Here is a 63,688-nt window from a genome sequence, read left to right on the forward strand (position 1 = left end):
GTACTCATGTATATTCCCGCTAGGGCACTTACTTACACTCGAATTGCACTAACAATAGCGCGTTGCGGTAAATTTTGCATGAAATCATGTTTGGCAGCCGCATGCTACCTGTTTTGCTTAGCAGCAAGCTCGTACCTGGCGATTCTCCCGAATTTTTTTGTAATGCTTATGAATTTGGGCTAGTTTTACGAGGTTACGAAAGTTGCGTCAAAATTTTGCGAAAAAGTATGTTCGGAGCTGGAAGAGCGAAAATTTCCACGAAGATATTCTTGGAAATCTTTAGACGGTCAAAGGACAACTGAGGGATAGTTGCTTCTTGCAATTGTAATCGCACACGTTTATATTCGAGGTAAAAGTGGCAACATCTAAATTTTAGCAAAATTCACTGTTCTTTCAAAAACAACGTCTGATTTTCAGTTTAATGCTGTTCAATGTTTGTTATGAATTGTGTGATGCATCTGAAGGTAAATCTTTGTAATGAAACGTGTGCGTATGCGAACGTATGCGAACGTGTGCGAATATAAAGAAAGGAAAGTCCAAATAGCCCCCTCCCTCTTCTCTTCTGCGTCATGTCTGCGGGTTTTTGGAAATTTAAAGTTAACAGGTTGGCAGGTATGGTAACCATAGCTACATGGCGTCTGGAGCAATATCGGACGAGGTTGACTCATTGAAAGGAACTGTGGCGCCCTTTGTAACATTTACTGTAAGACACGGTGCTCTCTTAAATAATGCTGTAATAACGGAAACTAACTTCACATATCAAAGAGAGCATGAGACACAGGGACACTGAAAAAGAACGCATTGACACAAACATAGACGGATTCAAAAGAAGGTTTCTTGGAGTCTTGAAGTTGATCAGGAGTAGTCGAACAACATATGTCAGAGGCTGGAGCCACCGCTTTGACAAATGGCGTTGTCTTCGTCATGGCTACACTGACGAAGGAAAGTCGACCCGCCGAAACGTTGGCTCCAGCCTGCGGCATGTACCTTGTTTGGCTGCCCTTGGTTACATAGTGTGCAATATATTTTATTCGCTAACTTCACCGCACGCACTGCACTATACAGAGTCCTCACAACCTCGGCTACCTCACGTCTGAACAAGCTCTAGCTGACTACGCAGACCTCATTCTGCACCTGAAGTATACCCTGCCCGGAGCTGAGAAGAGTGCCGTGGTCGCCTTCGGCGGCTCTTATGGAGGCATGCTGGCTGCCTGGTTCAGGGTGAAGTACCCGCACATTGTGAACGCGTAAGCTTCATCAGCCTACAGTATACATTGTGATACAACCTATACACCATCAGCAATGGATGGAGTTTATTAAGCTGCATAGTGAGGTTAAGGTGCACGTTAAGGAGCCTCAAGTAGTCGAAATCAATAAAATGTTGACCTTAAAACTGCAGACACGGATACACAAACACACAGCTGGCACGAGGACTCATGTAAGCGGACTTACCTGTTTAAAGCATGCACTATCCAAAGTCCACTGTGCATTGCTTGCTGTGTTTACAGGATTCAGTGTTCATCTTCTGGATGTAAATCTCCAGTGTGCAAATAAATACTAAAATAAAAGTGTAATTTATCATGCCAAAGCAAACGCGGCCTATAGTAGACATCGTACAGTGGTGGGTATGGTTTAATTTCGGCCACCTGAGATCCTTTACCGTGCACTCAAATGTATAAGTACATGAGCGATTTTCTATTTTTCCCCTTTGGGTATGCGGCCACCGCTTACAACCGGGAAGCAAACCTGAAACCTCGTCTTAGCAGCGGAACACCTCAGCCACTAAGCCACTGCGGACAGTCACAGATAAATAACAATTCAATTGCGCAATTGTGGAATAGTGGAAACTGAACAAACGATAACTGGCCAAGTTAAAGAACAACCTAAAAATAAGGGACAGATCTGACACCATGCCGTTGTCATGCATTGCCTTTCTTACGTGGTTCTCTCTGCAACGTTAATTTGCTGCCATTGATATGATACTGGAAAGGAGACTCGTTGGAGGGACAGAGGCTTTTACAAGAGCTGGACTAATGGAAGTGGCCGCTTTCTGAAACGTTAGAAGCTGGCATAATAATATTCACGGCTTGAGCACAACTTGCGGCTCAAGCACGAAGCCGGTAAAGCGTATTATAGCCTTTGGCTGTCGCTCGCGAAGGAACTTCAGAATTTCTTGAGGAACCAGAAATAGTCGCACTGTCGGCGCTACGAAGAGTTTTACTTTTCCGTGCAGAATCCCAAGGCGCAATATTGAGAAGCCTTTAAGGGCATTGTAAGTGCCGAAGTTAAAATGTCATCCCACGTCATACGTATACAATGGATGGGAGACTTTGTCGTAGGGCTGCACCAACGCGTAAATAAGGCGGCAGTGTTCGCCTGTCTCTGTCATCTTGGTACGTATTGTTAACGGGAAGTTGTAAGAAATACGCAAGGGGCGTTCTAGAATACGCGATCAGGATAAATGATAAGAGGATCGAGAGTGCGAATGGATAATTAAACAAAACGTCAATAATGAGAATGTAGTACGCGTCTTATAGAACCCTGTACGTAAAGTGCACGAAGACGAATAAAAAAAACATTAGCTCATTAGATCACCTCCATAACTTTGTGATTACAAAATTTCTAAGATCACTTGTACGAACTATAAGTGATGTTACATTGTGTCAGCTGGGGTTTGTGACCATCGTTGCAACTTCTGTCTTGTTGTTCAGCCCACTACTGTCACTATCGTCGGGATGCATCGAGAGCAAATAAATGAAATGAAACGTGAAGCTACTCATGCAAGTAACAAAAGCATTTACACTGGCTGATTACGCCTGAAGGAACTTCCACCGGCTCTTTCGGGCGTAGAAAGACACGATGGAAATTTCTGTGGAAATGGCGCCGCCTCACGATTTCTGTGGCACCTTCCAGGGCCCTCGCCGCTAGCGCTCCCATCAACATGTCTCCGGGCCTTGTGCCATGCGGCAAGTTCAACGAGGCTGTGACGGCTGCGTACGAACGGGAATCCGAATTGTGCTCAGCCGCCATCAGACGATCATGGACCGAGCTCCAGAAGCTGGGATACTCGGGTACGGGACCTACGTAACTAGCACTAATGAGTTCCTCTGCAAGTGCGCAATGATGTTCAAGAGCATTATGCACGCTCAGTTGCGATAACGAGCGCACAAGCTTGCTTGCTTGAATCCAACGCCGGTTCATGATCGCTTGCGCCACTTTGTTGGTTAAGCTCACAGACTGCTCGGACATCACGTTATAAGTGATTAAGTGGTGTTGAACATGGTGGTTGAGAATTGAGTCACAAATTTTGTACCGTTCTTGCCTAACTTTAGAGAATCGTATTAAGATAGCTAGCAATAGTAGAGTATTCATGTTCTCATGTATTTTTATTGCAAGCAGAGATACTTTTGCGAATCTGTGTAGTGCGTTTATTTTTGTCTGTATCCGTACTTTTCCGCTTTGTTTTCCTTTTCACAAGAAGCGGCAGCGAACCAGTCACGTCAACGCAGCATTCTCTCCAGTTGCTTCGTTTCTAGTGCATCATGATTAAACAGCACCATTATATACTGGACAGACGAAGAAGTGTGCAGAAAGAAAGATGGATTATGTATCTTTACAATACTACCTATGCAATTCTTTCGTTGTCGCATCTGTATTTAGCGATGGCTGTTAATGTTTTGTACTTCTAATCACCTGGAAGTGAAGCATTTTCAGAGAAGAAAGCTGCGTCTGTGAAGATAAGCACTTCTTTCTTAAAACGCGGGAACGTGAGACACTGTGAGAGGCACAGCGCTCGCTATAGATGTAAGAAAGGTGCAACACGTGACAAGCCAGAGCATAAAGGTGGCGATCCCGCTCGACCTGGTTTCCGCTTTTTTATGTGCTCAGGAATCTATGTATCGCCAACAGGCTACGGTATACAATTGAAGAAACGCGGGAAGACGCTATTTGCTATCTAAGATGCGCAGCTCCTACAAGTTTGCGCGAATGTCCAGGAATATTTCCGTGATTGCCCACAGTGGCTGGCTGCGAACAGCTGAGACAGAAGTTCGGCCTCTGCCAGAGCCTGCATCCCAGCAACTACACGCTCCTCAGGGACTGGATCAAGGAGGTCTATGCCACACTGGCCCTGGTCAACTTTCCCGAGCCCTCCAATCTCGTTGGACCCGTACCCGGTAATCCTGTCCGGGTAAGCTGTGACATGCTCGTACGACTACTGCATCGGTGCCATTGATAAGTTGAATAGCGTAACTTGCGCAGAATTTTCGCTAAAGCTACAGCGAGAGTGTTACGCCCTTTACACACCAGGCGCATTCATTAAACAAGCAGTCGTAGTTTACTGTGCAACAAGAACATTTTGAACATGTTTAGGTAAGACGCACTAAATCGAAAGTTTGACAGCGACTCGTCAGGTTGGGAAAATAAACATTTTCGAAAGAGGTGGAAACAAGCACCGAGAAAAAGCGCGGTAAATTTAATAGCGCATCGGCTTCCATATGAAAGGTTCTTCAGAATAAAATGATCGAAAAAATATAATTTTGAATACGCTGGCATTAGGAGTGTCTAAAAGGAAAAGAAGTGTATATACAGGGTGTCCCAACTATCATGCACCAAAATATAAAGATATGCAAATGCCACCTCGCTGAACAGAACCAAGCTAATGTTCTTTGCCGTCGCTTGGAGATACTGTGATTATTCTTTGCATTCCGCCTAATTACATAATTAGTCCAAGGTAATAATCAAATTTTCAAATATTATTATTAGATGAAAAGTGACAATGAGCATATTGTAGAGCAACATGAAAAACTTCCGACACAGCTTTCCTTTGCTCAATACGTACCACGTAGAAGTGCTTTTCCGAGCGTGACAGTTGCCCGCAAATACACGCAAAATTGCCGTGCGTCAGGTCGCTCGAGGTACTTTTGTATACTTGCGAAAACATACTGTTCTGTAGTACGTATTGAGCAAAAGGAAGCTGTATCCAGATTTCTTCATGTTGTTCTATAATTTTCCCATTTACACTTTTAATCTAATTATAATATTTGAAATTTTGATACATTAAGCAGCACTGTAATTAGCCGGAATGCAAAAATCCTGAATATCTCCAAGCTACGGCAAACAAGAATGCCTTGGTTCTGTCTAGCTACGTGGCTTGTGCATATTTTTAAAGCATGGTGCATGATGGTTCGGACACCTCGTATATATATATATATTGCTACGGGGTATGCTCCCACTGACGAAGAGCTGAGCAGGAAGAAGACGAAGACGACGATTTAGAAGCTAGCGCGGGCTGTTGCCTCTTGGCCAAGCGCAGCGTATTTTCCTTGTAAATATATTTGTACATAGCTTGTCGTCTGCGTCTTTCTACGTAACATATTTGGTGGAGGTGGACGTTCCCTGTACCTCGTCACGGAGCTTCGCAGTGGCCGGTACGTCGAGCCTACCTTCATGGCTCCCGGCGACGCCAACCCGACTCCACCGGCTCCGACACCTGCTGCCACTTCGACGACCTACATCACCCTCTCCGCTCCCCGTGATCCTGGCGTATTCTCGGCAAAAGATGGGGAAGACGTCGAGGACTGGCTCAGCCTTTACGAACACGTCAGCCGCAATAACCGGTGGGACCCCACTATCATGCTCGCCAACGTAGTCTTTTACCTCGGTGGCACACCTCGAGTTTGGTTTCGGACGCACGAAGAGGAGCTCACCAGTTGGGATTCGTTCAAGCAAAAGCTCCGAGACTTGTTCGGCAACCCCTACGGTCACAAACTTGCCGCGCAGAAGGCGCTTTCCGGCCGTGTGCAGACGTCAACAGAGCCCTATGTCACGTACATTCAGGACGTCCTGGCTCTGTGCCGCAAAGTTGATGCACACATGCCTGAGTCGGACAAGGTATCCCACATCCTCAAAGGCATTGCCGATGACGCCTTCAACTTGCTCGTATTCAACAACGTCGCGACGGTGGATGCTGTTCTCAAAGAGTGCCGCCGCCTGGAACTCGCTAAAAGCAGACGTATCGATCAGCAGTTTGCCCGTCTGCCCAACACCCCAGCGACTTCTTCCTGTGCCGACGCTCCTCGTCCCAACACCACCGGCGATATTACCAAGATCGTTCGGCGTGAGATTGAGGCCGCCTATCCGGCTGCCTTCGACTCCAGCCCCACCAACGCACCGGCAGTCACGGTTTCCCTGATCCAGGCAGTTGTCCGCCAGGAGTTCGAAAACATGGGCCTTCACACCATCTGCTCGGCCCATCACCCTGATACCCATCCGGCTTCTTCGATTCCGCCCCGTCCCGCATCGTCTTACCCACCACGTTTCCGCAACCCAGCTGAATGGCGCACTGCTGACGACAAGCCCATTTGTTTTCACTGCCGTCGCATCGGGCACATTTCTCGGCACTGTCGAAGTCGCTGGACTTCCCCGACCCGGTCTGCTTATACTGCCTATTCCCGCCCCTCGGGTGGCCCTTCTCGTCCTTATGCCGCACGCTCCGATAATGCCGCCACTGACTCTCCTGCGCCGAACCGCCCCTATTCTCGTTCACCTTCGCCCCAAGGACGACAATCTCGCTCTCCCCAGCCCCGTCGCTCCTTTTCGCCGACTCCCTTCGGACGCCGCTCCCAGCCGGAAAACTGAATGATGCAGCGCCTCGAGGTGACGCTGCATTGCTCCCTACGCCGCCAAATCCTCCACTGACGTTGCCCACTCATCTGAACCTTCTTGACGTGCAAGTCGACGGTGTTCCTGTATCTGCTCTTATAGACACTGGGGCGCATTTGTCGGTAATGAGCGCGGACTTTCGTACCCGCCTGAAAAAAATAATCACGCCCGCCACGACGCTTGTTGTCCGTGTCGCCGATGGCGGAACAGCCTCCGTAATTGGTATGTGTGCCGCCCGCGTCTCCTTCGCCGATCGCTCAACAGTCGTGCTATTCACAGTCATCGCCCACTGTCCCCACGACATCATCCTCGGCTTAGACTTCCTCTCCGCACATTCTGCTCTCATTGATTGTTCCGCCAGTACTCTCCGCCTTGACCTGCCTGTTCTGGATCCCGCTGAACCACACCCCAGTCGCCTCAGTTCCGTCGACTTTGTTCGCTTGCCACCTACGGCACTGACTTACGTTGACCTAGTGTCATTCCCACCAGTGCCCGACGGTCACTATATCGCGGCTCCTCTACAAGACGTCCTCCTTACACACGGGATCACGGTACCTCATACCGTTTTATCTATTACGGCTAATTGCGTCTGCCTGCCAGTGGTCAATTTTGGCTTGACGACACAAGTGCTGCCACGCGGGATGTCTCTGGCCCAACTTTGCTCATTCGAAGATCACTCAATAGCATCTATTGAGGTAGACAGCAATTCAGCCGATCCTCCTCTACCATCTCAGTCGACAACTTGCACCATCGCCGACTTACAGAAAATGATTGCGCCCGACATGCCGTCCGAGCACGCTCGTGAGCTCTACCGCGTTCTGCTTTCCTACAACGATATTTTTGACTTTAACGATCGTCCTTTGGCCCAAACTACAACTGTTAAACATCGCATTAATACCGGCGATGCCCCTCCTATTCATCGCCGCCCGTATCGAGTGTCACCGGTTGAGCGTCAAGTTATTCACGCTGAAGTTCGCAAAATGCTTGCCAATAACATCATAGAACCGTCATGTAGTCCATGGGCGTCACCGGTTGTACTGGTAAAAAAGACGGATGGTTCATGGCGCTTTTGCGTGGATTATCGGCACCTTAACAGGGTTACCAAAAAGGACGTGTATCCCCTACCTCGGATCGATGACGCCCTTGACTTCCTCCATGGTGCTCGCTACTTCTCTTCTATTGACCTCCGCTCCGGCTACTGGCAGATTGCTGTGGACGATCTCGACCGCGAGAAGACTGCTTTTGTAACTCCGGACGGTCTTTATCAATTCAAAGTAATGCCGTTTGGTCTATGTAACGCTCCTGCCACTTTTGAACGCATGATGGACTCCCTTCTTCAAGGTTTCAAATGGTCCACATGCCTGTGCTACTTGGACGACGTCATAGTATTCTCCCCAACGTTCGCTACGCACCTCGAGCGCCTCTCGGCAGTCCTGGACGTTTTTCGTCGCGCCGGTCTGCAACTGAACGCATCGAAGTGCCAATTCGGCCGTCGCCAGATTACCGTCCTTGGGCATCTCGTTGACGCGAACGGAGTGCAACCGGACCCATGCAAGATCCATGCTGTTACGCACTTTCCTGTTCCGAAGTGTGTCAAGGATGTGCGCAGCTTCATCGGCCTTTGTTCCTACTTCCGCCGTTTCGTGAAAAATTTCGCGGCCATAGCACGACCACTAACCGAGCTTTTGAAAAAAGACGCCCCTTTCCAGTGGGGCGTTAACGAGGCCTCTGCATTCTCGCATCTAATCGACGTTCTCACAACGCCTCCCGTTCTGGCCCATTTCGATCCGTCTGCGCCTACCGAAGTTCGTACTGATGCCAGCGGTCACGGAATTGGCGCAGTACTGGCACAACGCCAGCGCGGCAACGACCGTGTTATCGCTTACGCCAGCAGGCTCCTCTCACCCGCGGAGCGCAACTATTCCATCACTGAGCGTGAGTGTCTGGCCCTAGTTTGGGCGGTTGCGAAGTTCCGCCCATACTTATATGGCCGACCCTTTTCCGTTATCACAGACCATCACGCGCTTTGTTGGTTATGCTCATTGAAAGACCCTTCAGGAAGACTTGGTCGCTGGGCCCTACGCCTCCAAGAATATTCGTTCTCTGTCACCTACAAATCTGGCCGACTACACAAGGACGCTGACTGCCTGTCTCGCTACCCGGTAGACGAGCCTGACGACGCCGACAGTAGTACTGCCGACGGCATTTTCTCTGTGTCTGCCTTCGTTAACATCGCCGATGAGCAGTACCGAGACCTATCGCTGCGAGTACTCATCGAGCGTCTGCGCTCTACACCTACCGACGCATCCGTTCGCCGATATGTCCTCCAGGGCGGCATTCTGTACCGAAGGAACTTCCTCCCTGACGGATCTGATCTTCTTCTTGTCGTGCCAAAACATCTACGACAGACTGTGCTCTTTGAGATGCATGACGCACCTACTGCAGGACATCTTGGCGTAACCCGCACGTACGACCGCGTCCGCCGCCGCTTCTATTGGCCTGGTCTCCCTCGCTCTGTCCGACACTATGTTGCTGCCTGTGATACCTGCCAGCGTCGGAAAACACCTCAGGTGCTACCTGCCGGTCATCTCCAGCCGATCACTGTCCCTGTGGAACCGTTCTTTCGTGTTGGATTAGACCTCCTCGGTCCCTTTCCCACGTCATCCTCTGGGAACAAATGGGTAGCCGTCGCAACTGACTACGCCACCCGATACGCTATCACGCGGGCTCTCCCTACCAGTTGCGCCACTGACGTCGCGGACTTTCTCTTGCGGGACATTATCTTACTTCATGGCGCCCCGCGACAGCTGCTCACTGACCGTGGTCGTAACTTCCTCTCGAAAGTTATCGCCGACATTGTACGTTCCTGCTCCACTCAACACAAGCTGACTACCTCATACCATCCTCAAACCAATGGCCTGACAGAGCGGTTAAACCGTACTCTTACCGATATGCTGTCAAAGTATGTTTCCAAGGACCACCGCGACTGGGACATTGCGCTTCCTTACGTCACATTCGCTTATAATTCTTCCCGGCACGACACCGCCGGATTTTCTCCCTTTTATCTGCTCTACGGTCGCGAACCGACCTTGCCCCTTGACACGGCACTTCCTCCTGCTTCGATCTCAACAAGCGAGTATGCGCGCGACGCCATCGCTCTCGCCGACCATGCACGCCAGCTTGCCCGTGCTCGACTGACGGACTCGCAAACCACTCAGCAGCGTCAGTACAACGCCCGCCACCGTGACGTGCAGTTTTCGCCTGGTGCGCTCGTGCTCTTGTGGTCGCCCTCTCGTCACGTCGGACTTTCACAAAAGCTCCTTTCGCGATACACAGGACCCTACCGCGTGCTGCGCCAGGTGACGCCTGTGACTTATGAAATTGCTCCTGTGAGCTCAACCTCGTCATCTACTCTGGCGTCTAGTGATGTCGTGCACGTCAGTAGGCTCAAGAGCTACTACACTGCTTCAGAGTCCAGCCTTTAGTCGCTCCGGGACGGCGCTTTTGCCGCCGGGGGTAGTGCTACGGGGTATGCTCCCACTGACGAAGAGCTGAGCAGGAAGAAGACGAAGACGACGATTTAGAAGCTAGCGCGGGCTGTTGCCTCTTGGCCAAGCGCAGCGTATTTTCCTTGTAAATATATTTGTACATAGCTTGTCGTCTGCGTCTTTCTACGTAACAATATATATATATATATATGTTGCGTGGCCTACCCTGGGCCAACATCAGTTGCACCAAGATCAAAGAAGAGGCAGGACATGTGCCGAGTGAGCTACTGAACAGAACTTTGCAATGTGATGACCATGGTTTAAATCGAAAATTCGTGGCGTCAAACATATGTGACGTAATGCTAACACATTCCTGCCGCATTCACCGCAAAATCGCCCCGATTTTCTTCTTATTTTTTTGATTAATTTGTTTCGCACAACTCTCGGTAGACCTTCTTGATCTTGTTCCTTTCAGTTCTCTCATTTCAGCGTAGCATCTCTTTTTCTTATTATTGTTTTGCTAGTTTTTTCAAACTTGTTGTTCCACTGTTTTTCGTGAACAAGGATCCTGTACGGGAACCAGAACGTCTTGAATTTTACTGCACTTTTGGGTCACTGCTTCTGTTGTATTCGGACTCTTATGATTGAACGCGCATCTGTTGACTTCAATGTGTTCAATAGTGATAGACGCCAATCGCGGCAAAGTCTGGCTCATAAAACCCTTAACTTGATTAAACAATAGGAAGGTGTAAGATTTGAGAACGCTTCCTTGTGAAGAAACCTTAATAATCTCCTTACGTAGGTCGCATGCAAAGGCTTGGTGAAGGCTCCAGCCAACAACAAGTCGGCCTTGGTGGAAGCTGTTGCAAGGGCCGTGAACGTCCTATTCAACAGCACCGGAAAACGCAGGTGCAACGACCTGTTCATCTACCAGCGCAATCTCACAGGTTACAATTTCCAGGTGAGCGGCTACTGTGCACATCATCTTCGATACTGTAACACGCCCTTTGCTCGGCGATGTTAAGAATATAACTCGAAGTGTACTTTTAATTTACTTCAATCAGAGAGACAGCGCTGTTTAATGAATGCAGGAGGGAGTTGCCTGGCGGCATCCCTAGCCTGCTACTCTAGATGGGAATGATGGAAAATGAAATTATATACAGAGGGCACGCCAAGAGTACGTCGCAGAAACACAGCACACATAAAACATACCACAACACACATTTAAAATAATTAAAGCGTCTAGTTGTGATCGGCGTCTCTAATAAGAAAGGGTAATCATGCCTTCGTTGCGCGAGCTCTAGACGCGCAGGCGCTGTTACTCCGCGGGCCGCATCCGTGTCGTAGCTCAAGAAATGACAGCATTTGAATGCATAGTCAGTGCGGGCACAATGAATGCCTTTTCTTATTCTAATGAGAATAGCCTTCAAGAGCAGATTAAATGGGGGTATGGGGTATGTCTTTCCGTACGTTGCACGCCGGGCATAGTGGCAGTTTTATTCGTTCAATTTTAAGTAAAGGGTATGTAGTATTTGCGACACTTAGCCGAATGTGGTGTAGCCATGCACAATCGCACCTGTTAAGGCCACATGGCGTGCAAAACTGGCATATTGCATCGTAAGTGCGAACAGGTCCGTATTGCTGCCCTGAGTCGGTTTAGGTAGCGTGCGCCACCCCCAACAAAATCAAATAAAGGCCTCACATAGTTAATCTCAAGGCAAGTGTTTATTTGGATGAGACAGACTATGCACAGTGCATACGAAATACCAAGGCAAGGGGTGTACTAGGTTCAAGCTCGCTACTGCTAAGGGTCTTTCAGCACGTGTGCCCCTGTATTTAGGCAAATATACCTCTTCCTTTTTCGTTCTTTGTTTCCGCATACCGAGGCCCCATCGAAGCCATATAGTCATTATCGCATTCCATCATGTTATCCTTTCAACAAATCAGGCACAAACGGGCGAACCACATTACTCTTTCCAATTGCACCGTCTCTCTTTCTCTCCCCAGACTTGCAACGAACTGATGACGGCGACTTGCGGCAACGGCGTGACCGACATGTTCTTCCCGTACACCTGGAACGCCACTGCCGAGATGGAGCGATGCAAGCGGCACTTCGGCATCACGCCAGATTTTTACCGTACCATCATGCTCTACGGCGGGGACAGCTTTGACACGGCTACAAACATCATTTTCAGGTGAGCACGGCCTGAAGAATGTCGTCACCAGAGATAGCGAGATTGCGAGAGCGAGAGAAAATCGTCAGTTTCGACCGAAGGCGAAGCATTTGGAAGCGATAGCAATGCTTAGCGTTGCGCTGAAGACGTCGCAGGACGCTGGCGTAACGAGGAGCGCGCAAGAGGAGGTGCTGCATGGGTCGCACTTCGACAGTGCGCGAGGTGAGGTTGAACGAAAACCGTCCGCGCTGGCAGCATCCCATGACAAACAATAAGTCAAGCTTGACGTTCGCGACGGTGTGGTGTATGAACACAGCAGCTCAGCAGTAACGCCAGTGATCTGTGTGCGAACAACGCTCACATCAGCAGTGGGAGTCAGAACACCGACCTGGTTCCGGCAGAGCCGATTGAGCTAAGCGAGGTATGGTGCGCCCACTTGGCTTGGTCGGTTTGAGAGACTTCCCGTCTCTGGGGGGACGCCCTGATTGTCCAAGTGAAACGTGCGTCGATGCTAGCGGGACAGCCCGAATCTTCACCACTGACGCCAACCGCGACGGTACAAATGAACTTTGGGCGTTCGTATAATTGCTCTCGCAATTAAAACATCAATGTTAATAAGGTAGATAGGTAAGCTATGAGCACCTATTTCCTCTAGCCATCTACTCTGCGCTGGTGGAAGAGAAAGATGAAGAGACATGAACGAGATGGATAACGATGACGACAGAGGGAAAAGAGAAAGCACACACTGGGTAGTTGTACTAGTAGCCTAGAGTCCAAGGATCAATGTTAAAAAATAAATCAAGTAATGCCAGGAATGCCTCAACACTATATTTAGAGCACTTCAATGGAAAGTTGTCGACGACGGTGGGTTATTGAAATTCGAGACAACCGTATGCGACACAGTCTCTAGAACAAGTAACTCCGGAGCATCGCTAAGGCATTTTAGCAGCTTTAGGAAGACGAACCTATTTGCCACAAAATGTTCTTGCGAAACATATCTATGCGTGGAAGAACGAAACAAAGATTTGGTACTTCAAGCACGAAGAGCTAACGCAGGTTCCTCATATCCGACATCATATCTTTGTAGACACAGGCAACGTAACGGGACATGTAACAAAAGGAAAAGAAACACGGGGTCGAGAGATCGAGGCGAACTTAATGGGGTTGCTAGCCTAGACACTGCCAAATTCCATCATGTCCTCAAATTTCCCATGTTAGCGTTTTGAGCCAATCAGAGACCATAGCAGCTCGGTGAGCCAATCAGAGCTGACGATGTGGCGCGCCAGTTCGATGATGTTGCACATAGAAGTGCAGGCACAGTCGACGTCAAGCGCAAAATCTTGAGAGAAGCTGAATACTTGTGGTTTTAAAAGGGGAAAAGGAAGAGATAAGTACAGCGCTGTTACTGCCTCTCGTGCGAGGGCACCTCCACGGCGCTGTACGGGTGAGGGGAAAGGGATAAAAAAAGTGTAGTGAAGAAAATAGTGTAAAGAATGCTTCCCTAGCTTGGGCATGCAGCAGCTTAGGATTGTGGTTTGCAGCTTTGACTGGTACACGCGGCCGACACAGTGATTGCTACTGGCTGCAGGCAATAACTATACAAGATCAGTTTTTTTCGCAATTCATGCTCTCCGTAAAGTTTTAATGTCGACTGTACATTGTTCCATTTATACAAAGCAAGACACTAGAGTCCTAGAAGAAGTTGAGAAAGGACCACGTGGCCAGTTGCAAGAAAAAAAACGAAAACATAATTAAACAAGCGTTGTAGTAGAGAAAGTATACATGTTAGCAGATGAAACATTCTCTTTATTAGTTGGTACATGTAATCAGAAAGACCCGCTGCGGTGGCTTGGCGGCTAAGGTGTTGCGCTGCTAAGCACGAGGCCCACGCGATCAAATCGCGACTCCGGCGGCCGCATTTCGATGGAGGCGATATGCAAAAACGACCATGTCCCGTGCATTGGGGGCCCGTTAAAGACCCCCTGCTGGTCAAAATTAATGTAGAGTCTCCCACCGCGGTGTGCCTCATAATAAAATTGTAGTTTTGGCACGTAAAACCCCAGAATTTTTTCATTAATATAATCAAAAAGAAGTACTTCATGCCGAATACGCAAAGTGTGACTGGGTAAAGCTACATATCTAGGGAATTCACAATTGTGTGACTATACACAACGCATTTATGAAAGGGGACGCGTGTCCAGGGCTCCGCGGCGCAGTGCTAGAGGACCAAAATACTCAACAGCTACAAGAGTCAGCAAATCGTTGACCGGAAGAGGTGCGAACACCCAGCCACGGCTATGCTCGTGTAAGTAAAGCTGAAAGCACGCCTGTAGAAGAGTACGTATTTGGGCTGGTTGGTTCATTGACTGAAAGAATAAAGACACTTGGTTGTTAGTCAGCGCTGTTTCTGTCCCGCTCTCTGTCCTGTTGTTTAGCGCTGTTTACTGCTTGTAAGCACACCTGTAGTTGCCGTTATCCTCTGTAAAGCTTTTTTCAGTCCCGTAGTGGCGTCACAATCATGGGCGCTGCAGCGTAAAAGCACTCTGTGTACAATACTAAAAAAATGGAACGCGACAGGGGAAATTTTAAAGCAGGAGACCCAATAAGCGTAATGATCGACAGCGCTATGCCTCGGCGCTACGCATCTGATCGCCAATGGCGGCATTAATTAACTTCGATCAAACCATAAGAGCCAAAGCTACGTCGATATAACACCAACTGGAGACAGCGGAAACAAAAGTACGCGTATTAGTTAGTCCTCAGTTGGCGTGTTTCATTCCGTGAGAATAGTAAACTTGCTCTTGACCTCCTCGATCTCCCTGCAGCAACGGTGAGCTCGACCCGTGGTCAGCCCTGGGCGTTCTCGAGCCCCCGTCGGACGACGTGGTGGTCCTCATCATCCCGGGCGCCGCTCACCACGCGGACTTGAGGTTCGCGCGCCCAAGCGACCCGCCGGAATTGGTGCGGGCACGCCAGGTCGAGCAGGCCTACATCCGCCGGTGGATTGCCGAGGCCGACGAAGCGCCCGAACGCACTCGGAAAAAGACACTGGTGTCCCGGATAGCCGAGAACAAGAAGCAAAGGAGGAAGACGCTGATCAAGCATCTTCTTTTCAGATTTCCCGACAACCAATGAGTACGCAGAATGAAAACAAATGCCAAATAAAGGTTGCACTTATTCAGGCGAAAGCCAGGCTCACGGTGAAGCTTGTGTCAGCAGACCTGACCGCCGGGTGTCCGCCGAAGCGTCATCACGCCATATGAAGACAGATTGAAGAACGAAAAATGATTGATAGTGACAGTTAGTGAATGATAACGTTATAATAGAGATTGGTACAGGTTAAAAATGGCTAGTAATTACTAATAATGACTGAAATGCCTTGTAACGAGTTCTAATGACTACGAAATTACCAATATGTCTAACTACGAATTCTAACGACTACAGTTGATTAGAAATTACTAAAATGCTTGGTAATGACCAGTAATGACTAATAATGACTGAAATGACTTGTAACGACTACTAATGAATATGATATGACCAACATGCCTCACGAAGGCTTTTAATGACCACAATTAATTACAAATGACTAAAAATGCGTAGTAGTGAGCAGTAATGACTAAAAGAAATAAAGAAAGAGAAGAGGCAAGGAGAAAGAGGCGAATGATAAGAGGAGGAAGAGTAGGCTTTCGCCGTTCACCTCTTCAGAGAGATCTTAAGAGACCCTGTAATTTTTTCTTCGAACAGCGTTCGCAAACAAACGTAAATGCATTTAGTGCGTAAAGAAACAGCGTTACACAGAGTAGACAAGGTGCAGCGTGGCTGTAGTTTGGTACTCAAGTCTGTCGCCTTCGGGCGTACTGTAGGAGAGCTTGTGTCGCTATGATGCAGCGCTGCCGTGTCGGTTGTTGGTCGCAGTAGCATTTACTAACTCTTACAGGTATCGCATAGAAATGGCCTGCTCACCCATGTGCGCTAGCTGCGAGAGGGTGGAGAGACTATCCATCTTCGCTTCTGACACTGTTCTAGTTTCGACGAACAGGGCCAAGCCCTCCAGCATGCCTTAAACCGACTGGACGATTGGCCATTTATTCAAGCTTTTATTTCTCGGAGCTTGGCCTCACCGCTAAGCTGACCAGCAAGCTGACACAATAAACGAAAAACACACGTGGTCTGTGACGCGGTGATATGTCATAGGCGCCTAAAAACAGTAGAGTTTCCGAATGTATGCTTTGCACAAGCCGTAGACTAGGTCCGGGGCTTTAGCTTCACCCTTTGTAATTACAATCTGTCGAGCTAAGTTATGTGCCCCACTTGTAACTGCGAGAAGTTGATTATTTTTGATGCTCTTTCGAGATGTCCCGACACAAAGCGGCACCACCGAGTGAGTTCGTATGAGTGTCCTCTATATATTTAGGTGTGATAAATTCAGCCTTATAGGGGGGCATTTTTTTTCAGACACAGAAACGCATAAGTCGATCGAGCTGTTCTATTGTCAATGTCAGTAGTGCATCCTCCTTTTATCCCTTGTACATTATATTGTATATTTCCTCTAATTATTTTCAAGTTTAACTTCGAAGTAATTGTATAAAATGTTCGTCCCGAATATGAAGTCGAATGAATTGGGAGCAGTGGAAGTCGTTTAATCATATTCTTTGCCATAACTTTCGAGAAAACTGACAGTAATTTGGTCTGTACTGCTGTGTCGTCAAACACTAAAATATCAACCTCGAAGCGTGTTTCCAACACCGCGAGATGACGTGGGAGAGCGATGGTTGGGTTCACAATATGTTAGTCTGTATAACCCACTTAAGAATCTACATGTCCATAAGCTGTTTTACCATTATGAGAAGAAAGCAAAATGCAAGCTATGGCACCATGTAAAAAACAGGGTGAACCGCTTGGACATGGTTGCGAAGCTCTGCACTTAGGAAGAAGATACACCGTAGGTCGCGGTGATCCAACTCGGATTTTGGACGATCCAGGCGAGAAAGCATGGTCTACCAGTATGGTTGCACAGGAAAACCAGCACGTGATACAGGCCCAGTGCAATAAATTAATGCAGGCAGATCAGTGCTACATGCGCCAGAACTGCGCATGTATTTTCGTCAGCCCTGTCAAGCTTGTGTACCGCGTGCTTGACATGGTTCAGAAGTGGGCTCACAAGTTTACCTCTCAGCATGACTCATGGTCTCTCTAGTGCAGACAACGCTTTGCACTTTGCTCGCAATGGACCGCCGCAATCATTATCGGCAAGGTTAGTCATACCACTAAGGATAACGATAAAGTCAAACCACGAGTCAAACAGATAAAGAAACTCAAGCCGGCGAATGACAGCGCCAAGTTCGTTTGTCCTTCTGCCGGAGTCTCTTCCCGATAACGCTTATCGGCTGAATTATAAGGGTAACCCTTGAAGAATGGACTGCGGAAAGAACGGTCACCGTTTCCGCGACGCACGCCACTTTACGTCTCAGAAGATAATCCAAGCAGAAACAATGATCTTGGAAAAGTGGAAAGCGAAGTCTAGGCTTTCTTTTTTGGCTGTCCCCTGTGAAGTGAAAATAAGTTCAGTGGTTTTACGTGGCAAAACAACTATCTGATTATGAGGCACGCCGTAGTGGGGGCCTCCGGATTGATTAAGTTTATGATGATTAGCAGATTTCATTGGCACAAGGGCCAGATATGGCGAAAGAGCGCCGAAGAAAACAATAAATGGAGTGACGATGGTAGAATGTGGCAACTGCAAGGGTTGCTAATCACATTCTGAATGGTACATGTAACATAGCTGTAGAGATGCCCAGAGATTAGTTGCTTTAAAGTGAGTAAAATGTACAGGTTTCAAAATAACGACAATGACTAGTGGTGTATGTTATGGCCATAAAAGTTCTGTTACCCAAGGGTGGTGTACTAAACTTGTAGCAGTAGCACTCGTACCTGAACACAAAGACTGGGAGGCGCATGCTTTATGAAAATGCTAACGCAGCAGCACCTTTAGTGAAAGGATGTGCTACTTATACCTTGAGCTGATAACAATGAATGTGCTAACATGTCGTAAAAACACTAGAACTAACTCGTTGTCTAACAGTGGTTCCACGCTGAAAAACATTGGGAGGTGAAGGGGAATGTGTAGTCTGTGTCCCGGGGCAAAGTAGTTTTTTTCTTCGAGTTTCTGTTTCCCGACTCTAACAAGACGTGAAGGACCATAAGCGCCTCACCACATTTACCGCAGACAGGAAGCTCATCATCGGCTAATAGGTAGGAGTGAGTGCCATAAGTGTGGCCTATCCTAATGCGGCAGAAAGCCCAGTCTAACCGTGAATATACTTCTAGCGAAACCGTAAACAATAAAACCTAAAACAGAAAACCGAAACCGAAACAATAAAACCAGAAAATAACCTCAGTCTATCTTATTTTAGTTAGTGGTGGCCACTTTTCGCGGTATGGCTTAGTGAGGGGAAGTAGTATTTTGCGTTTAGGTGTCCCACGTAGGTTGCCAACAGCCCCTCATTTCGTTGCGAAGAAAATGCACTAGATTCATGACATGGACAGCTATGGAGGAATTACTTTTTTATTTACTGAAGTGGCTATGTGGTCGGCAAGCATATTACCCTCGATGGTTATGTGAAAAAGCATCCAGCTTATTATGATATGTTGATGAGATGCGTTCAAAGCGCAGATGGTTGAATAATGTTCAGTAAAGACAAAATTTTTATTTTTTTTGTAGAGAAACTAAACCTTTGACGACGCGTAACGCATCTGTAAATATTATTATCTTTTCTAGTTTTATTTTCTCGATGCGTTGTGAAGCCGACAAGACTGCCTAGGCCTCGGCCGTGTAGATACTGGTTTCAGGGTGCAAAAATCCCGGTTCCGAGAAGGATGGGCCCACTGCAGCATAAGAAACGCGGGGATGCGACCTTCAAGCATCAGCGTAGAATTCTGGGTGCGATTATTTTGACCGAAATTCTAGGAAGAGCAACTTTCTGTGTATTTGCGGGGCGTTCTTCGTAATTTCTACCAAAGACGTGTCACAGTCTATAAGTTGCCACAGTCATGGTGGTGCTTGCTTGGTTGCAGCCATGAGAGGGTTTTCAAGAAGTGGGACAGCTATTGTTTCACTGACGTTCCTGACGCACAGTGAGGAAGGTTCTCTCGTCGTTGGGCGATTACGGAGAAGCGTGGCACAAGTGATATTGTTTACGGTTTCGCTACAAGTATATTCATGGTTAGAGTGGGCTTTCAAGAAATACATGTAGCCGGTCGACCTTTGCAGGTAGAGTGAACACTCATTCGATTCTACTAGAGACATTGCAACGGGCTTGTTCTGAAAGCTCCATGTGGCCAGGCGTATGCGTAAATGATGAATAGGATCAAGAATTTTTAAGGCACTCGGAGTAGCAGATGGATACATCACAGCCTCGTAGTCTAGACGCGATCGTACAACACTCTTTTAGAGATTCGATATGCATCTTCTGTCACTGCCCCAGTTGGTGTGGGAAAGAATTTTTAGTGTACTCATTGTTTTCAGGCACTTGGCCTTGATGTATATGATGTAGAGGATGAAATTTAGTATTGAATCGAGCTTGCAACCTGGGAATTTATGTTCTTTGTTCGCAGGAACGTTCTATAATTGCAGTTTGATAGCGGGGTCATGGTGCAGCCCTTTCTTGAAAAAACGACGCAGGGCCTTTTATGTGCATTGATCTTAAACCCAATTTCGTCTGCCTATTTAGATACTTTCTTTAGCCCAAGCTTGACTTGCCTCTAGCAGACTGCAAGACTAGGATTTGAAGCCCATCTGTACGTCGTCTACGTAAACAGAATGGAAAACGGCTGGAGGAAGTGAATAATGGAGTGTTGTGGCTCCGTTATTCACAACCTCCGAGCGCATCTTCACAATAAAAAGCGTACAGCTGAGGACGCCTTACTGGGGTACCCCTGTTTCCTGTGTAAATGAACAGGAGAGTGTGTACCCAATTTTTTGGCGGAAAGTACGTTTCAAGATGTAACTCTCCATAACGTTCAGCATGTTGCCCCTGATACCCATTCGGTACAGGTCTAGGAGGATACCATAGTGCCACGTGGTGCCGTAGGCCTTTCCATGTCAAGAAAAACAGAGAAGAAGAACTGTTTATGGACTAAAATCATTGCGAATATGGCCTCCACACGCACGAGGTGGTCGGTTGTTGACCAGCCTTCTCTGAATCCGCACTGGTACGGATCAAGCATTTTGTTTGATTCAACGTAACGTAGAACGCGACGATTTATCATTTTTTCAAACAACTTGCAAAGGCAACTTGTTAGCGCTACCGGGCGACAGATCGTTACTGAGGCGGGATATTTACTCTGTTTCAACACAGGGATGACTATAGCGTATTTCCACGAAGACGGAAGATGTCCACCTCTCCATAGAGTGTTAAAGAGGGCCGGTAGCGTAATTTGTGTGTCTCTGTGGATGTGTTTAATCATCTGATATATAGCTCTGTCGGTACCCGGAGCAAAGTTCTGACATGCATTTAGGGAAGCTTCCGGCTCAGCAACGCCGAATTACCGGTTGAATGATTCGCTCGAGCTACATTTACGGTTGAGTGGCTTCCATATCTCCGTTTGTTTGTACTCCAGAAAAGACAGCGAATAGGGCACAGAGCTATAGAGGCACACTCAAAGTACTCACAAAGATTGTCGGCCTTGTCTTTCCCACTGTTTCTTTGTTCATTTACCAAGGACAACGGATGGATTTGCGGCCCCTTCAGACTTCTCAGTCCGTCCCAGATTTTAGCCTCCTGTGTGTATGAATTAATGCTGGCGAGAAACCTCTCCTAGCTTGCCGTCTTTGCTCGCCTTCGCGTCCTCCTTCCCTACGATTTGATGTGTTTGAATGCAATAAGGTTCTATGCATTAAGATGCCGACAGAGAATGCCCCATGCTTTATTTTGTTTACTACGTGTCTGTCTACAGTCATCGTTCACCAAGGGACTCGTCTTTAGCATGTGTTACCATCTGTCTGTGGGACGCATTTTTCTGCTTCACTGAGCATAAAAGCGGTAACATGTACTGTTGCGCCGTCTATGCTAAATTTGCTATTAAAATTTTATAATAAATAACTTAATTCCATAAAATGCTCCCACTCAGCAGATGCTAAATACAATCGAGGATTATGGGGAAGATGGTCATCCTGTGTTTTTAAGTTCGAAGTTACAGGGAAGTGGTCACTTCCAAAAGGATTGTTAATGACATTCCAGGACAGGCAGAAGATAGGCAGAGTCACTCGATAGTTCTATTGATGAATAGGAGTTGTGTTGGAGGTTGTAGGAAGTGGGCTCCTCAGTAAACAGGCTTGCACTAGCAGTCAAAATTAAAATTTTCAATGAGTCGTCCTCTCTCGCAACGGGAGTCTCCATAAACCATGTTGCGACCGTTAAAATCTCTCACGAGAATGAAAGGCTCGGGAAGCTGGTCAATGAGGTTATAAATGTCTGTTTCTTCAAGATGATGATTCGGGGGTATATAAATGGAAAATACAGTGACCAGTTTTTAAATAGAATAGCCCGAACTGACACCACCTCAAGGGCTGTCTGAAGAGCCGCATGTCGACAAACCACTGACTTCTCAGCAACTATTGCTACCCCACCGGATGACGCCGCAGCGTAGTCATAGTCTTTGCGGTAGACGGTATACCGAGGAAGAAAGTCTGTGTGCGTGGGCTTCGCATGTTTCTCTTGAACACATCGTAACTTTGGGTTGTTTGTGTAGGGGTTCCGCAATGTAGTCGAGGTTATGAAGTCCTCTAACATTCCATTGTAGTATTTGTGTCTTCATGATGTAAAAAAGTGTTTGTGCTGTGTGCTTGAGAGACGAAGATTAGCTCATGGGCCCTTTCCAGACGCCGTGACGCGGGCTTTGTCTGTTTTTTTTTAGCAGTCGAAAGAATTCCGCAGCTCCTTAGGCACAGACTGCGCCATCTGAAAGGGTGTAATGTCCATCACCTCTTGCGAGGCACAGGACACGCCCTCTTGTGAGTGATGTGTTCGCTTTGTGAGCCTCACGTCGAGAGACGAGACTCTGGAGCCTACCCCGAAGGTCGATGGGCCCTCTTTCACGGACGGCAAAGCAGCGCTAGCTGCTGTCGCGAAGGGGGCTCGTGGCCCAGCCGCTGCCACACTCTTTGTGGGCCGGACCGACGCCGGAGTATGGTGCGACGGTGCCTTCTTGCGCGCCACATCAGCATGCCCTGTGGTATGGAAAGAAGAAACACTGTTTCGTGCTTCTTGAAACGAAATATTTTCCTTGATTTTAAGTTTCATCATGTCTTTTTCGTTTTTCCATGTGGGGCAAGTTCGAGAGTACACTGCGTGTCCACCGTCGCAGTTGGAAATACGGAGCGTCCCGCGGCAGTGGTCGATTGCATGTTCGGGTTCGCCACATTGCGCACGTGTTAGTCGGCCTCAAGAGCTTTGTGAAGCATGGACATATCTCTGACACTTGAAACATCTTCGAGAATTTGGGATGGGTGTTCTGACTCGAAGTTTGGTATATCCTATTTGTAGGGATTCTGGTAGCACACTCGACGCAAAGGTGAGAATAAGATGTTTGGTTGGAATATTCTGGTTGTCCCACGTGATCTTTATACTTCGCACTTGGATTACATTGTGTTTTTCCAGCTCTCCAGGAGCCCTTCCTCAATCAGGCTCAAGACATCTTCATCAGAGATAACTCCTTTACTTGTGTTCAGTGGTCCATGGGGGGTAACAGTGATTGGCACATTACTACGAGATCCGAGTGTTCACCGTGCTGTTGGGAGTGTGGCGGACCAGAAAAAGAAGGTCGCCACTGCCCATTTGCGTCGCTTTGTATCCAGCACCTAGTGTGTCAGTGACACATTTAGCTATAGTGAAAGGTGAAATAGTTCTGTATTTTCAGGATCTTGGTTATGTAGAACATGGTAGCTTGGGAATGTTTCTTTGCACTGGCTGAACAGCTGAAAATGTCTTCGGTGCGTCCTCTTTTGGAAAGAGGATGTAGAGAAGTGGGGAGAACGACGTCTTAGCCATACAGAATTTATTTAATTTCGGCAGCTGCGCCAGCCGCCCAGCCCTGAGCCCAACAAGGGGACGCTACGAGTACGGAAGGAAACGCAGACGCCAGCTGTACGTAGCTACAATAACCTAAGATATACCCAAGGTTTGATAGACTACACCAGGTTAACCCTTGCTGCCTGTGAAATCGGGAGTAAACGAAGACAGGAAAGGTTGAAGGTAAGGATAAAGGCGCAGTTTTGAGAGGAGGACAGGAATAGGCAACTGCGGATTTCCTCCGCGTTTGTTAGTCCGGGGGTGCCGTCTACGTGAAGTAGAAGTCAACGGGGTGTGTTGCCTTCGCCGAGGGGCCGCAGAGGCCCAAGCACCCGGCATTGGCTGAATCCCCAGTATCCCGGACACAGCTAAGCTGCGAACGGCTACACAGAGTAGGGTCCAACCCTTATGTGCTCGGGTACGTGGTGTCGCAACACACCAAACACCTGCTGACGCAGGCGCCCCTGCGAAGTGGATTAATTTTGACTACCTGGGTTTCTTTGGCGTGCACCCAATGCACAGTACATGGGCGTAGCTACAAGTGTCTGATGTGTTAGCAAGTGGTTATGATATATATTTCTTCCCTCAAAAACGGATGGCCATGTTGATCTAAATTGCTCGAAAGTGTTTCAGCGTTTTTTTCCGTTCTTCCTTTTCCTTCTATTCTGTCCCCCAGAGTATGGTAGCCAACCAGACGCATTTCCGGTTAACATCCCTGCCTTCTCAGTTTATTTCCTCCTCCTCTTCCCTTCGCCAGTGACTTGCCACTAACAAAAGCTCCAGCAGCTATGCAACAATCATTTAATCTCTACAACACAGTGACCAAGGGAGCGCCAAGCTCTAGTAAGGCGTAGCCGGTGCAGCGTCGGTAAACAAAGGTATCACAGGTCACAGTGTGAAAATACTATTCCTCCACGGCAAACAACAAGGACGCGAGTATGTTCATTGAGTGTGTGAGATGATTAAATGCCCCGACTGTTCTTTACACTGCCAACTGTCAATTAAGCCTCCCTCGCCTCCTACCCCCCCTCCCCCCTCCCCAGGAGAGTATAGGGGTAATTACCTGTTAGATTTATATAGTAATATTAGATTGGGAAATCAGAAATGAAAATAGAACTCTGCCGCCCATTGGAGCGACACGCGGCTCATAACGCAAGCCTTACGCTCGCTCCATCACAAGAAAGCTTCTTGTAGTTTAAAGAGATAGATAACACATTTTGAAGGTTTCAAGGAGTCTCAAGGAGTTTCACGGATTTTCGAACCTCTTTCGTGGCGCGATTTAGAGCCCATCGTTCGAAGTTTCTATATTCAATGTACACCAGGTGGGGTTTATAGACAATACAAAATTAAAAGAAAAAGACTCTTGTAGATAGCGCGATTATAATCCCTAAAGTGTATTGCTCAAAGAATGGGACATTACTTGAAAGGAATAACAAAAATGCACAATTGATTAATTAACAAATTCTCACTAATTAAGACTCAGTTTATCATACCACGGAACAGGCTGCAATTGACAAAATGTATAGCAATATATGCTATATTGCATACAATATATGCAAAGCATATTCGCTTGGAACCAATTAAGAGAATGGAACCGATTTGGAGATGTGCATGGTCACACTTGCGGCAAAAATGCACTGTCGTTCTACTTGTAACTGTTTTAAGAAAACGCTAGTTTATGTGTTGAAGAACAACATAGCAGGAACGCCAATGGATTTTGTCACACACATTTGGAATTATTATCTCGAAGCTGGTTCAATCAGGAGAGTTTGTTCTAAGTGAATACTCGCCTTGAGAACTCAACGGCTGCATTTTTGCCATTGTCCTGAAAAGTGGTACGGGACAAGTCGATAAGCGATAAGTCGCAATGACGCCATCGGCTACAAATAATAAATTCAGCATGTGCCAAGAAACAAGAACTGAGCTATTGAAACTTTGTTATTGCGCAGTTCTCGCGGAACTAATGCCCGCCTGTTAAAGAAATGCAGCTCACGGATTACGAGTGCGCTTACTGCCACAGGCAATCCTTAAAGATTGTGTAATTTAATAAACGAAAGTCGCAATTTCGCCTGAAAGGCGAAGCATCGATGGCGATAGCAAATTAGCAGACAGCTATTCAAAGTAAAGATAGCAGACTTATTGGCTGTATAAGCTTGTAAACATTCGCTTATTAACTAAATTAACAAGCATGATGTCACGCGTGCACAGGTAAACATGAACACAACTCACTCGATGACCGCGGAAACTCGCTGTAAACACGATGGAGTGAGGAATGGCGGCAGCAGCAGCGAGCGAATTGACCTTTCGTGCTGCCTCTCGCATCAACGCACACTAAGCTGCGAGAGCAATGCGCGCGGTGTCCCCGTCGCAGATGGCTATCAGGAAATGGGCGCGCCAAAAAAAAAAATTAAATTATGGGGTTTTACGTGCCAAAACCACTTTCTGATTATGAGGCACGCCGTAGTGGAGGACTCCGGAAATTTCGACCACCTGGGGATCTTTAACGTGCACCTAAATTTAAGCACACGGGTGTTTTCGCATTTCGGCCCTATGGAAATGCGGCCGCCGTGGCCGGGATTCGATCCCGCGACCTCGTGCTCAGCAGCCCAACACCATAGCCACTGAGCAACCACGGCGGGTATGGGCGCGCCATGCCATACGCAGTAGTTGCCAGAAGAGAACGACCCGCGCGATTGAAGACGGCGCGCTTCCTCCCTGCTTTCCTATGCTGCGCGCGCGAAATTCAGCCGCGATTGTCGGGCTGACCATCGCAAGCTTTCCCTCGCACACAGAGCAAACAGCGCGGCGACAGTGTTATCGCCCTTGGACTTTATACGAAACATCACGGTGACGCCGACGGCAAAAGTGCGCCTGGAGCGTCCATACAGTTGATATCGCAATAAAACATCGTACACACCGAACAGCCGTTCTGCGAACTCTGTTGCAAACAGATGCCGGTGAAAGAGATAACTGGTATCAGGGGCCATAACACGCAGCAAGAGTCGAGGAATTCGAATGGCAGGACGGTACTCCTATTAAACGCTGCGATATTGTGCTCAGAAACAGCGTATTTATATTTTTATGACTGTAGAGGTGCCGCAGAGATTGTTCTGCTTTTCAAGCTTTTCCTGCTGGCCTGAGAATGGGTCCGAACGACAGACCAATGGAAGAACGCGAAGCTGAGTGACGCCTTGGCAAAACCATAACCCCCCCGCCGGAGACGAGAAGAACGCCGTCTATAGCTCTTCATACTTATTTCGCTCAAAATAATGACACCTACAAAAAAGCGACACTTGAATTGCGGCTCTCGTGACTGTAAAACCCATAGCAACCCGCCGCGGTCTCTCTTTGGCCACGGAGTTGCGCTGCTGAGGGTTCGATCACGGCCGCCGCGGCCGCAATTCGACGGGGACGAAATGCAAGAGCGTTCGTGTATATAGGTTAAAGAGTCCCAAATGGTCAAAACTAATCTCGAGTTCTCCACTATGGCGCGTCTTGTAATCCGATCATTGTCTCGACACGTAAGATCCCGCAATTTTTGAACCTCTTGCGGGAACAAGAGCTGCCGATACGGGAGATGTTAATATCGGAACCAGCGCATGATTACCGAGGCGCTTTCCCTGCCAAGTGCACTGCTCGTCGCCGCTCACGTCTAGGGAGGCCCTCGAACAACATCTCGCCGTCGCACGGTTGACTCTTGCCAACGCGCACCTGCCGCAGGTGACGCGACCTTCAATGCACGGCCTTAAATACATGGCGCGCGAGCCACGAATGTGCTGTTAATACTGGGACAGCGCGACGGCGGCCATGGCTCATGCATGCCCCATGTTGCTATCGCAATAGATATGCTTTGAATTCCGGGACGTCACGCTGACGTGCGTGCGCTGAGGTTTGGGGAATTCGAGAAAGCGAATCTTCTGCAGACGTAAACATTACATGCCATATGAATGAAAATATAGTCGGGAAGGAATGCTTTATCAGTGCGACCTGATTTCCTGTTGCCCTATTCAGTGTTCATTTATTACCTCCGCTGTAACGTTGGCACCCACCGAGGGTTATAATCGTGCCCGATTGTGTGTGAAGGGTTCGCTGTAAACAAACTGAGCTAACCAGGAGGCTATGGCAGGATATTATTTATTGACAAAGCTAAGCTCTGGAAAATTGTCCAAGCGATGGTGGAGGAGATGGAAATGCACCTGCAAAGTTATTGCGTGTTCGACGTGTGAAATTCAGTAGGTCGAGAGGCCACACATAGTCAGTTTCGTTATTAAACGGGTCTTATCGCTCATCAGCCTACAAGGTCACACGAGCTCGATATATTTTAGTTCCTGACAACCGACACGTTGCACCTTGTCCAGTGAGCGTGACTGACCTCCCGCACAACTTCACTCTCGCATCCACCTCCTCAAGTGTAGGGTAGCAAACTGGACAAAGGCTAGATAACTTCCCTGCCTTTGCTTCAATTTCCGTCTTCCTAAGCAGAAGCAAAGTAATTGGAGAAATTTAGCAGTTTCCGCTGAGCCAGTCAAGAGGTAAATGTAGATAGAGGTAAACCACTAAGTCGTAAGGCCGGCGTGGACTTGTCGTGAATGCTGTGCTTGAACTCTGCGCTGATAATCGATGGCGCGTTGTAGTAAACGATCGTGAGGACATTTTTCTTGTTGTCGCGATCAACGCAAAATAACCTGTTCACGTGGACATCACGAGCACATACAGTCCATATAGCATGTCGAACGTCTTGCAATACGCCAACAAACCAGAATGATAACTACGGGGATACCACGCTTCCATAGCGCGTACATGGCGCTTCCATAGCACGTATTTCTTATTGCGCAATAGGCACGGAAAACCAGAGTCAACATTGAGGCAACAACAGGGAAACAAAGATCAAAGAGTCAACAGACCTCGTGAAGGGGCTTATCTGAAAGGCTGCCTCGAGAAGTGATACGACTACAGCCGCATGATGCACCTGGAAAGCAAACGGTACGGTCAACCATACGGCCTCTGTCGCAATTGTGTGCTTACGCCGTCAGCCGAGATGTGAGAAAATCCAGCCGTTGTGTCTGGATAATGCCGCAACAGCTGATACGGCAAATGAGATCTGTATCCCATTGGCGTCTCAGCGCAAGTTCGGTCGAGGCGGGCATCGAAGCGACACTGAAATTTTTGCGTGCTGCGTCCGATCCCTTTGCAGAAGATGAGCCCTTTTTTACCCATACTTGTGCTTGCCCTTTCTTTTTGGGTATTCACCAAGGCAAATGATATTTCCTACAAGGAACGAAGGTTCAGGACAAAGGTAAGAACTTCTTTTACTCCTCTTATTACTAAAGCCAAGCGTTGTTTGACTCCTACCCGGCGTTTGGCGTTCGCCGTTTCCTCGTCGTATCTATTCGTGGATATTGGGTAGAATACAAGTACGATCAAACGGGTACTATGTGTTCCAAGTAACTTGTGCCAAAATTTAAAAATATGGAAATGCTACGTAACTAGATATAACCAAGGTAATGTTAATTATTGTCGCTTGAAACAAGTCGGTCTATTTTTTTTTGTATTTCGCCCAATTACCTAATTAGTTACAATATAAGGTGCCCCGCCGACTAGTCGCATGGCGCATTTTCGTGTCTTGTTGGCTTTCTTTGAGGCATGGGGGAAAAAAAAACCTTTTTGTACCACGTAGTCACGTTTGGGAGCACGCTCGAGAGCAGCACGACACCACTGCGCAAGCGCTCCGTCACGTGGCTTTTTTCATAAAATTAAAAATTAAATTATGAGATTTTACGTGCCAAAACCACTTTCTGTTTATGAGGCACACCGTAGGGGAGGACTCCGGAAATTTTGACCACCTGGGGTTCTTTAACGTGCACCTAAATCTAAGCACAGGGGTTTTCGCATTTCGCTCCCATCGAAATGCGGCCGCCGTGGCCGGGATTCGATCCCGCGACCTCGTGCTCAGCAGCCCAACACCATAGCCACTGAGCAACCACGGCCGGTGCTTTTTTCATACTTCGCGAGCTTCGTCACTACGTGAGACGCATCGTAAACGAAACAATTCAGTAGGTTGTTTCTGAAGGTGCTCTACAAATCTGCTATCATACTGGGTGTCCTCAGCTAATAATTAAAGAGGTGGGTAACTAAACTTAATTAATTAGTGAGTTACAGGGAAAAAGAATGTATGAGTTACTATAGGCTACCGCGAATATATTCGTTCGGTTCAATTCGCTTACGACGCACCTTTCATTTTAAATTCTTGGCTCAAGTTATGTGGGACACCCTATACGTGACATTGTAACGTAAGGTGCAGAGAAGCTGTGATCTTTGCGGTGCGTAATCATAACCAATGTATGAGCTTACAGATTGCATAGGATGAAAGTTAGCACATTTGTACGAGTCGCTCTTAGTTGAATAGCGTTTATTTAAATGATTCACTACAAAAGCTGTAGAAAAAATCACTAATTATGTTTGAAATAATTACCTTATGGCATATATTGCAATTTAGAAGCTCTAGTGAGGGAGACTGCCATGCCCATCCTCTCGAAAATAATTGTGTGGATGACACCATTTACGAGATATGCGCCGTCAAACTTGCGACAAAAATTCGCTGTCGTTCCACTTACTTTCTTAACAAAACGTCGCTTTATGCATTTAATTACAAAAGTAACTGGTGCGCCAATGCATTTATACGCAAAGTTCGGGAATTAATATGTTGAAACTGTCATCCTGAAAATTCGTTCCAAGTGGAGCCGCCTTGAGAATTCCTCGGCTAGAATAGGTAAATTGCAATATGTGCCAGAAGGTAATTAGTGAAATACGTAATTAGTGAATTTTTGAGAATTAGTCGATTATGCATTTTTTTTGTGTGTGTGCAAGTTATGTCCCCCTCTTTGAGCCATGGACTAGAATTGTGCTATCTACCACAGGCAAGTGTCTTTCTTGAACGTTTGAGAATGTTCGCCGAAACACCCGGTATATAGATTATTGTTGTTTCGGAACAAGAAAATCCAAAAAAAGGCGTGAAATTGTTTTGGAGGCTAGGTTAAGATATCATGAACATATCTTTCTTGTTGAACTTTTATGCAGGTGCTCTAACAACGATAATACTTGTTTTAAACGGTAAAGTTTACTTGACAGAAGCGATGCGAGCAAGCTTTGAAGAAAGCTTTAGTGCCGAAAAAGCCACTGCGGCAAACAGAGCATCTGAATCCAGACAGCCTAGGTATAAATGTTATGTAGGTACTGATTAAGTTATTTGCAACGTCATAAGTCACGACGACTGCTTATAGAGTACTAAATAACTCACAGTGTAGGTGACAATCGATAACTGCAGGTAGACCACTTTGCGTTCCACAATAACAAGACCTTCGAGTTGCGCTACCTAATGGACGATACGTACTGGGATCGCGACGGTGGACCCATCTTCATTTACACTGGCAACGAGGACAGGATTGAAGCCTTTGCAGAGGCCACGGTAAGCAACTTCCTTCGGCTTCCAAGGTTACGGCATGCGAGAAGCTCTCTAAGTGTCGTTAACGTTCCAACTGTTTCGTTGCGTACAGGGTGCCTTGTGGGAGTGGGCTCCCGAATTCGGCGCCCTCGTGATTTTCGCGGAGCACAGGTTCTTCGGCCAGTCCCTTCCGTTCGGCAACGAATCATTCCAGGTGACAAAGCTATTTAGATCTGGTATGGTGCTAGATCATGATACTCGTTCTCCCAACTGATGCAACCGAGCACTTCTTCCCAGAAGCGTTTGCTTGCAACAGGAGGGGTGAGCGTCAATGCCGGGGCTTTCGTTATTATTCTTTTTTTGAGGCATGTAACGATGCCTTTCTTTTGCCGCATAACCGATCGCTGCATGCGCAAAAAGAACAGAGCGTTTAAAGAAGTGCTCCTTCGCCGATAGAGTTTCCCATCAATAATCGCTAGAGGAAACTCTGGCGCTGCCATCGCTCAGTCATACCATGCGAGCGATGGTTAGTACATTGGTTTGTGTAATCTTTGTTCTTGTGGCTGCAGACGTTCTAGATGCCTTATTTACTACGCTTTATCTGGCTTTATCGGCCTTAACTTCAAAGCAACCCTACTTTTTTTTTTACTGGGGAAAGCAATAAGACTTCTCGCACGTACAACTATTAGGCAATGTTGCATTTAGAACGCACAGTTCTTCCCGAAAATGGTTAGCAAAGTCACGAATTCGCTTGAAGCAAGAAGAAGAAACTTTAGGGGCAATTACATGTACTGACCACCATTCGCATGTTGGATGAGCCGACATACTTGCAGCTTTGGTAGACACTAGCGCCAATATTTCGTCTAGTGATTACAAAAAACAACTATGCCTTCGCCTGAGGCGCCAGTGAGGCAATGGTCAGATGTGCATAGAAGGACCACCACATATTTTGCTTTCGCATGCCGTGCAGTGCACGCTGCTAGAGCGTACGGAGATGCAGGCCCGGCCCCCGCTCGCGCGCTCCGTTCGCTTTGCGAGGGCACCCGTACTGATTTTAATATATTTGCAACCCTTCATTGTACAGGTGCACATGATTATCGCAATAAAGCCCGTCCTTCGCTCTAGAGGTTTCGCTATCGAACCATTGTTTGCAACCGGAACTGTATGTTTGTTTCTGATACGATTGTAAACGGGTATCTAATGTATGCCGCAGATAAGAAACCACTGGCGCCTAAAAGATGTTCAAACGAAAGTAAGTTCTCGAAAATAGAAGTACCTTTAAGCTCAGTGCATGCTTTTCGTTTCTATGTTGCTGTCACCTCCCTCATGATTAGTAGGCAGGCTTTGTGCCCCTTCCGGTGGTAGTTGCCAGCCTGCTCCTCGCTTTGCCTTACCTGTTAAGTGCATATATGTGTTCAAAACAAATAATAATAATAATAATAATAATAATAATAATAATAATAATAATAATAATAATAATAATAATAATAATAATAATATGTGTTTCGAGAATTAAACAACATGAATTTGTGAAAATGTCGTATATGCAAGGCAGCTGCATGTTGCCTGTGGTGCTTTACAGCACTGGGAATGTACACGTACTTTGCTGCCATTTCTGCGACATTTGTGACTACGTTAATAAGTAAGTTACGAAGTCTACAGGGGGCTAAATATGTCATCTTGAGTGACCAGTGTGTAATGACCCGAAAAACATCCTGTTTAATACTGAGGTTACCGCAGTCGAATTATAGGCGGAAAGGAAGGGTTCGGATGTAGATAATAATAAGGTTACTATCAATGTTACCGCTGAAATCTAAAAAGTGTCATATAGATGGGCTGTTGCCATTGGTCATTCGCTGCACAGAAGGAAGGAAGGAAAAAGTGGAGAAGGAAAGGCAGGGAGGTTAACCAGTTTAGCTTAACCAGTTTGCTACCCTACACATGGGAGCTTGATGGGGGTGATCAAAGATGGGGAAGAGAGAGAGAGCACATAACACAGCACACACATCGTCAGTTACAGTCCCTCACTCTTGCGCGGTACGTGGCATCACTGTGAGAGCCGCTTGTCCAAGCCCGTCTCTTTCAAAAACCGAAGTAGTCCCTTCGTCGCCTCCTGCACAGACATAGCGCTTACGCAAAGCAGCTCCCAGTAGGTTGAGGTTCGCGACGTCTTACTAGTAGCCATTGCTTGCTTGCCAGTGTAAACGCCAGGCAAAACTTGCCTGATTGTAATGCTCGCCTCGATACGTGACGTCGCTATCTCTCCCGCGTGCGCGTATTCATATCCGTTCATTGTTTAGGGCGGCGCGATCGGCTCACTACGACAAAACGGAGGCACCGATCAAGCGTCATCGCCTGCGGAAAGCAATGCGCACATTGTTACACATCCGTGCGGACGCGAATGTGCAACCGTCGCCAGGCGTTGCCCGTCTCTATTGAACGCGACCAGAGTGCTGCTCGAGTGCTCTACACAGCCGGGAACAAGTCTGCACTTTTCTTACGATGTATAACACTTGCGGTTTTGCGATTTTTACGTTGTCATTGATTGGGCTTAAGAAACGCAATATCTGCACGATAACTGCATTCGCTGTTCTTTATACGCAAATGAAAATAAAATAAAAAAGCATAGTCAGGTCATAATGGTTACAGCTTTTCCTTCTCACATAACACCAATAAACATATAAGAGAGCACACGTCACACGCTCGAAAAATCATGAGCGGGGTGAGTGACAAAGCGTAAAGGGCCGGTTTCTTCGCCTGTATACGATCGATTGGTTGATAGATTGATTGCTTCCTTTGATTGCATTTTTTTTTCATCGCTCAACCCATACACTACAGAGCCCCGACAAGCTGGGCTACCTGACGAGCGACCAGGCCTTGGCTGACTATGCCGACCTAATTCTGCACCTCAAGTACACCTTGCCCGGAGCCGAGAAGAGTCCTGTGGTCGCGTTTGGCGGCTCGTACGGTGCAATGCTCGCTGCCTGGATGAGGCTTAAGTACCCGCACATTGTCGAAGGGTGAGAATGCTCATTCATTGAGTGACGCCTGTGAAGTGTTTAAGGCTGTGTGATTTATTTTCCGCTCGTATAAATTGTGATCACGCGTGACCTTACTGACCTGTAAGACTGATTTTGGAGTTAATGTCGCAGATGTGGCAACTGTGACAGTTGCGGACGGAAGTCAAACTATCAAACATATACACAAAAGACAACTATGACAAGCGTTTTATAGCAAGAACTGCGCTCGCAACAAGAACAGCAACCTGCACGGTTGAAGATATTCAGGCGTTGCGACAATTCTGCGCTTGAAAGTGCCACGAACAAATAAATGGCAGACTCACAGCGTATGCTGCATGGAAAACAAAAAATTGTGCCTGAGTGCGCTCGCATATATCTGAAGCCTGCGGTGAGAATCAAAGCCAATAATGCTTACTAAGGACAGGACGTAATATTATTGACTGCAACGTCAGTAGCTTGCCTATTATTTAGCTTTATAAAAACATTTTGGCGGGAACTGAAAGAGAAATTGTATATTAAAGCTTGTTTAATGCGGTGCAACAATTTACTTATTTTACATGCAGGGGGCTAAGAAATTAGGAGGGGAGCGGTAAAATTCATTACAGCAACAAACGTGCAACAAATAAACAAAACTAACACCAGATTCTCTGCCAACCGTATAATGTTAGTCAATACCTCTCACAAAGGCTTTATGGGCCATGTTGGAAATGCCTCTACGATGTTGGTTTCATTCCTGCAATATTTTGAGAAAAAAATACTCTCAAAGATTTGCTAATGCAGGGTTCATTTCAAAATTTATAGCCGTAATTCATTCAGAACGGCATGAGCTGGGATTGAGAAACTAGTTTGTCGCGAACGCAAGATTTGGTACACAGGTAACTTCTGAATCAAACTGAACTGTGTTATGCACTCTATGCTAGCGCATGGAAGTGCTGGTTTACCTTGAAATGAGTTTATGCTTCTAGTAAGATTACAATCTGAAAGGGCGAATTCCTCTTACCCCTTTCAGAGTGGCTCTAGGAAAACACTTTATAGAAGTCACTTCTGGGCTGATATCTTTCTCTATGGGATGGTCAATGGTCAAAAAGAAAAGGTGGCGAAGTATGCAGCGCCGTGGAAAACGTAGCTTCATAAAGCATCAGCTACGACGCTTTAGTTTTATTACAGGGCTGATGTGTACAGGCATCGAGCTCTGAACCGAGTGTTCCAAGCTATTAAACCCACCAAGAGAGGAGGAGACAAAAGAGGCGAAATGCAGAGATGTTAACATCTATAAACCTGCTGTTGGTTGCTCTGCATTGAAGGTGCGGGAGGAGGGAGGAAGAGGGAGAAAGGAGTCAGAATTCGTGCTAAACAATTAGCGCGCTGTGGGTGTATTAAATGTACACCGTTCAAAATAAGGTCACCTATGCAGCAAAACATGGCAAAGGAGGTACACTGCAAATCACCACATTCATTGTCCCGACCACTTCTGTCTGAGTTGCCGCCAAGTTTCTCGGTAAGGATTGTCCCAGTCTTTCCTCCTCTTCCAGAGCGCTGACGTCTGGCGGGCCGTTCAACATGCCGCCAGGTCTCGCTCCCTGCTCAACGTACAGTGAAGCGGTCACTAAGGCCTACAGGAGCGTGTCTGAGCAGTGCGTCACCGCCATCCGTAATTCGTGGTCTGTTATGGAGAGACTTGCTTCCACAGGTACGCACGGAGGTCAGAACTGGTGACTAAGACACGTCTGCACTTTCAGAGCGTTCTGCTGCTGTGGCACCTTTTTCTACCTAAAGTAGTTCCTTCGTTCTGTCCGAAAAAAAGTAATTCCAGTATTTTTTTTCCGCTTTACATGTTTTCAAACAAAGAGCACGCGGCACCGCACAGTGAAGAAGACAGGCTATTGACGCTGTAGGGAAATAGATTCCTGCTTCGTTATTCGGTTAGAGCATAGCATAGAGTAGTACACGCAGTATAAATAGAAAAATACAACCCTAGGATGTGACAAAATACAGTTGTAACTGTGGCAGGAAAGCAATTAATGTAAATAAAGTTTGTAACTTCAAATGCTACTAAGTATAATACTGCAAGCACACAAAATAAACAAAATTACAAAAAGCAAGAGGACTGGAAGCATGTTTACTGGTTCATACTAATAGGCAATGTTATTTTAGAGTAGAATGTAGGCAATTTTTGTCGATAAATATTTAGCTAGGCCTTAGTAGACCGCATCAAAATCCATTACGTCACTGCGAGAAAACGCGGAAATTTCACGTTAGCAACGCCGCCAGCCTTTCGTGTTTGCGTCTTTTCTTGTTTACGAAGCGTCTTCTCGCGGTTAGAGTGGCTATTTCGGCGTTGTGAAAGAGTAATTTACTAACACAAATTGTATAGATTTTTCTACATATTTAGTGTTCCTTTAACCTCATTGTGGTGTCTTCTGTCGATTTCAGAGGCAGGGTCAAGGTATCTGCAAGAAAAGTTCAGAACGTGCCAGCCGCTGCATCCGAGCAACTACACAGTGTTCAGAGACATGTTACGTGACACGTACGGCGTGGTGGCGATGTCAAACTACGCTGATGAATCCGAGCTGGTGGGAACACTACCGGCAAATCCTGTCAAGGTGGGCATTCTTTGCCTGCTCGCCAAATTGTTTCTGTCATTGCCGCTACTTCAGCACTAATTCTACGTAATGGCAAGTGGGCATTCGAGAGCGCTTGTGGGTCGAAACAAACGGCATCTTATTGAATGTTTACCAACAATTTACAAACATAGAAATGTGATAGTAACATAAAACACATTAGTCCAAACTCAGGGAGAGAAAGTGAAAAACGAAATTCCGTAAGGAAGGAGAAGCGTGTCCAATTACTAGACTTTAAAAAATGCACGTGTGTTTTGTTGTCTTCTCCCAAAACAACAGCGCCAATCATACGTCCCAAATTTGCCCCCTAATAAATAGTTTTCCTTGTAGTCTGGCTTGTTAGCATTATTATCATCGGCCAAATAAAGTATATTGTAGAGAAACAGTCGCACCGAATGTTCTTGAGTTGCCACCGTATATTCAGAGCAGGGCTTGAATCGGATCTACCCTTTATTTGAAAATTTCCCAACCTTAGCTAATTCCCTGCCATCCTTGATCCCTTTCCAACTGCACTGGCGCCTAATCAGCAACTTTCATGTACCACTTAATCTCAGTTACAACCATTACATGACTGACGAAACTCCAATTCTTTATAATGATCTGGTGAACTCGCTTTCAATCGCTGACACATGCTGTGTATTTATTTCTTCCTAGAGATACGCACAGTTTTTACACAGTCTTTGCAATATCTTAATTACAGGCACCAATGCAGCGTTTTGTCTAATCCCTACTTACATAGCTTTTATGTAATAAACTCGCACCCATTATTTCCTTTTCGTTACATCTCTATAGTTGCCCGAATACAGGATAATTTATTAGAGGTAAGGCAGAACGGTCGCCCTGAGATAGTATGCTCTGGCCTGATACTCTGCACACGAGAAGAAGGAAAGAGAACGAAAAAGACTTATGAAAGATCATAATGGAGACAGGAAGATAGGATGCGTACGTACAACAACGACGTAGCGCAGTGGTTCACATGAAGTCTGCAGTCTAGCCTGTGTTCTTTAAATAACAGCAAAAACATTTACAAGGGCTCTTGTCGACTCTGCGGTTACACATTGCGGCCAGTATAGTACATTCCAACATTGTTTGCCGTCCAATGCATGCCAGCGCCGCCCACAAGTTTCTGTCTCGTAAGTGAGCTCAGTGTGTTGATTATGCGTCCTTTCTGTTCAAGGACACCTGCTTGGGGCTCTGTACTGCCTGAAGTGTCTCCCCCTCCGTGCACCATTTCGACTAGTGGTTTACGCCATCCCCTCATCCTTCTTTTCTCCCCCTCCTCCCCCTCGTATTTTTACAGGAGATATGCAAGCACTTCATGAATGCCCCAAAAGGAAAACATGGATTGGTGGACGCCGCTGCTAATGCGATGTCGATGTTTTTCTCTGAGAGGGAGGGACGACCCTGTCTTGACCCTTTCCTGTACGAGAGAAACCTCGACGGCTATCAGTTCCTGGTAAGCCATGCAGTACTTGTTGCTAATAAGTTCGAATTATCCGATATACTTTGGCTGCTTACGTTCTTCCTTCCTCACATTTAACCTCATACCTGACGCAGTACTGTATTTGACGTGGGGCTCGCTACAAGTGTGCAAGTAGCGGATGCTCTTAATCAAGTGCTTGGAAGTCTAGAATAAGCATCATGGCTCGCCCGCAGCATTGAAGTAAAGAAGTGCGCGATTCACTGCTAAAGACACACTGCGACATACTGTTAACGACCACTCGTCCCTGGGCCACCTCAGGTGACTTAAGCACGCATCTCCGGCGATGAGGAAGCACCAACATCGGCTGCAGACGGCAGAATGAAGCAGCCCATCGCATCTGTGGGGCACGACATATAGCAGCTGCTTGGACTCGACTTTGGCGTCAGGGTGCTTCGCAGCACACTGTACTGCGTGCAAACTTGTAGACGTTAAAGAAAAAAAAGAGTAAACAATTACAATTACTTTCCTCAAATATTTAATTTGTTACAGTTACCAGTCATTTCTCCACAAAAACAATTCAGGAATCACTCAAAAGTAATGAACAACTTCTTCGTTACTTTCCTCCTGATTCTTTATAACATTGCAGAGATACCGCACACACAACGAGCTGGCCAGGCACACTCAGTGCTGCCTCTGCAACCCTTCCTGCATTGCTTAATTTCGCTAAAAAAGTGCTTCTCAAGAACTTTCGTCGTGGCTTTCCCTCGTTTTCCTTCTGAAAATTTCAGCAGCGAATCTGAAACCGCGCTCAATGTGCGCGCGCTGCAGGGTAAGGCAGTGTTGTCCCGTACAGACATCTTGCGCACAAGATTGCCGTTACTCAGCATTTGAGTCCTGTGTGAACCGCAACGTTTCACTGTTGTTAGCTGGATTTGAAAAAGACGCACTCGGTTGGACGAATGAAAAGCCGTAAGAATTGCCCGTAGGTGATTCATTAGCATTAACATCCAAAGTGGCCGTCGCTGTCAAGACATACCAGCACCGGTTCAATTCCCCGGCCAACACCTGGTGCAGCGTTAATATGAGGAAACGAATATTGAGCTCCCGTGTCTGCCCGTTCGAGAAAGGGAGAAGGAAAGGAGAGGAAAGGCAGGGATGTCAACTAGACTAAACAAGCGTCCGGTTTGCTACCCTACACTGGGGGTAAGGGAGAAGGGGAATAGAAAGAGAAAAAGAGGGAGGAGAAAGCACCGAGTGCCCGTTCGAACATGCTCATAAGACGAGGCTGATGAGTGGCACGATCTAGGGCGCTCGGGTTGTAGTCGCCTAATTCAGCTTCCCGAAGCTGCGTCTCCTGTTTCAGCTGATGTCGTCAATGGTGTAACTAATTACATGTGTTTGGTTACTAAGAGAAGTAAAGCTGTTGCAGTGAATGTTACGTAGTAGAATATATGTAGTCGTCAAATTACAATATTGCCAAAAAATGTAATAGATTACTTTTAGTTAATTAGATGTAACTCCTTACATACAAGTTTGGCTGCGTGCACACTCAGTGCTGCCTCTCTCCTTCTTACAATTCTTCTTTCCCTTGCCTCCGGTGTAGGGTAGCAAACCGGATGCTTGTATGGTATACCTCTCTGCTTTTATTGGGTTTGTTTCCTCTCTCTCTCTCTACATTTAGTAAACTGATGAGTAGGCTTCTCATTTTGGATTTCTGCAGGTTGGCTTTGTGACCTGTTCACTGCTAAGCAGCAGTCAGCGGTGTTTTTAAAAGGCCAACTGCAACGAAATTTCACCCTGGCTAAATTTGTTATGAATGCGTAGTACATACCACTGAAACAATTTTGAGCAAGCCACGCGGCTGGTAATTATATAGTCTATTTTTGTTAGTGTAATGAGCCTACAAATAACGCCTAAGCAAGAGAAGCGTGCACCTGGTGGTCGTTGCTATGACGTAATTTCCAGTACGGCTGCCTCCTAGATATTTAAGCGGGCCGTGGGTAGCCGCTTTATCTTGGAAGCCCCACTGAGGAACCGCGCGTTCTGTCATGCGTCATTGCCGGCGAGGGGCACCAAAGCGATGATTTTTTGCGAGGTTCTTGCGAAGCTTCCGTTGCATTTCAAACGACAAATTTCGTATGGAGATTCCTCTATATCTACCTCATAAACTATAGATTCCTTAACGCAGTCCAATATTCCCCATCCAGAATACGCGGTAGCCGCAGAAGAACATAATTACTAGAGCTCAATAAAGTTTTCACTCAATGACTCACTCCTGCTGGCCTTTGCAAATGAAATACTTTGGTTTTATGTACCATAACCAGAATTATGAGGCACACCGTAGCGTGGGACACCAGATTAATTTTGTCCTCCTGTGGTTCTCTAATCTGTGTATTTTAACTTCAAAAGAAACAAAAAAAAGAAGGAACAACGTCTTATGAAGCGCCAGTAAAACGCTGTTTAATAATTTTGTTTATTTAGGCATTTCGCTGTTTGACAGCTCATCAAGAACGCAAGAGGATGAAGTGCTATTCAGTCGCTATATCCAAATGCAGTTGTGTCGGTTTGTGTGGAGACAGCAATGGTCAAGCGATTCCGTTGACGCTTCTTATGGACATCCTGAAGCATAAAGAAGCTACGACCTGCTTAACGTTTTCATTTGCTATAACAAGTTATACTTAATATTCGCATTGGCGCCATTTTCTCGGGAAACTCATGCGTGTCATGTGTGTAATAAAAATAAAGTTATGAATTGGAGAGACGCGAAAAGGCGTAAAACGCAAAAAAAAAGATGGAAACAGGCAATAAACCTGTGGTATGCAAGTAACAAGGTTTCTGAAGTCTTAGCTTCGGGAACTTGGCATCGTCCATCAAATAAAGATTTGCCTCTCATAGAATGGCAATCCGTTATGTATAGATTTCATCCTGGGCTCATCCTGGACTCGTCTTGCGTTTTTTTCTTAATGCGACTCAATTGCAAAAATGATAAATTTGTTGCAGAAAGTTCGATTTATACTCAATGTGTTTTGAAATATATATTCCTTGTGCTTTTTATGTAAAACAATTTTTTTAGTTCCTATGTCACGGCCACTGCCAGAAAGAGGGACGAAGGTACCTTCAAGCCAGTCATTAACGGACTTTTCTGCTTGTTCCCCCACAACAATATTTCCACATTACGACGAAGCAATGAATGAATGAATGAATGAATGAAGTACGTATAAAGGAATAAATGTTATCACAGTCTATACATCACTATCTCAAGTCATTTTAATCCCAGTTCTATGCAAATAGCCTTCAGAGTTTTTTTTTTTTTTGCCACGTGGGAACACACCAGAGAACTGGATAGCGTAATGCCATCGATCTGGTGCCTGTATTTTTTCTTTCTTTTTTGCTCCAGACTTGCAACGAACTGATGCAGCCGTTCTGCGGCAATGGAGTAAGCGACATGTTCTATCCGTACACGTGGAATGCATCAGCTGAGAGAGAAAGGTGCCAGGAAAAGTTTGGCATCACACCGGATTTTTACAGAACCGTCATGATGTTCGGAGGGAGCAAATTCAGCACAGCGACCAACATCATCTTCAGGTAGGGCGTAGGAGGAAAATTTACTCGGAGCAAGGGGGCGAGCGTTGAAGGCGAGAATTATCACGTTTTGGCGATTTAGTCGACCAAAAACGGGAACCTAGTCCTTTCTACCCTGAAGGCTCAATGGTGGCTAAGAATATACTTTATGGACCAATGCACCAGTTTTACCCACGTCCTGTAACTATATTAATACTTCAAAACATCAAGTCGCCCCGTCTCCTTTTATTGTTCCTCGTGTTCTTAGGCGCCGTTTGCCGCTGTATGAATACGGCACTTGGACGTATGGTAACTACTTTAACCACATTTTTCAACACAGCTATTCATAAAAATAAATACAGTTTTCGTACTGCAGTACTAGGCGATATGGTATAGCATGGTAGACAGCACTTGCTTCTCTTATTATCTGAATTGAGAGATGTGCACCTATCCTCGCTCAAGTTTCAAAGAGCAAACAAAAGAGTATAATGACAAAAGATATGAGTTTCGCGCACGCAACATAAATACACAACTAACGTTCTTGAACAGTTCAGAAAACCCAGATTCTTTTAGGCGTACAAACTACGTCGCTCATAGGTGCCTATCTCTTACTTTAAACCCTGTTATGTGATAGTTTGCCATTGTTGCCTACGATTTATTCATGTTTCCTTTTTTTCTTCATTCACAGCAAAATGTGGGTGCCGAATTAGAGAGTAATAGAGTTCAGAAGCGTTCACCTAAAGCTATCATAACGCGTACCATCTCTCTTGCTTTTCCTCAGCAATGGCGAACTGGACCCTTGGTCAGCGCTGGGCATCCATGAGCCTCCGAACGACGACCTGGTCGTGATCATGATACCCGGCGCGGCGCATCATGTTGACCTGCGCTTCGCATCTCCGACTGACTCGCGAGCCGTGAAGCAGGCCAGGGTTATCGAGAAGAACTATATACGGCAATGGATTTCCCAGGATCCTCCACGGTCACAACTAAAGAAGGGGCCTCGAGTCATCACTCGAAGGGACAGAACCAGCTTCTTCAACGCGTACAGGTTTTAGAGCTGTTTAGAACAACGGTTTGCCCTCGCCACTTTGCGACAGACCTTGACTTCTAGCCAGGAAAGAGACTCAGGGAATATCCTGCAAGAGGTGTATCTCGGAAATTTGCAACGTCGTTTTTTTTCGTGCATGTGGACGCAGGTATCTCTGTCCACGGCTATCGATATCGCAAGTATTCTCACAATAACGGCCAGTTACCTGTTTGTTGCTGTAAGCGTATATGCTTAGAACATCGCCGACGCACAGGTAGTTTGCGTTCTGCCTCATATAGTCGGAAAATTTACAGAACCCTCGAAGTGCCGCATTGACGGGCTTCTAACACAGACGCGTTGCAAAAACCAAGGCATGGTACACGACCTATATTTATACGCACGACAATGGTTGTACAGACGCGCTCAGTGTTTCACGTTCCACATTGATGTCATCTTGACGAAACTGGGCACAAGATCAATAATTTGTCGGTGTAACAGCAGAATATGGCGGCACCCGTGAATCGAAAAGAAATAGTCCATATAGAAATGTTCAGAGCAAACCTTGTCAGTAAATGTTATATTTGCTAGTGAGCTTCCAGACCTATAGTCGGGCACAACTTAATACGACAAGAGAGGCTTGCCCAGATGACCAAAGTGCGGCAGCCGACTGCCTCCGCGACTAAACAAGTCCCGCTGACGCGACTCGGCCAAGTTTGAAGCGCGGGCTGCCATGTTCTCTGTCGGTGGAGCCATCGGCGGCATAGAGTTTCTCACTATATTACAGTGAGAAACTCTATGATCGGCAGTCGGTCCGGCTCATGACGTCAGCTTAGAGTGCTCGTTCATTGGTGGAGGCTCGTGTGCATCCGCCTTTGAGGGGCAAATGACGCTGCCTTCTAAAGTTGTAGCTGGATATAGCGCAGATACGGCTTTGAGTGATGTGTATGTGAGGAATAACTCGAGGCTGCATCTGCATAGACTTTCCTAATGAGTTTTCTTTTAGCTCTTTTTTTTTCGTGACTGAGGTGAAATTGCTCGTTAGAACACAGTACTGTTAGCCTTTATTATTCACTCCCTTTTCTCCAATTTATACGCTGTCAGAGAAGAAACAAATGTGACAAGCTTGTCCTGAAGCACGTATAAGGTGGTCCACATACCTACCATTATCGTTTCATTAATTAGGTGTTTAACACTTTCACAATTCGTAACAAAACAAATCTTATAAATGAATGCGCGCAAATGAGCGTATTAAAGATCCTGACCATCCTGCCTCTACGTCGTATTGCCACGGTGTTTTGCCATTATTGTTATTGTACTCATAAATTTTTATGAATAAACTAAAGCTAATTACCTTTTTCTTTTAGATTAGAATAACAAACGCGGAGACAAAGATAATTTCGTGACACACGCACGATATGGATTCACAACTGCTGATTTAGTTTTGATTTAGTTTTGCTTTAGTTCACATGACAAGTCGCACAAGCAAGCGGTACTTCTGGGTGTGCCAAGCATTTTTGTTATTATGCAGAGGCAGAATTGTTGGCAAAATTTATAGTTTTGTTCAACGACGTTTTCTCACGGTTTTTTATACATGGTGCGCGTACTTTGTCATGTTGCCTTCCAGCCTTGATTTGTAGAAATGGAATCAATAAAATATTTAGGCTTTTCACCTGTAACTGTTCTGCAGAATGCAAGACCAAGCGCAATTTACTACGTTCCTGAAAGCAGCCATATGACGCAAGTGTAGCTAGAGTTGCAGAGGGTGAACAGGAAAGGCTAGGTCGGAGTCAAGGTTCCGAGAAGGCAATTTTTCCCTCTTCTCCTAAAGCACGTTCAATACAATTATCTCTTCAAGGGAGCACATATCTGGTTAGATTAAGTTAGAAAGCTAACTTAATCCCTGCAACTTTATTACCAGAATAATATAGCTGATAGTATACGTTAGTCTGACGCATATCGAATAAAAATATGGACCCAATGCCTTGAAGCCATAATTCAGCTGTAACTGGTAGTGAATACTAAACGGCTCCCTTCAACCGTGGACCATACACGTTTCGAACAACAAATGCCATCTTGAACTTTAACTTTGTCAGGGCGCGTTGGTGCAGGACCAATCGGGCTGGCGAAGCACTGTTGCGTTGTTGGAGCTTCCCTTGTTCGCCTCCTGGTTGTCAAGCTGCTTTGCTGAATTACTGCGACGCCCTTGCCTTGCTTGAACACAGTTCGATAACAACGCACAATACTAAACACTACGCCGCAAAAAAAATAATAAACATACCGAAAATACGCACCACTTTTATAGAAGTAAAATGCCGACGCTGGGTTTTTCAGCGCTGATGTTACTTCGATGTGTTCTGTAGTAGCTGGAGGACGCCAGGGGGCGCCGAATAGTGCGGACGCGCAAACATCGGCTCCTGCTTTTTTCAAATGACCTTGGTGATTTTTTTTTGCCAAATCCTGGAAAGTTGTGCATCATTCGACGCAGTATGTAGCAAGGAACCAGCCCATACCGGACTCTTGTCGATAGGTGAGCTCTTCGACAATTTGAGATACTTTGAACTACCGACCAAGGTGGTCGTCGGCTCACCCTACCAGACGCGGCCTAGCGTCGGCGCGGCGTCCGTGGTAAGCCACGGCCTACTCGGCGTTGTGGGGCGACATGCCTGAAGTTGAGATGGTGGAAGGGGTCGAGATCGACCCCGCCGAAGCAAATTGCCCGGGCTGGACCACAGCAGTGGGCAGAAACAAGAAGGCTCGACCGGAGACGCCGAAGTCGACGGCCAGCACGGAGACGCACAATGGCGGGAAAGGTGGCCGCCGCACGGCCACCCGACAGAGCGCGATGAAGCAGCTCGTGAATGCCTCAAGACTCCCGAAAATGCCTCGGGACCATATACGCATCATCGTCAGACCAAGAGGAGGCCTCGACGTTAAGAAAGTCAGTACCATTCGATTAGCCCAAGCTTTGGCCATGGCGGCGGCCTTAGCTCCGGACGAAGTTGGTGAAGACATTATATGCCCCAACGCTGCTCAGAACATTCTGGTCGTTTCTACGCCAGTGAGGAAGAACGCGTGTGTCTACGCGTCCGTTCAGCAGATACACCTCAGGGAAGGCAAGTACGATGTGGCAGCTTATTTAGCCGCCTCGGACAACACATGCAAGGGCGTCGTTCGCGGGGTCGACGCCGACTTCAGCGATGCTCAGCTGCGGACAATGATTGTCAACCGACGGAACCCGAAAGCGCTCGAGGTGAGACGCATCAAGACTACTACGACGGTGGTGGTGCTCTTCGAAGGTATGAGAGTGCCAAACTACGTCATGTGTGGCGCGGGCATGCTGCCCTGCACGCTATACAGAAGACAAGTGGAAGTGTGTTACAACTGTGGCGATTTGGGACATCGAGCTGATGTGTGCCCTAACCCAAGCAGCAAGAAATGCAGGGGATGCGGTGTAGCCTCCCCAGCCGAAGATCATCAGTGCACGCCAAAGTGTTCCATATGCGGAGGTCCTCACCTCACTGCGGACCGCAAGTGCAAGCAGCGATTCCAGCTGCCCTACATAGTACGACAAAGACGACGACGGCGCAGGCGCGCCAAGATGTCACAGGCGGCCCATGAAGTTCGTTCACGTGACGCCAGTCTCACAAGCACGCCTGGACGTGCGCGTTCGCTGACGCCAGTGGATCGTCAACGCAGCCTCTCCAGAGGGCGTCCCCGGTCTCGCTCCAGGGACCGATCCCACTCCAGAGGGCTTTCCCGCTCCAGAGGGCTTTCCCGCTCCAAGGGGCGTTCCCGCTCCAAGGGGCGTTCCCAATCCCGGGCGCGCATCCAGGAAGGACCTGGACCCTCATGGGCGGACCGAGTCAAGCCCAAGACTGACAAGGCGCCAAAAAAGGTAACGCAGATAACATTGCCAGAGCATAGGGAAGACCCCCGAGTAACACAGCTCTTGCAAGAAAACGCTAACCTCAAGGCAGAAATCCAAAAGATGAAGGCCGATTTCGAGGCCTTTCGGCAAGCAAACTTACAACAAAGGCAAGAGTCCTCTTCAGCAAACGGAGAAGCGCAGGCGCGTACCGCTAAACGTAGGGCCACGTCCTCGCAGGAGGCAGCCGAAGAAGCTGTCACGGCGGAGGCAGCGATGCAACGCTCGCTGGACCGTTTACAAAAATCCGTGAATGAATTGATCAAGGGCAATCAAATGCTGCTCTTTAGAGTCCAAGTTCTAGAAAACGTGCAAACTAAGCGCGCTGAACCAGTGAGTATGGAAGTCGTTCCAGCGGCAGCTAGAGAAGCTACAGGTAGCCTCCTAGAGGCCCTCTCAAGCCTTAACAATGGCGGGCCACACTAAAGAATTTATCATATGGCAGTGGAACTGCGCCAGTTTTCAGAGGCGAAAGGCCCCACTGCAGCAATTTATCGCGACACAGTCGAACAAACCGCATGTTATCTTACTACAGGAAACTAGAACTGAAATTTCGTCATTTCCAGGTTACCGAGCTATCTCGGCAACCGGAGAGGGCAAACTCGGCCTGGCGGTCCTAGTTGCAAAGAAGTGTTCCTTTCAAGAGCACAAATTGCAGTTGGGCAACACGAGGGCGGAGGTAATGCTTATCGAAATCATTCCCAGCAACTGGCTTAAAAACAGCTTTTTCATTTTAAACATTTACAGTTCCCCGAGAGACCGTCACCAGGCATTCTTGTCGATTATAGCCAAGGCGGCGGCGAAAGCAAGGGATGCTCCACTTGTGGTAGCTGGAGACTTTAACGCAGCGCATCAGACATGGGGTTATGTGAGACACTCCCCTAAAGGAATAAATCTACTTCAAGCAGTTACAAACTGCTCATTAGAGCTAGTTACGGACCCACAGTTTCCCACGCGCATCGGCAATTCAGTCTCGCGGGACACCACGCCGGATCTAGCCTTCGTTAAGAATGCCACCTCTGCTAGTTGGCACAATAAGCAAGAAAACCTGGGAAGTGACCATTTTATTGTGGAGATTTCTCTGGAAGTTGCCACAGCCCCCCTTAGGGCGTTCACCGTAGTAGACTGGGACGCCTTCCGTAAACGCCGGGGAGAGGACTTGGAGGAGTACGCGTCCTTCGAAGACCTCTTAAGGAGAATCAAAGAGGACGTCAAGGCTGTTACTAAAACAGTCGAAACTGACTTAAAAGTAAACAGGATGGATGCTCACTTGGCGCACCTGGTAGAGGCTAAAAACTCCTTACTCGCCAGATGGCAAACGCAGAGGCTCAATAGGAGGCTGCGTAAGAAAGTAGCGATGTTAAATCGTGAAATCGAAGTGTATTGCCAAGAGTTGAGCAAGCAGCAATGGAACGAGGTTTGCTCGGCAGTTGACGGACAGATGCGTACGGGAGGCAAATGGAACCTCCTGAAGCAACTATTAGATGACTCACAATCCAAAAGCAATCAGGGCCTAGCTATTGATAGAATAATTCATGATCTTAGAGGAAAGGGGCTAACAGATGTAGACATACTTCAGAGCCTAGCAGACAGGTATCTCCCTGTAGGCCCCACGGGGAACGAGGACTATTCAGAGTATACAGGCGAAACCATGGAGGAGCTTGATGCCCCGGTGACTAAAGCGGAAGTCAGGAAGGTGCTACACGAGCTAAACGGCCGCTCAGCCCCCGGGCCGGATGGCATTTCCAACAGACTCCTGCGTAACCTAGATGAGAAATCAATTGAGAAGCTTACGGAACAGATCAACCGCACGTGGGAAACTGGCTGGGTCCCAGAGGACTGGAAAACGGCCTCTGTTGTTCTTATCCCGAAATCAGGTAAAACACTCACACCGGAGAATCTTAGACCAATCTCGCTCACGTCCTGCGTGGGCAAGGTGGCTGAGCACGTCTTCCATGAGAGAGTAATGAGATACATCGAGGAACGAGAACTGTTCCCGTATAACATGGTAGGCTTCAGGCCCTCTCTATCCGCGCAAGATATCATGCTTCTCATCAAAAGGCAGATAATCGACGTGAACACCAGGGATGTCAGAGGCATTTTGGCGTTAGATCTCGCCAAAGCCTTTGACACCATCACACATAGATTCATTTTGGAATCCATATCGCACCTAAACTTAGGCAAACGCTTTCACGCTTACGTCAGCTCTTTCTTAAGAGACCGTAAAGCCACTATTAAAATCGGTCAACTAAGATCCGACGAGTTCAAGTTAGGGGCTAAGGGCACTCCGCAGGGTGCAGTAATATCACCCCTTCTTTTCAATATAGCGATGAAAGGCCTCTCGGAAAAACTGGCTAGGGTCGAGGGCGCGCATCATGCGCTCTATGCGGATGACATCACCGTTTGGAGCGGTGGGGGGTCCGAGGGGGCCGTGGAGCGTGCCCTTCAGGAGTCCTTGGATATTACGGAAGAGTACTTGAAAGGGACGGGACTCTCTCTATCACCCTCAAAGTCAGAACTACTGCTTTATAGACCGGATCGCAGGGGCAAGAGGCACTCTACCCCTCTCGAACAAATTCCTATTAACCTATACGCTGAATCTGGTCAGATGATCCCTAGAGTCGAATCGGTCAGGATTCTAGGTCTGATCCTAAATGCAAAGGGGAGCAACAATCAAACTATTGTCCGCGTCAAGGCAAAAACGGAAAACATGCTCCGATTAATCACAAGAGTCTCGAACCGCAGAGGCGGCCTCAGTGAGAGCAATCTCCTTAGGCTGTATCATGCGTTCCTCATGAGTCACATAAACTACGTAGCATCGGCGCTCAACTGGTCCCGCTCGGAGGAAGCCAACATTGATGCGCTGATGAGAAAAAGCATTAAACACATACTGGGAATTCCCACTAGCACCAGCACGGAGAAGCTCCTACAATTAAGGGTTCACAATACCCTGACGGAGGTAATCGAAGCACAAAGAACGGCACAAACTGTCCGCCTCTCGTCCTCGAAGGCAGGCAGAAGCATATTAATGTCCGCAGGTCTAGCCCCCTTGGCGGTCGACGAGAATGCCATCATGCTCTCTCACACCGTTAGGGCAACCTTTCAGGTTAGCCCTTTCCCTCGTAATGTACACCCCCAATATAATGCAGCTAGACGCAAGGCACGAGCCCGCTCTCTCATTGACTTTACGCACAAAAGCCTGCAATTAACTACCTATGTAGATGCTGCCCAGTATGGGCGCACAGATTCATTTGTAGCTGATCCTCATGGGAAAATTCTCAATGCAGCTTCGGTAAGACACACCACGGTAGCGGCGGCTGAACAGGCTGCCATCGCGCTAGCTATGAATGACCCCTCGCGGCCTTACATCTACACTGACTCGAGATCAGCCATACGAGCCTTTCTATCTGGCCTAATCTCGAAAGAGGCGGCGGCTATAATCAAGCAAAGACCACCTGATGCTGTTCACACTATCGCATGGTTCCCGGCGCACATGGGAACCAATGTACATCCCAGCAAACCCAACCCGAATGAGCTAGTTCATGACCAGGCGCGAGGTCTAACATTCCGCAATGGTCCTGATACGCTAAGCAGTCGGGATTGTGAGCATAACTCTGATCCTCTACTCTCTTTTAATGAAATAGTTAAACACTATCAGCTGGGGCGCAGGCAATTCCCGCTGCCACACCCACAGCTAACTACACCTCAATCTTCCATATTGAGAATGTTACAAACGGGATCTTTCCCTTCGAGAGGAAAGTTTAGCCGCTTTGCTCCGGACATTGACCCACACTGCCCCGAGTGCAATGAAGAGTATTGCTCGTTAGCACACATGCTCTGGCAATGTTCTGCGTTACAAAACACATCTTTTAATAAACAAGAGGACTGGGAAGAGGCTCTTAAAAGCGGCGATCCCCAGGACCAACTAAGGGCTGTCCAAAGGGCCCGCGAACGGGCGGAGAACCATGGTCTTCCGGCCCCAACGTGGGAGCGGCCCGCAACTACGACTTAGTAGTTCCTTAGGACCTCAATAAAGTTTGTTGACTGACTGACTGAGCTGGACTTCACACGCCTCGAGCACCCTTACCCCATATACGTTATCAGTATTTGAGCAGTGGGTAAAGTTGCGGTTAATTCACGTCAAAAAACACCCTACCGTTATTCTGTATTTAAACATTTCTTCAGATTAGTTAGCGTTTGGCTTTACGAAACTATATCGCCGCACCGAGGCAAAATACTAAAAAAATATGCTCGACCTTGGCTGAGGTGAGTTCATTGCTTTTTTGACTCTATCAATTTTCCTAGGTTAAGCACGCAGAACTTTATTGCACAGGGACAAAAAAAATATTCCGGACGTTTTCGTTCAAACTATAGGTGCGGTGATTGCGCGAGTTTGACGGTATTCACACACATAACTGTTAGTAAGTTGCAGTTAGAGTACAAAACATGGCTCGCATGAGTGATAGTTTCGTATCCGCTACCGAGTAGGACCGGAGATGGTGAGCATGAGCAACGCGACGACCTTCTAGCATCTGCGGCCCGCAGGCGCGGGAACAAGTTTCGGTCGAAGCGGAGATAAGTGACCCATCATCGCGGAAGAGATGGTTCCGCGTATAGCCAATTATGTCGCGTGGCCATCTGTAGCAGCTCCCGTGTGTTATGTAGACCTAGCATTCTGGGCGAACGTGTACGTTTGTACTTGGATGTGTTCGTGCATGCAGCGGAGGTTTCTCGTGTAGTAGGTCAGTAGGCTATATCACCTTACCGGTGCCTGTTTAGGCCCCCACACGTAGGAGAATTTGTTCTCGTGAAGTGGGATTGCTCCCTCCTCAGTTATTTTATTGCTCCGTCTATCCTCTAACCCTGCAAAATCAGCGTGCATGAAAGAAGTTGTGGGAATATGCACACAAATAAAGCAGCAAGCAGTGCCGTACAATACTGAAAGGACACTTTCGAGTACGGTTGCTGACGATTTAATGTTGGGAACAAAGTCAATATCTTCAAAGAACTGACTTCAGAAATGAAAAAAAAAGAACGGTTGCACGTATGACGCCTCAACTTAGTTAAGGTTCATACTGAAGCATAAGAAGCGACAGAAACATGTGCGATGTCTGCGTAAACGAAAAAGATCAAAATTGGACTGAACAACACAACAGTTTTTTTCATGGATAGGAAAGGGGTATGAACAAGCTATAACAGTGCGACCAACTGCTTATCTAAGCATTATCACGAAAAGAGAACAAACAAAACATACAAATCAGTGCAAAGCCATACCGAAAAATATAAGCATTGGTGAAAGATTTACTGATGCCTATATATGCGCGCAAGTCATCAGGACAACACCCATAGAGCTTAGCAAAGCAAACCAAGCGACCGCGTTCGCGACGAAAGAAACAGGTCCCACGTAAAAAAACAAGCAACTGGGGAGGCGCAAGACACGGACGCTATTTGACCCGAAGCAGAGCTACTGAACGGGAAAGGATGTTACGTTACCTGCCCCAGGCACTACGGCGACATAGACATTAAGTCTGCGTCCAAGACCACACGCCGTTTGGGCAGTCGGCATCTCAATAGTAGCCTGGTCAACTTCGTCTTGCAAGGGACGCTACCCATGGATAGTATGTGGCTGTTGGTTGGATCGCTGTTAGCAGTCGCTGTGGCGGAGACGGTGACAACCGAGCAGAAGTACAGGGTTGCGTACTTCAAGCAAAAGGTAAGCGATTCTTACGAATTTTCCGGGCAAGTTAAAGTCAGCGGATGTTTCTTATAAACATCATTGTGTAACTGTATCCGCGAGGACACGGTGACTGTGTTTCGTATGTGTAGAGAAGACGATAGTAACGTCAACTCAGTTGCGAAAACCAAACACGCTCGTTTATGCTGCGAACCCCACTCGAGTTAGGGGTATTAGGTAAACCTTTTTATACTGTTCTATGTAACAGGCAGAAAAGCGGTTAGCGCGCCTACCGAGAATATACATGGGGGTCAGCTTTCGGACAAGTTTGAATAAAGCACTGCTTTTCAATAGAAGTCCTTATATGGCGTAAATTCGTAGCGTGATAGTGGGCGGGTCACAGCCAGAGCTCCAGGACAATGACAGTGCAAAAATCAGCTGATTTATCATTCAGGCCTTGAAGATTGATATCAGTGAGGCCTTAAAGATCAGATTCTTGAAGACTTTGTGTTACATATAGTACAATTCAATTTTGGCGTTTTACGTGCCAGAACCACGATCTCATTAGGAGGCATGCCATAGTGGGGGACTCCGGATTAATTTTGACCACTTGCGAGTCCTTAAGGCGCACCTAAATATGAGTACACGATCGTTCTTAGCATTTTGTACCCATCGAAATGCGGCCTTCATGGCCGGGATTGAAATCGCCACCTCGAGCTCAGCAGTTCAATGCCAGAACCACAGGGCCACCACGTCAGGTTTATGTGTAAAGTATAAAATGTTTTTTTTTGTTACCCTCCGCACCTCTTTTTCAGTTGTTCGTCAAGAAGATGTTTCTGTATCAAATAATGCGTTTCGCTACGTTTTGGTTTCGTCTCTGTGGGCCACGTATTGGCTGAAGGGTGTTAAAAATAACACATTATTCAGTGAAGGTGAATGAGGCTTATTCGCAAGGTATTATGTGTACATTGCACTGTTCGGAAACCAAAATTTAACCGCAATAAGTATGGAAAGTAACCTAGCCTCTGGGCACATCACGCTGCTGAACTTTTCTTAGTCCTTTTTCAGATTGACAATATGCAAAGTCAGACTGTGTAGGCACGTAACCTTGCTCCCTCGCACGTATCATCGACCTGCGACGATACTTGAACGGTTCTTGCTGGGAACTACTACTAGCGCCCAGACTTAAAATGCATGCCTGTGTGAAAGAGAAGGTCCAAATAAGCAGGAAGAATTTTCTTGCAAAATATTAAAATTACCACTGGAAAAGCTGACGTTTAGCAGAACTGCGCACTATCAACGTTTCTGCTTCAGGTGGACCACTTCAGCTTCAGCAACCGGGATTCATTTCGTCAGCGTTACCTGGTATACGAGGACCACTGGAACAGGAATGGCGGTCCTATCTTTTTCTACACTGGAAGCGAAATGAACGTCGAAGTCCTGGCTAACCAGATGGTGAGGGAGGAATGCGCGCATAGAATTTACCGTTATAATATCACCACTAGTAAATTACATAACAATAATATTGGATTTAGTGCAGAGGTATAGAGAAGAAAACGGTACGTTCACATTAATGACAATGGATAATTCCCAAAAAGATAGTAATTCACAGGAAGGTGGATGCTTGAAGTGATACACGGTATCGAAAAATGAAGGTCGCTGAAGCCACCATTTTGACAAACCCATTTGTCTTCATCAGGGCAATTTTCAGAAGACAAGACCTCTTCTGCAAACGATGGCTTCGGTGCCATTCCTTGTTAGACCACTGTTGAGCCCTTTAAACAACCTTTCCAGTTACTTATGAAAAATGGAGCATAAGAAAGCTAATATGTGAAATACATCCCTTCATTATGCTAAACTCTGCCGAATACGAGAAAATGGCAAATTTATTTAGAAGAACCGACGATACATCAATTATGTGTCAAGTGCCATCGCTATATTCAAAAACTCTCACGATGTTGACTTTGTATGCCACACTAAAGTTGCTTTGATGGGTGTTTGCTTGACATTTTTGCAGGGCATTATGTATGACTGGGCAAAGGACTTCAAGGCTATGCTGGTGTTCGCAGAACACCGCTATTATGGCGACTCGCTACCCTACAGTGAACGATCGTTCAGCGTAAGTAGGTAGCAGGTCTTGCTATAATTTTAAACGGCCGGCTCAGAGCACCTTGTTAGCCTGAAACGTTAAATAATTCTGGGGTTTTATGCACCAAAACCACCGTCTGATTACAAGGCAGACTGTAGTACAGACACCGCATTCATTTCGACCACCTGGTGTTTGTTAACGTGCTCCTAAATCTAAGTACAAGAGCGTTTTTTTGAATTTCGCCCCCATCAAAATGCGGCCACCATGGCCACCATCAAACACGCGTCCTGGAGCCCAGAAGCGGAATGCCATACCCACCGGGCCACCTGAAACTCTGCATAAAATCCGACTGTTACAAAAAGAAAATTGCGCTGGCCACGTGGTTATTTGTTTTTGCCATCTGGCTATTATAAAAATGCTAACTTAACCGCACTTTGCATTTTACACTCGCTCAGTACTTCTACATTGTAGAAGAAAAGACTGATACTTGAAGTATATTTCATGAATAACTAGACGATCTTTCTAAATATCTTCCAAACAAAGGAATACTACCCTGGTTTTACAAGGTGCACATTTACCATATTATATACCAGCACTTAATTTGAGATAAGGCTTTGCATTTGCCATCCTTTTCACTACACGTCACGATACTCGGCGCTGTACTCTGGAACGTTGTTTAGCGTGCAAGCTAAAAGCTACTCTATCTTCCCTTCTTGCCTTTGTTCATTCATTATGTTGGTCACAGTCCAGGCAGAGGCGAGGCTACCTGACGACAGAGCAAGCACTGGCTGACTTTGCCTACCTGATACAGCACATCAGAAAGACCGCACCTGGCGCCGAAAAGAGCGTGGTGGTGACGTTCGGCGGGGGATACGGCGGCATGCTGGCTGCCTGGATGCGCGTCCGCTACCCGCATCTGGTGAAAGGGTGAGTAGACAGTCATTCTTCAGGCTGTTGTCCCGACTTATACTACACACGCGAAACACTGAAACAAAATACCTTATAATACAATCAATCAATCAATCAGTCAATCAATCAATCAATCAATCAATCAATCAATCAATCAATCAATCAATCAATCAATCAATCAATCAATCAATCAATCAATCAATCAATCAATCAATCAATCAATCAATCATATTTAACACTGGTTGAATATTACACCTAGACCTATTTCAGACAGTTCCCGAAATGCAATGGCAGATCGCGGGCCGCCGAAGATAGCATATAATTTTTTTTTCTGGAAACCGGCCTAAATGCAGTCACATTTGGCGGAATACTGTCATTGCGGTTAATACGAATAACGCTGGATACAACGGAAACTTGACGTAAATAACGAAAACCCATAAAACAGCGCCTCATATCAGAACAAAGGCTAATTTACTGGTCTATTTATATATATAATGTTTCCCGGGACACTGTCTCATCCGCAGAGCCTACGCATCCAGTGCACCCATCGCGTACTACAGCAACGAGATTGCGTGCGAAAAGTTCCCGCGCGCCATCACCGACAGCTACAAGAGCCAGTCGCAGAACTGCGCCGCCAGTATCCGCAGGTCATGGGCCATCATGGACAAAATGGCGGCTACAGGTGAGCTTGTGCAGTGGTACGTGCAATACACGACAGGTGGCCTGTTGGCATTGCTTAGGGTCACTAACACTGTATACAAATACGCGCCAAAGGGACTCACGAGAGGGAAAACCCTATTTGACCCGTTTCACAAAAAGAGCGGGGAGTGTCGAAGCTGCTCCTGCCCACGTTAACTAGGAGACGGCCGAGATACGTTGTATCTCGGCGGCTCTCTCAGCCAGTCGGCTACACCAAACCAATCTTGCCCGTGGTGGTCAAGCTTAGCAGCACGCCTGCCAATTTCCCTTGGTCTTTTATTTGGTGGCCCTTGAAGGGTTCTGCCTGAGGACATGCCCACAAGATTTGTGGCACGTCCGCCCTAGTGTTAAATATTTTACAGAATTCTGTATAATTTCCAGGATAAAACCGGCTGCAGGACACTGGGCTCGGATACATGTTGGTCTGTCCACACCACTGTCTGTTTTTAGCTAATTCAGTGTGAACCGGGGGATACCGGGCCCATCCCAGCCGATAGTGATAAGTAATTTCAGTATATATGACAATGCGATCTCTTCTGGACCCTGGCTTGGCTGGCTCATTCGTTCGGCGAGTAAGTCCTCGAGCGACGGTGTGAGCCGCCTTGTTACCGGGAAGCGAGGAGTGCGCAGGTACCCAGAAGACATGGATCATACTGCGCCGTCGCTGGTCACTATATGATTTAAAAATTTTGAGCGCCTTCGTGGAAATGGGACCCCTGGCGAAGTTGAAGACAGCTATCTTTGAGTCAGCAATAAGGAATTTGATGTTATCGATGCAGTTGCCAAGGCAATCGCTGCCTCATGTGCTGTTTCAGGGCGGTCTATGGTGACGGTCCCGTTGACGAGTTGGTCCTCTTCCGCGTTTACAACCGCCACCGACATACCCACCTGATTCCTATATTGTGCAAGTAGCCGTATATGCTACTTGGTCCCACTCCCACTTATGAAGCATTGCAATGGCTGCTTTCGAGAGCTCCAGAGAGCCCTCGCGGAGAGGCTTACATTCGGCCGCTAGAATAACCGTCTGGTCGCTGCGAATGACGCACTGGTTATTGCAGAACTTTCTACGAAGCTAGGCTCAACAACCTTTCTTTAGTTTCCCTTTAAGGCATATCTCAAAATTATTCCCGACAGATGATGGACTGAGTTTCCTCACTGAGGCGTTCCACTCGTGTCAGCGCTTGACCACGGACAGCATTCCGCACTTGTACCAGTGGCTGAAGGAGGCCTACCAGACCATGGCCATGCTCGACTACCCCTACGACACAGAGCTGTTCGGAAAGCTGCCGGCGCACCCGGTCAAGGTAAGGAACTCGCTATATAGCCCATGGGCAGTGCGCAATGTATGAACGAAATGCACATAACCTCTACGGTGGGGTGGTAATCTTGCGTAGAAGAAATGCATTTCGATGACATAAAACTAGAAGCCTGCTTACTTCATGTTAATTTCAACATTCTAAGTTAATTTGTTATTAAATACGCTCAGAGTACTTTTACAGCATAAGTCGTGAATTTTCCCCATTTGAATAGCTGACGTGCCTTGCAGGAAGCCTGTAGATTCCTGTGGAACCCATTGCAAACAGGTGAAGACCTCGTACGAAGCCTGCACAAGGCGGCGTCCATACTGTACAACAGTTCCGGAAATGCCGCATGTTACAGCATCGATAGCAACATTGGAGTTCACGCGGGCTGGATGTTCCAGGTATTTTACAAGACTGCCTAGACATGCTAAGCAAAAGTAATGGATTGAAAGGAAGTGTGCCTAAGTAGAGAGAGTGTGTCATAGAGATACGATAAGGGATTGCGGTTCACATAAAGTGACTGGACCTTGGCCTTCCACACCACGTGGCGCCAGCTCTTGGACCTTAATCTTACGTACCAAAAAGAAATGGACAGCAGAAAGACGAGATCTGTAAAAAATGTCTTCGAGTCCATCTGTTCTCTCTGTCCGCCTTTGTGCTGTTCTTCCTAAACATGTTGAGGAATTAAATAGCAGCTCGACTTGAGGCAACGCTCCAGCTAAGGATGTCGTGTGGGATGTGACACATGTCAACCTGCGATGGCGAGCATGTGCCGTCCTACAAGAGAAGGGCAGGTAGGGCACGTGCTGCGGTCTTTGGCCATTGCGATTAGGATTACTGCAAACTATCAGCCCTATTTTGATGCTAGTTCCAAAATTACACACATTATCAGATGATTGTGAAGTACCTACTATTCTATGCAGTTGTATTCCACATAGCTAACTATGTGTAATTGCATAAAACTGTCCTTGTACTGCGCCTTTTGCTGCATTAATTGCGCATTCACGCAAATGTTTATTACTGCATGGCAAGTCTCGAATTTGTGCCGCGGTTGGTATCGCAACGTTCACTTAACTGCAACGACTGCTTCTGTTTATAAAAGAAAGTTGTTCCTAACTATTTGGTGTTCGCGTAAAGGGCACTTCAACCAAATCTGCTCCATTTCCAGACCTGCACGGAACTGGTGATGCCCGAGTGCACCAATGGTGTAGAAGACATGTTCAAACCGAAAAAGTGGGACGTCCGGAAGCACGCCAAGAGATGTCAGCAGCGCTTCGGAGTGACACCAGATCCTGGACGGCTGAAGGTGCTTTTCGGTGGCACTGACTTACAGGGTATCTCCAACGTAATATTCACGTAAGCTTTTTTTGTACACTTTCGCCATAAGTCCTGCATGCGCTTTTTTGTTTGCTTAACTTTGTGACACCCAGTTGACGGGTTGCTAAAGCTGACGCCAAGTCATCGTGAGGGTTTCCTGCTGTATCTGTAGCATCCACGAAGCTTTAAGCCAAAGGATAACCCTCGCGCGCTCTTACAATATAAATGTCTGTACTCCATTTTGGACAGGAGCAGGGACAGCTCGGCGATATACATCGAGAAATAAGCACAATAGAAAGAACCCGAACGCTCACATAATTTTTAGTTACGTCAGAATGACAACTACCAAATGCCAAGTTGTCTTGAGATAAAACAGGAATTCTATAAAAGCTCATGATGATTTGATCAAACAGATGCCCCAAATTTCCGCATGTTAAATACAAATTCAAAAATAATAAGCTGTATATATTTGGAGCAGAGATATCACGAAGAAACAAAAAAGATTCAGGCTGTGGATTAATACAGGACTTATTGAAAAGTACTATATATATGTATATTATGCACCCCACTTTTGTGCCCTAGGAAAGGAAAGTTAACGTCAAACAGATAAAAATTTCGGCTTTGGGTCAAGTAGCGAGAAAAAGCACATGACTTAAAAAGTTAGGCACCTCAATATGAGACTGCAAGGAAGTTTGACGTGCTTAATCCGGAACAGACCCCTGTGTGATATGTTGGTTACAGTGTTTACTAGATGAGGCGTCCAGAGAACCAAGTTATAGCTCTCCACGCGCTGAATTACCAGTATTTTTTTCGAAACGCGCAGAAACAACCTGCGGGACCCGTGGTACTACGGCGGCGTCCTCTCCGGCAACGAGGCGACGACCTCGATCGTGGTGCGTAACGCCGCCCACCTGCTGGACCTGCGGAAGCCCAACGACCTCGACCCCGTGTCGGTCGCCTGGGCCAGGACTCGAGCCAAAGGAACGCTGTGGCGCTGGCTCACACCGAAGATGAACTTTTTCGGGTAGACTCAATGGCCTCGAGTGCAACGTTCCCGTGCATCTCTCTAGCAACCTTGCAGACATCTAGAATGATCACCTCGGTGCTCGACAGTGAACAAGGAGACTCCTGCGTGAATCAGACAATCACGAAAGAAATACACGCACTGACCCGACTACTAGCTCCTTGCGCGAACCAGATGAACCTTTGTTGTAGCCTGATTTGCGCAAGTCTTCTTATCTACTGTCATGCACGAGCAAGCCCAACAACAAGTTCTCAATTTACGGTGATGAACATGGGTGTGAGGATGTTCCCCAAGTGGGAGCAGCCGGGAAGTTCCGCCATTCTCATTGTAATAAACAAACATCACGAAATCAGACCACGGTCCCGTTTATTCGTCTCCATCAAATAATAGTGTGGGAGACGCAGAAGATTGCTTCGGAGTGGGTATATGCCAGTAAATTTTAGGAGCTCTGCGTCTGGCAAAAAGAAGTGCACGGTGTGCTATACATTATTGAAGTAACATTATCGTCAGCACCATCATCAATATAACGGGTTCCTAATTCCAAATGTTAGAAAGTAAACAAATACAGGAAGGAAGCAGTTTGCTACCATGAGCGAAAACAAAGGAGATATATATAGATATATCAATAAATAAATAAATAAATATATATATATATATATATATATATATATATATATATATATATATATAGAGAGAGAGAGAGAGAGAGAGAGAGAGAGAGAGAATAAAAGATGATGGAATTCATTGTGCCGCACAAGACCGTCACACTTATGTCAGATATGCCGGTTGTACCAAAGAAAAATATGCAAGAGCAGCTTTTAGTGCCGCTGTATGTATGACTTCAATATACTTTAATCTTGACACCGCTGGAATCGGCATCAGTATAGACCGGTAGACTACTAAATATTCTTGGCGGTAACGGTGACCCAGTGAACACTCGCTTAGGTGAGAGCTGAGGTGGTCAATCTGTAGTTATTTTCTCTTATCCATTTTAGATTTATGTTTTAACTTTTACGTCTTATTTAATTGCTGGTACAAGGACATTCGCACTTTGTTCGTCGCTTTCTGTGCTACGTAGCTCGTTTACGTTAGGCGCATTCGTAGTTTGCCGCGCGAAGAAAGCGCGATTTCTATTGCGTGTGCTCTTCGATAGATGGCGAGACACATCTAAGCGCGACTCCCTCCCGATCTGTGCTACAATCGCCGCATTCCGCTGGCCGCTGATTTAAGCGCGTTCTTAAACTGTGTTTCCAATTTTTTTGCGCGAAGAGAAATAACCATGCAAGCTACGATATTAAAAAGGAATGCGCTACTTCATCATTTATCTAGAATAAAGGGGAATTGAATCAACGGTGCTGAAACGCCCGGTAATGAACTGTTTCATGCCACCATCACCCTGCGAATGAAACAGGGGAAAAAGAATAACAGCAAGCAATTCCTCCGGCGGCGAGCTCATTTACAGCGACATAATTAAGCTCTCACAGCAACCATGGCAATTTTTTCAATAACCTATTTGCCACGCTCACAACGTCCTGCTCGTACGCCTTCTAACTCGGCCTCCGAGATGCGTAGATAGACGCCACCGCTCTTAGAGTCTCAGTGGAGCACAAAAGTTAGGTTGTGGAGCAGAACAGTAACAAATTGCCAAGAGGTAATGCTGCGAGACAGCTTAGTTATTAGTTGGTCAGGTTCCAAACTGCACCTTACAGCAGGGCGTAAGTTCGAAATGCAGTGCGAGTGGTTCGGGAAGCTTTGTTTCACCTTTACTTCTATTAGTCTAAATAAAGGTGATAAAAATGTGTACGAAAGTGCCACTTCACTACCGAAAGGCATCGCTTTGGGGTCCAGCCGTTCCTGTTTTTACCACTGACTGCGCACATCACAACTGCTATAGATTTGTAACACGTGCAGTTATGAAGGGATTATCCGACCCAGTACGCAATGCTTGTCTTGATTATAATTGCCCGTTAACTCCCTGGAGTGGCGAATTGTGTGACGATACATTAAACTTTAATTTTCCCTCACGAAAGTATACGTTCCTGTATTTCAGCATTGCCATTTGTTGGGCGTGTTGGTAAACAGACTTGGAAAGCATATTTAGCACCAAACAAGGACAGAAGGGAGACGACACCACAATGCGATGTTAGTGCCCCCTTCGGTCGACTTGTTAGATAAGGAGACGGCTTTTTTAGATGGTTAAAATTTGGTTGAGGTGGCGCCACTATGCATGGGTTAAATAGGTGGTGTTTCCTGAAAATCAAGTTATTGAAGTAAGCGCATTGTGGTGTCGTCTCCCTTCCGTCCTTGTTTGCTGGCGCTAAATATGCTTTCCAAGTTGCTGTATTCCCTTGCTGAACATTTATTTACACAGGTCAGTTTGGTGCCCTCTGACCTGTACAGTCCTTTTTTTTTGTAATGTGGAGTAAACGATTAAACACTTCCTTCTATCTTGACACCGCTTTGCTTTGCTTAGAAAACAAATATAGAAACCTCCCCTTGGAAAACTTGCCTTTCTATTCTTTCGTTCGGACCCATGGCGGTAGCCCATTGGCCTAGGCGTCGCGCTGCTGAGCTCGAGGACGCGGGTTCGATTCCGGCCAAAACGGCCACATTTCGATGGAAGCGCAATGCAAAAACGCTCGTATGCTTAGGTTTAAGTGCACGTTAAATAAATTAGAGTGCACGCGGTCGAAACTAGTCAGGAGTCCGCCACAAGGGAGTCTTTTATAATCATATCGTGGTTTTTACGCATAAAACTACAGAATTTAATTGAAGTTCTTATACTTTCGTTTGGGCCCCCTATTCTGGGACTCAGCCGCAATGATGTTTGCTCCAGCATGCAGCAATTTCTTACTGATTTCTACCAATTCGCTTGTTAAATTTGTATGTCTTTTCGCTCAATATGTGCTTTCAATCAATGATGATTGATTATTACCGTTTTTATTCCCCTTGTTTTAACAGACATCTCGCCTTTCATACTACGGTTCTTATTCCTCTCGTTTTAACGCAGATTTCACCTTTCAACAGCACTTACGTTATAGCAGTGTTGAAATTTTGCTTCGGATTGTAGTTTGGGGTAATCCAGCCATTTCTTATCCAATCTTCGTAGTGGGTATGGGCCACATTTTTTCTTAAGGACGACGACAATGAGAACCCGATTCACGACGACGACGAAACAGACGATCAAAGCAAACGCAGCCTCAAATAAATAAATAAATAAATAAATAAATAAATAAATAAATAAATAAATAAATAAATAAATAAAGTACATTCCTAGCGCGTTGGGGCCTAAATGCTACGCTGAAGTGAGATTCACAGAGTGTTCAATATGCTGCGATGTCGCTCCCGTTTCACATTTTTAACTTTATTGACGGGCAAGCATTCTCAGCGCACGACATGATCAAGCGCGCCGAGTTTCCCATCCGAACACATCCCAGTGTCGCTGCGATCTAGGTTCGTGTGCCATTTATTGATTCAGAGATTCCCTCGATTCGGAATTTCCAGCGTTGATGGAAACCCCGTGCGCTCTACTGTGAGGCAGTACATTTCTGGCAAGGTATGCGAAACGCTGCTCGCTTCTGCAAATCCCTACCCAGCTTACACTGTCAAAACATATTTCCCTCTTTGTAATGCGAAACTGCTCTCGAGGGAAACATACAGGAACGAGTCCCGTTCGGCATGCATCGATTTTGCATACTGCTCCAGCTTCTACAAATACATTGGAATTTTAGCGATTTGGCACATTTCGAGTTTCTTTCATTCAACATTGCGAGGAATCAATGCCGCAGGAAGAGGCCAACCATGAACAAAGGACGTAGTTCCACAAGCGTCACGACGCAAATTTCTACGCTGAAGCTGACTATATGTAGGGCAACAATTTTTACATGACGTTCGCCTTCGCGATTCAAGCGTTGCAGCGCTTTATTCAAGGATGACCTTTCGCAGTGAAAAATTGAGCTCACAGGAAGTTCCGGCGTAGCACACGCTGCACCTCTGTTAGCAACGTTATGAGTGCGCAGTGAAATTGAGTAAACCTGGAGACTTACGGTGAGATGAACATGCCGCATGTGAACGCGTATTTAAGCATCACTAAATATTTCACACTTTTGAACCACGAGAATTTGATTGGATTGCCATTAGATTGACTAATGTGAAACCCCGTACAGACTCCCGTCGAAAAGCAGATACTGTCAAGACTATGCGGTTATAATTTTTTCTCAAAGAGGGTCGCAGTGACAAGATATAGGGAGGATGGGCAGGCGC

The 63,688-nt window shown here is 46.6% G+C and overlaps 3 protein-coding genes across 3 annotated transcripts in view; all 3 read left to right on the forward strand.

Annotated features, from left to right (window-relative positions):
* The window catches only part of LOC139049445 (lysosomal Pro-X carboxypeptidase-like), a 22,652-nt gene extending 7,150 nt beyond the window's left edge, over positions 1 to 15,502 (forward strand). The window contains exons 4-9 of the mRNA XM_070524830.1: positions 1,066 to 1,247; positions 2,914 to 3,071; positions 4,020 to 4,189; positions 10,954 to 11,112; positions 12,159 to 12,346; positions 15,151 to 15,502. Coding sequence (XP_070380931.1) covers positions 1,066 to 1,247; positions 2,914 to 3,071; positions 4,020 to 4,189; positions 10,954 to 11,112; positions 12,159 to 12,346; positions 15,151 to 15,460 — 1,167 coding nt within the window. The 3' untranslated portion in view covers positions 15,461 to 15,502. The remainder of the gene's footprint in view (positions 1 to 1,065; positions 1,248 to 2,913; positions 3,072 to 4,019; positions 4,190 to 10,953; positions 11,113 to 12,158; positions 12,347 to 15,150) is intronic.
* Positions 15,503 to 28,371: 12,869 nt separating this feature from the next.
* LOC139049734 (lysosomal Pro-X carboxypeptidase-like) lies at positions 28,372 to 44,156 on the forward strand. The gene is made up of 9 exons (XM_070525526.1): positions 28,372 to 28,690; positions 30,719 to 30,859; positions 30,948 to 31,049; positions 33,674 to 33,855; positions 35,388 to 35,545; positions 36,289 to 36,458; positions 37,777 to 37,932; positions 41,297 to 41,484; positions 42,242 to 44,156. Exons 1-9 carry the CDS (start codon positions 28,592 to 28,594, stop codon positions 42,513 to 42,515), a joined length of 1,470 nt encoding a protein of 489 aa, XP_070381627.1. The 5' UTR covers positions 28,372 to 28,591; the 3' UTR covers positions 42,516 to 44,156.
* Positions 44,157 to 51,980: 7,824 nt separating this feature from the next.
* On the forward strand, positions 51,981 to 59,656 carry LOC139049735 (lysosomal Pro-X carboxypeptidase-like). Its single transcript, XM_070525527.1, has 9 exons — positions 51,981 to 52,125; positions 53,401 to 53,541; positions 54,104 to 54,205; positions 54,921 to 55,102; positions 55,609 to 55,766; positions 56,918 to 57,087; positions 57,330 to 57,485; positions 58,253 to 58,440; positions 59,225 to 59,656. Exons 1-9 carry the CDS (start codon positions 52,024 to 52,026, stop codon positions 59,427 to 59,429), a joined length of 1,404 nt encoding a protein of 467 aa, XP_070381628.1. The 5' UTR covers positions 51,981 to 52,023; the 3' UTR covers positions 59,430 to 59,656.
* Positions 59,657 to 63,688: the final 4,032 nt, after the last annotated feature.

This window comes from Dermacentor albipictus, chromosome 9 (genome assembly GCF_038994185.2).
Source record: "Dermacentor albipictus isolate Rhodes 1998 colony chromosome 9, USDA_Dalb.pri_finalv2, whole genome shotgun sequence".
Lineage (NCBI taxonomy): Eukaryota > Metazoa > Arthropoda > Arachnida > Ixodida > Ixodidae > Dermacentor > Dermacentor albipictus.

Bases quoted from the DNA above. Each gene is read 5' to 3' on its own strand.
- LOC139049735 (XM_070525527.1), top strand. From the start codon at position 52,024: ATGGATAGTATGTGGCTGTTGGTTGGATCGCTGTTAGCAGTCGCTGTG. The intron at 53,542-54,103 runs GTGAGGGAGGAA...ACATTTTTGCAG, and splicing joins AAGTCCTGGCTAACCAGATG to GGCATTATGTATGACTGGGC. The intron at 57,486-58,252 runs GTATTTTACAAG...CTCCATTTCCAG, and splicing joins ACGCGGGCTGGATGTTCCAG to ACCTGCACGGAACTGGTGAT.
- LOC139049734 (XM_070525526.1), top strand. From the start codon at position 28,592: ATGAGCCCTTTTTTACCCATACTTGTGCTTGCCCTTTCTTTTTGGGTA. The intron at 33,856-35,387 runs GTGAGAATGCTC...CTCCTCTTCCAG, and splicing joins TACCCGCACATTGTCGAAGG to AGCGCTGACGTCTGGCGGGC. The intron at 36,459-37,776 runs GTGGGCATTCTT...GTATTTTTACAG, and splicing joins TACCGGCAAATCCTGTCAAG to GAGATATGCAAGCACTTCAT.